General features: G+C 30.2%; 2 protein-coding genes and 1 long non-coding RNA gene across 6 annotated transcripts; 1 reads left to right on the top strand and 2 right to left on the bottom strand.

Annotated features, from left to right (window-relative positions):
• Positions 1–7,449: 7,449 nt before the first annotated feature.
• On the bottom strand, positions 7,450–10,589 carry LOC112288729 (uncharacterized). 4 transcript variants are annotated; one of them, XM_024533238.3, is made up of 6 exons: positions 9,885–10,589; positions 9,588–9,718; positions 9,234–9,361; positions 8,340–8,918; positions 8,076–8,214; positions 7,450–7,890 (listed from the first exon to the last, which is right to left on the bottom strand). In XM_024533238.3, the coding sequence occupies exons 1-5, from the start codon at positions 9,902–9,904 to the stop codon at positions 8,083–8,085; spliced, it is 990 nt and encodes a 329-aa protein (XP_024389006.1). In that variant the 5' UTR covers positions 9,905–10,589; the 3' UTR covers positions 7,450–7,890; positions 8,076–8,082. The 4 variants fall into 4 exon arrangements, with proteins under 4 accessions (XP_024389006.1, XP_024389005.1, XP_090110490.1 ...); XM_024533237.3 differs by having other exon boundaries at positions 8,076–8,229; positions 9,588–9,712; XM_090254364.1 differs by having other exon boundaries at positions 9,588–9,712.
• Positions 10,590–21,077: 10,488 nt separating this feature from the next.
• Positions 21,078–22,097, top strand: LOC149988160 (uncharacterized). The gene is made up of 2 exons (XR_016505575.1): positions 21,078–21,420; positions 21,825–22,097. It is a non-coding gene; the product is annotated as an uncharacterized LOC149988160 (long non-coding RNA).
• A 1,312-nt stretch (positions 22,098–23,409) lies between these two features.
• LOC112288804 (delta(7)-sterol-C5(6)-desaturase) lies at positions 23,410–26,460 on the bottom strand. The gene is made up of 3 exons (XM_024533385.3): positions 25,900–26,460; positions 24,586–24,891; positions 23,410–24,238 (listed from the first exon to the last, which is right to left on the bottom strand). Exons 1-3 carry the CDS (start codon positions 26,288–26,290, stop codon positions 23,934–23,936), a joined length of 1,002 nt encoding a protein of 333 aa, XP_024389153.1. The 5' UTR covers positions 26,291–26,460; the 3' UTR covers positions 23,410–23,933.
• Positions 26,461–72,089: the final 45,629 nt, after the last annotated feature.

Here is a 72,089-nt window from a genome sequence, read left to right as displayed (position 1 = left end):
CATATAATTTATCTTTGTTACCAACAAAATATGTAGTCATAAACCTGTATTTTTATTTATTATTTATTTTTTTATATGGTGAATATTTTTTAAAAAATTGATATCAAATTAATTTACAATTTAATTTTACAATTGAAAAAATATATTTCCAATTCTTCTCAATGCTTGCTTTCAAGTGACTTTATATTAGAAGTGAGTTGTGCCAATGCAGATAAATTGTCAACCTTGTGAAGGCACAAGTCTTTGTCTTCTTAGTATTCCTTATTTTCTTGTAAGGTAATTTCAATTGTCAATTGTAGCAAAAGATATAACTTGGGGCTTGGCAAGAAGTTGTAAAAAGAACATTGCATTGTTTATGCTGTTGATAGCATTTTAAACAAGGACTAAATACAAGCCACTACAACATTTATGGACAAACTTAGCTCCAAAAAAGAGGAGCAGAGACTAAGCTTGTTTGGCACAGATTAGCAAAAGGATCAGAAGTGCAATTATTATGTGAATATATTAGAAGATTATCAAAAATTTTAAAATATTATTTTTTATAGAAGTTTTTGTATGTCAATCAACTTTATTTTTTCATATTTTAAAGATAATTTATTATCATATTAGAAAAAAAAAATTGAATAAAAAATCAGAAATATTAAATATATTAAAACATAACTGAAATAGATGCATACAATACAAAAGAACTTAAAATTTAAATAAATATTTATTTATAAATGAATTTTATTATTGAAATTATTGAATTAAGGACATAAAGAACTTGATTACAAATTTTTTTCAAAAATAGAAAAATAAATAAATATATACATATATGTATTAGTAAAATTAAGAATTAAAAAAATAAAATAATTATGCCAATAATATAGGCATTATAACTTTTTATTAAGTATTAATTTTTTAATAAATAAAAATTATGGTTTTTAAAAAATAATTTATTCAATCTTATTAAGATAATAATATGTCAAGAATAAGAACTTTGAGAATTTAAATATTAAAATTTAAAAAAATATTAAAAATAAATAAATAAAAGAAATAAAAAAACACATGTATTCAATAAAAAACTATAATAGCTATTGCTAAATATGAGAAGCACTTGAAACTAGATTGGAAGCAAGATTGACATTCATAAGAAAAAAGAGGTCTCAATGTTCTATATGTATATTATTTAATTAAAAATTAATGTGACAATGTCTTATAGGCTATATAATATGTATTTTAACTTGTAGGACAAATTTTTAAGATGTGCAACATGTACTATATGTTGCCAACTTTTTGACCAAGTTTCTAACTTACTAATCACCCACAAACACTTTCAAAGTCAAATCTACTTCTATAAAACTCCTAAGAAACTTCTAATAAGATATTATTAATTTAATATATTTTTATTTACTTCTACCTAACTATATTTTTTCTAATACTTATTTAAATAAATATAGATATCTATGGCATATCCCTTGTCTTTTATTTTAGATACAAGTTCTATAAGGAGTGGTATAATTATATGTTGATAGAATTGAAAATACAACAAATTGTGGTTGCATCAAACTTTAATATTTTTTCTCTTAAAAAATAGTTAATATATCTTTTCAACTAATAATAATATTCTATATAAGATTAAGAAGACTGCTTTTTATTTAATCATTGCTAAAACCTTTGTAACTTCTTTAAAATAATACATTTAGATTAGTATTTGAAATAGTTTCTATATCTAATAATATCACCAAATATTAAGATTCTTATTTTTATTTTAATTATGTGATTGTGAAGGTTGCATCAATCTGATTGGTTCTTTTAGTAACTTTGCAAGCAATAACTCTTGAGTTAATTTTAAAGATTTTTGGTTATATATTCTTGTAAACTATTCTTTTTATAATAGAAATACCAAAAAAAAGAAAAAAAAAGAAAAAAAAAGAAGAAAGAATGTATTCTAAATTGATCTTCTCTTATTTTATTTGATAAGATCTTTAGGCTTCTTATGTTGGTTTTGATGGATGTTGTTGATAAAAAGCATTGATCTTTTTTATTGCATAATACAAGATTCTTTAACAATTATCTTGTACATGCATTAATATCATATTTGCACCAATATATAAGATATTTTAATCTATTGTTGCATTGCCTTGAATTTAAATCCTCTCCTTTTTAAAATTCTAGATATTTTAAACTTCTATTAGTAGATATAGCAATTGTCTTTTTTTTTGAAATTTCTACTATCTTGCATGGCTTTAGAAGAGATTCATAGAAAATAAGATGGATATTTATTAAAAATTTTAAGAATAATTTATATGTATATATTTAGATTAAAATTTTTTATAAATAAAAATAGTCTAATTCTACAAAAATCCAACTTATTACATATTTAATTAATTTTTATATTAAAATAAAGTAATCACATCTTATTACCAACTTAGAATTGAGGTTGCTCCTTTTAATAAACATTTTTATTGAGATTTTTTTGTTGTTGAGCTTCCTTTAATTATACCTTCATAATTATATGTAGTATTGATACATAATTTGCTAAATCTTTTATTATAGGATTATCTACTTTTAAAAAATCAAATGCAATAAATTATAGATAATAATCGTATTTAGTATAGAATGGTAATTTTCTAATAGAAGAATATATTATACTATTATTAGAAAAATTTACTAATAGTAAAAGATTTTTTTAATTATCTTGATAGCATTTGATGGTATATTGAAAATACTACTTCAACACTTAATTTACTTGTTTTATTAGACTATTAATTTCAAGATAAAAAAATAATATTTTTAATTTAACCTTTAATATCTTAAAAGTATTTATTTAGAATTTAATTATAAATTAAGTCTCTATTTCTAACATAATATCTTTTGGTAGTCCAAAATAATAACAAATGTTATAAAATAGACCTAATTTTTTCTTGACATGTGATAATTCTTGTATTTAGTACAAAATATGTCATTTTAATTTTAAAAAACTAATTTTATAAATATATAATTATAAGAGCTTAAAATTAGAAGATTTATATTTAAATCTATAGAAATATATGGCTATGTATTAAGAGCACGAATCATATAAAAACTCTAAAGAAGTAATACACTTTAATAGCACTAAAAAAAAAAGAATAGACAAATCAAAGATAAATATAAGATAGTAATTAAAATAACTATTGCCAAATAAAAAGAATAGAGATTCCTAAACTAAAAAAATATTACAAAAAAAATATTGACAAGAGTGAAAAAGGCCTCATTCTTGCCTCCACATATACTATCTAATTAAAGACCTATGTGGCAACATTCTATAGATTATCTAATATGTGCCCTACTTATGAAACATGTATCTAACTTGCAAAATAAGTTTCTAATATGTACGTTATATAGCCAAATTGTACAAAAAGTTACCAACATGTACAATATGTGGCCAACTTGTAAAGCAAGTGGTCAACTTGTGCAATACATGGCCAACTTATTGGCCAAGTTTTCAACTTAATAAACTCCTACAAACACTTGGAAAGCCTAATCCACATGTATACTAAAGGTACCAAAGTTTGTTTGGTCACTCACCTCTAATCACAAATAAAATTTTAAATTTTAAATACAAAACAAAAATTAAAAAGTGTAGACATAAATGTATAAGTTCTTTTAGCTTGATTATCCAATACATTTTTACAATGTTTAGAATTGATTTTTATGATGGGATCTTTAGTTTCTTTTAATTGATACTTATTTAACTTTTCATCAAGTAGGAATCTTATATTAAAATTATTTTTTTTGTATTAAAAATATTTTTAAAACACCATTGATTCTTCTAATATTGAATAAAGTAATTTTTACATATAAAATTCCACTCGTTTATAGTCCTATTTAAGATTTCTTCTATATTTTTTTTCTTAGTTTTTAGAAATACATATTATACAATGATAATGCTTTGCAAAAATTCTAAGAATGGATTGTATTATGTAACTTGGTGATAGATTATTTATTAGAAGTGGTATTTCAACTTTCTATCTAATGCAATAGAATTGAAGCAAATAAATAGTTTGTCTTACTTTGATCTATAAAAATAAAAATAAAAAATAAAAAATAAAATCTAGATTGGAATTCAATCTATAAATCTTTATTTTGATGAAAATCGTTTTTTAGTGTATCACAACCAAAATCCAATAGACAATAAGAATCAAGTAACATAATTTTTGAAAATTATTAAATTGTTCAAAAATCCAAGACAATAAGAAAAGAAGCATTAGATATTAATTTCTTCTATGGTTTGTATAACAAATTGGCCTTTGATCCTCCTTCACATTTTTAGGTTACTAGTGAAGAACTTATGACATTCTCTACCAAACTTACTAAGAAGCTACTTCAAAGCAATGCTCTTTCTACCAACTTTGTGATATACAAGTGGAATTTACTTTTAAATGAAGACTTCTTGTTTAAATACAATGATATTTGGTCCAATCTTCATTCTTATAAGGAGGTATTTATTTGGCTTATATGACACAAAGATGCGGCAATCAATACTTGGAGAAAAAAAATCAACCTTTGTTTTAATATTTATTATAAGTTGTGTCATCTCTAAAAGCCAAAATTTATTCTCTATAGGTTCTAAGTATGTCATGAAGCTTGTAATATTTGAAACTAAACCACCTATCTTTTATAGAAAATTGATATCAAATTCTTGAAAATTAGATTGGTGGAAATATTTCATTTGAAAACAAGCCATTTTTACTAAGAATTTTCTATCTAGATTTAAATATTTTTATAAGATTTGGTCTTTGTTTATAGACCATCTATATTTAGAAACAAAAAATTGTATTTAAAAATAATATATAGAATAAATTCAAAACTAGATGCTTGATTTAAAAAGGACTTATTAAATAAAAAAAAATAGTTGGAAATTTGTCATGAAGAAACTTGCAAAATACTTAGAACGTGAGTCTATTCTTTTCAAGAGATAGAATAAATCATAAATGCCAAAACAAATAATAGATTTCAATTTTGAAAAGAAAATTAAATGAGACTTTTGAATATCCAACGTGGTAAATTTTTTTTTTTTTTTTTAATATAACTCATTTTTCAAAGAACTTAATTGTGTTTTATAAACCAAATGAAAAAATCTTAGAGGTAAAATACAATAACCACTATAATTAAAAAATTAAATACATATTTTATAGTTTTGCTGTTACTACTCCAATTTTTGATATTGCCACCACAACTTACCATTTACCACATGCTACCATGGTTTTTGCTAATACTACCACAAGTCACCTTAAATCCAAAAATCTTCTGGTTGAAAATTTTATTCTTGAACCCCAGTCCCAGGTTTAGGGTTATCACCAAGGTTTAAGGTGTATCCAGAAGTTGATTGAACTCACCCACCGGAGAAGAAATCCCTTGTTCACGATTTTTCCACCCCCAAATAGAGAGTCCCCTGCCATGGCGTCGTTGCATTCTGTCGTTCTCAATTAGTTCTGACACCCTTCCACGGAGACGTTAACTCTGTGAGCTGGGTTCAATTTAAAATAGCAATTGTCACGGCATGGGGTATTTCATCGCGCAGAATTGGTTACAGGCTACATTTCTTTCATGATCTCGTATGAGATGAAGAGAGCGGAGAAGTTCTTGTGCTTTCATTCTTACCTACTAACTCCAGCACTTGCCGACTGATACTCAATCAAGTCTGCATACACTAACTTGTAAATTTTGCGATTGTGAGTCGTCGAAAGAACATTTGAGAATGTCGGGAGATCACACTCGTAACCTGGTTTCTGCCTTGCTTCAATAGAGTCAGGGAGATGGCGTCCACAATGTTGAAGTCCGCAGTGACAATTGTTGCAGCCGTGTTGAGCGTGGCTGTGTTGGCGATTGCGCAGTCGTCCAGTTCTGCCTCAGCACAAGTCCCAAGTGATGGAGTCCACATCGTGCCGACAACGCTTGTGCTCGTGGTTGGGATGATCCTGTCTTTCTTTGCATGCATTTGTAGTGCTGTTCAGGTTTGTGGTGGCAGTAGCAAAGTTGGGGTGGCAGCAGTAACATCCCTTGGTGGCAATAGTAAAAGTAAAAATTTAAAATATTCATAAGTAATTTTTAGGGGTAAAAAACACAATAATATTTTTAATCGTGTCAACATTTTTGTAGTCAAAATAGAGTGATGATTTTTATTTTTTATTTTTATATATATGGTTTAATTATTCTTAATATATATATATATATATATATATATATATATATATTTCAATAATTAAAGATGTATACACCAATAATAAAATTAAAAAAACTTCTTAGAACCACTATAGTTTTATTTTAAGCTCTTTTTACAAAAGTTGAAATATGTATATATTGAATGTAAATAAAATCCTATACAATAGTTATGTTTATACATACTCATGTTTATTTTTTATATTTACATAATTTAAAAAAACTTCCCAAGTGAATCTTAATTGGAAATTTCAAATTTTAAAGTAAAATTGGTAACAATAGAGAATATATTAAGATATAACATTTATTATATTTTTGATACACAGTTAAAAAAATTGAGTTTATGGGTATTGAAAGGTTTCTGTTGTTGAATTTACTTTTACTGCCCATTCTTATTTTTTAGATTTATTTCACTACAAGTTTTAGATAATGTCAAGTTGATAAATACAAGAAACATCCCAATGCACAAATTTATAGAAAATAATATGTAAGTGAGAATTGATTCTTGTAACCACTCTGTGTGAGTTGTACCAATAATTAGAACATTGTGAAACCATTTTCCTCTCAATTATCAGAATGATATTTAAATTATTCATTTACATTTATTTTATTCCCAATTATGATAACAAGATATTTCAATTTTTTTAATCCTTCTGCAAAAAATCGAATCATTTTTTTCAAATGTGCATGGCTAATATACGTTGCCAATATCTATAACGAAGGAAGAAAAGAAATCAGACAATAGCCTTCAAATTCAGAGATCTTATTTTTAAATCACAACTCATATATTTTAAGGATTTCATAATAAAGTTATATTATTTGATTTCAAGATATAAAATATATTGTGAGTCAATATTGAAGTGAGAAAATGCATATAGTAAAAATAAACGAATACAAAATATATATTCATGGAGCCAAACTCATCGTTTCATCCCTCGTTTTTATACTTACCATACACATAATGCTTTAATTAATCACTATATTTCACTACTTCATGTTAAAATTTACCTTTTGAACATATTGTTGTTATCATTGTACTCTTCTACGATGTTGCAATGTTCTGAAATTTTTGAAGTCTATCAATTATTGAAAAGTTATCTCAATAGATGTGTAGAACAAGAAGCGAACAAAAAAATTGCACAAGGGATAGGCTTCGAACTTGAAGGAAAATTGGATGGAGGAAAAAATTTTAAATTTAAAAAAAAAAAAAAAAAAAAAAAAAAAAAACTTCACTTCCAATTGCATAGTTCATTATCAACTTGGGAATTAAGCTGCAAAAGAAGAGAACCTCATAAATTTACCTTGGAAACATTAACACGTTCCTTCGACCTTCAGAACACGTGATTCATTTGCACAAGACAATTCATCGACATTGTCTACTGAACTGCTTCAAGGTCGGAAACATATTTGTTGTAGTTTACAGGTGAAGATCTGGTCACCTAACTATCAGATTGATCACAGCCTTGACCGATTTGTGTCAAGATCCGCTCTAAACAGCTCCACTTAGAATGAATGACCGATCTGGTTGTGAGGTCGAGGGACAAGAACCGTGTTAGGTATACCTCAGCACAAACAATCCGCGGACAGTTTGGGTGGCATGGGCACTTCACGGAAATCATCAAGTGCAAACGGTCAACGATTTGACCAAGTGCACGAGGGGCCAACATGACTTTGCAAAATATAATTTGCATGCTTCAACCCTTGGTCCTGATAACACAGCAAAGGTCACTGAGTTAGCGGCAGCAGCAAATAGCTCAAAAATGAACCCTGTAAAAAAGTGAACCATTCTGCAATAGGTGCCAATCGTTCGTGTAGGTGGCATGGCATCTACGAAGCCTACAGTGTAAATGAATTGCTTTCTTTAGACCGATCTGATTAAAAGCAACACGTACCTCAATCTTACACCGACTGAACGACCTGTAATGCTAAGGCATTTGAAGAGAGTGAAAGTTGGGGGGCGAAATTATCGTTACAGGAAGCAGCCTTTGTTCCATCTATCCCCGAATCTCTTAGCACATCCAGAGCTCGATCCTGAGTTGCACAGGCCTAATCATGTTCAGAATGCATCATGCTCAGATCGTGGGCTTAGTAGCCCTCATCATACATATAATAAGTTAGTTGCATAGCTAGGCGTTAGTGGAGATAAGAGATCTCACCACCCTTTTCTCGCGCTGTTCATTTCCAGATAGAGACTGCTGATGCGTTGGTGAAGGTGGCAATCCTGGTGTTTGTAGCTGCAACTCTGTGGCCACAACCGATGGTTCTGTAGACTTAGTTTGAGCTCCCTTCACAGGATAAATCGGAGTAGGATGGATCGGAGCAGGGTATCTTGCAGCCGGCCTTTCAACATGGGTAGTATGTCCTGGATGTGAGTAGTGATTGTACGACATGAAGGGTGATTTTCTAGAACCAAACACGCCATAAGTTTGGTACGCAGGATGCAAGAACGTGCTGAATGGTGCAGCAGGGAGGAAAGATGAATCAGGTGCGTGATGAGTTTGATCAGAACTGGGGTCTTGATGAATATCCTTTGAAGGTGGAGAGGATTTCGTCATCGAAGACACTGGTAATGGGCAGGGATATTGGGAGCTTGTCAAAACGCCGGGATGGTCCATTTTCCATCCTGCCAATGCGCTTAGGTTTTCCGAGTTTTGTTTCCGCAGGTCTTCCAATCGCTCTGTCTCAGTCTCAAGAAGCGTTTTCTCCTCTTGCAACTCACATCGTTCCACGGTCAACTGCACACGTGCATATTGTTCACTCATTGAAAGGAAACAAGTTGCATTCCTCCAGTCGCACCTAAGGTGATGACTAGCGGCAATATACTAGTAACGAATGTGTATAAAATCTATACTTGGCAAAAAAGCCGGTATTTTCTAATAGTTGCAAAGAACATGCTATCTGATACAAACTACCCGGCCATTTTATGTTCAAATATCTCCTTTTTTATATCCACACTAAAGCACAACTAATCGTGAAATGAGTACCCTACTTCACATTAAAACTTCTCGATATCAATAGAACAATTTTTAATTTATTTTAAAGGAACTCACATCGCGCGATTCGTCTCTGAGAGCAATCTGCTCACTTTTCAAGCGAGCAATCTCGGCGCGGAGTTCTTTCAAAGCCAGAATGCCTTCAGAAAGGATGGTGCCCTTGTCATTCTTTGGTCGAATTGGATCTGATATCACAAATCACCAACCCATTCAGAATATTTCGTGAGCTGCTCCCACACAATCAGCATCGCAATTTCGTGTAGTAGACCTCATTAGCGGTTGATACAGAATAAAGAGCGTTGGCTTGTGAAATAAGTGTCTAACTTCTCCACGCAAGATTTATTGTATTTCTACATATCTGCACTTGCTGAAAAACAAACAATGAAAAAGCATAGCGAAGGTAAATCTCACCAAGAACACCAGCCAGTTTGGCAAACTGTTCATTCAAATGATCTCTCCGCAGTCTTTCCCGATCAGCTTTCTGGAGTTTTCTAGCAGGCATCAAGTGACAGTTTTCCTCTCCAGCAACTCGACCTCTGCTACTAAATGTTCAGGTCATGCAATACTCTCATTTGCAAACACTCGAATTGGAACGCAATGAAGTTCAGTTAAAGAAGTGAAATACTTAAAAGTGCCTTGCGACCATGCAATTTCCAAACTAATGAAGAGATTGCTCGCAACAGAATTTATGAAAGGCGAGATGGACACCTGTATTCAGGGTTTGCCATCGGACGAGGAAGATATTCTCTGCCTTCAACCGAGATATAGTGTTCGTTATGCCGGTCCGCTGAACGCGGAAAATTGAAGTGTGTTCCAAAATCACGCCCGGTTCTACCTAGAAAAGCATACTAAGACTGCATGGTACCTGCGCCAAGACGCCAGAATCGGTGCAAGGCCGTTGGGGGAGAAAATACTGATGCATGCCCTGCTGCTCAAAAACACTATCGCACATCCAATTACTCGTTCCTAAGATTCCGAGCATAGCCATCAAAATACCATTCCACTACTTGCCAGAAAGCTAAAACTCTCTTGTTCAAGCCACTCCCTAGAGAAAATCAGTTCCCGTTTCTCAGCTAACTCACACTTACAACTCTCGAGCGCATCATCTATATTCCAATTCCCGGAAACAAACTAAATTTCAAAAAAAACTACAAAAAAAATAAGATACATATCATTACAACCTCTGTCGACATCCTAAGCTCTCATCGAAATCACTCAAGAACCATACTAGACGCAACCCCTACATCCTCACCTCCAAAAATCTATCCAACTCTTCACTTCCAAGCACTCGGCTCTCGTCCAGCACCACTAAGACAAATACCTTTCCAAGCAACACCCGCTAACACCTCCTCACCGCAGACTACTCAGAACCTGACCCGCAAAATTGACCTACCGGCAGAACTGTCGATCAAGGCCAAAGCAAGCGTCAAAGCGAAAGCCTCGAGCCACTTAAGTTCCGCACCCCCGTCGAGAAAGCTGCCCTCAGCTACCACCGGGCACCAGTGACCACCACGAGCAAGCGCGACTGCGGCACGGGAAGTAGCGACGGGGGAATGCCCCATGGAACCAGCAGCTCCTGCATGGGCGCGGGCATGGGGCCCCGTCGCGTCACGGCCGTGGTGGCGGAGCCGCGGGAGCACGCGGTGGCGCGTGCTAAGCAAGCCGTGGGACCCCGAGGAAGCGTGGCCTCGTCAGCCGCGAACGCGCCTGGCCACGGAGACGCCGCTGCTCTAGCTTGACTTCCCCGGCGCTGCGGATGGCTGCGTACCTGCCTCTTGGATCACGGGCTCCTCGGCTTGTCCCCAGTGCTGCCTCGTGCTGGGCTCGTGCCCGTCGCCTCTTGCCTTAGATGAGTGTAGATTGCCTGACTCTTTCACGGTTTGTTTGTTTGGTCGGTTTGGTCTTTTCCGGGTTCTTGAAATGCTGCAACCTAGAATCTGGTTTTTTCAGTAATCATGGAGGAAAGCCCTTTCGATTAGCGGCAGCAAAGCCGGAGTATGAGGGTGGAGGATGTTGGTAAATGAAACGGTAGCCAGTAGATAGAGGACATGTGGTAACTAAACGGAGAATTTAACCATTTGATGGAAATAGAAGACAATCCTCCTTTTTAGTGGAGATTGAGTAGTTAGTTAGTTAGTGTTGGGGCCATGTTTCGTAGAGACAGGGCTTCAACTCTAGTGGCTTTAGTTTTTTCATGTTTGATAGTGAGGAACTAATTGGACCATGTTTAATGTAGCAGATAATGAAATTGCATCCAACATGCCAAATAGTTACTCGACAATTATTGCAAAACTATTCAAGTTTTGATATAGTCAATGTTCAACTATGATTTTAAATGCAATAGAAGACTACTAGTCAATGTTTATGTACTTATTTGATGCAAATAAGTACATAAATAAGGTAGTTATAAATAAGTGCAATATATATATATATATATATTTTTATTTTTATTTTATTTTTATGAAATTTGGTATAAAAAAATTGGTCATAGTATTTAACTTACTATTTAGAAATATGACACAAAAGAAATTTATGATTTAAATAGTTTCTTAATATATTATTTTAATCAAAAATATTATAAGTAAATTTATATATTAATTAGAATGGAAAAATATAATGAAAATTGTTACAATCTAAGTAATTTATTACTATGATGATTTAAAAGACTTGAATAGTGTAAAGTGATTCATATAAGAATATAAAAATCTATAAATTTGATGCTCCACTTATAAGTAGATTTTGTAGCTTAATATCATTAGAATGTCTTTGTAGAAAAAATTAGCAACTTAAATCTGTAGTTATAAATCAAATATTTATTTTAGTATTGTATTAATGTAATAACTTGTGTAATTAATAATTATTTTTAACAATCTAAATAATTAGTTGAAATTGGATAAAATATAATAGTGTCATAATTTCATGCAAAAATGTCAACTATAATAATTTATTTAAGCATCTAATAACACATACAATTTAGATGAATTATGTAAGAATGATATAATATATATTATCTAAATATATTTAGACTTTGATAAGCTATTGTTAATAACTATTTATTATTATTTATAGTTATTATAAAATTTATAAGTTTTTTTTAACTTTGATTGATTGCTTGTATTCTTTATCTAAACATAAAACACTCTAATATTTGATTATTTAAGAATCAAGTAGCTACTTGATTTGAAAATCTTGTGGTTCAAAAAACTTTCATATGGCCTTCTTGTTAGCCTATTTATATGTATAGAAGCAAGATTAATGTTATTTTCATACTTATCAATAAAAAAATTTTAAAAAAAAAATGTATTTCAAGCTTAATCCAAGTCCTTTAAATTGTTTGTGTTTAATTGTAGCCATTCTAGTATCTCTTGTTTTAGAAATAGTTTATATTTTGCTTAATTTAACACTTGTATTATGACAAATCTTCTTGCCATGCAATCAAACTACCTCTATGGAGGTTTTTGAAGAAAAAGAGGCATTATTTTAGTCCCCTCTTATTGGAAGGTAGCAAAAGACAACACTCCAAATAATATTATGTACGTCCTATTTGAAATATGCCTAAGATATTCTTTTGTTAATCTTTGAGGATTTTAGAAGCTTTAGTGCTACGCTTGGTAGAACCACATTTAAGTGTATATGTTATTCCAAATCTTAATAAAAACAACTATATTGTATATTGATTTATTTATGTGTATGATTTTTAATGTTTTTTTTTCTAATGATTTGTAGTAAAGCATGGTTAAGGTGATGTGATAATAAAAAATATTTTAAATAAAAATTTTAAAATAAAAAAAATTGATAGAAAAGAGTTTATTGAGTTGCAATAGTGGAAGGCAAAAGATTTGATTTCATAATAAGAATTTTACATGTTAACATAAGAAAAGTTTGCAAATAAAAGTAACACAGAGTAAGAATAAACAAATTTAAGTTTTCTTAGTATGTTTTTTTTAAGTCTTGCACATAAGGTGATGTACAATGTAATAAACAAGAATTTAATACTAAAGAAATAGAAAAAATATAAAAGTTTGTACATAAAAATGTTACTGACAAATTAGCTATACTTAATATATATATATATATGTATATACTTTTTTCATATGAAGGAGAAAAAAATAAGTTAGAAATATATATTGAACTAATTTGAAAAATATTATGCTAAATTAAACTTTGATTCTATATAATCATGTTATATGTGTTTCCAAAAGAATTGGTTTTATACCTTATTCTAAATAATAGTAGAAATATATCAAAGTAAAATAATATGTCTTGTAAGACACTAGAAATTGGCATAGTTTATATGAGAATGTTATTTAAATTGTAGAAATATTGGCTAGAATTTGGTATATTCTTGTTTTATGGAGAAATTTAATTTCTTTAGATATAAGAAATATTATAGATAGTAAATATAAAAAACATAACTTCTAAAAATATACTATTAAAATTATAATATATATAAATTAAAATCTCATATTTTAAAGCTTTACAATATAAAAAAAGTCTTGATTTTGGCATAAGATTTTTATTCATATTGTGAAGATCCTAAACTTACTATTTAATTTTGATCAAATAAGTTAAACAACAACAAAACAAAGAATAAATTTACAAAAAATAAAACTAAAAAAATGAGTTAAAACACATACACACACACTTACACACACAAACACACACACACACACACACACACATATATATATATATATATATATATATATATATATATATTCTTGTTATAATAGAATTTATGTAATTTAGAATTTTTTGAAAAATAATCTGCTAAAGATATTATATTATCATGTAAACTATCATTGTTTTATAGTATAAAATTCTTTAAGATCTTAAAGATATATAGTTTCTATCCATATATTTTTAGATTCCAATTTATTCTTTTTATAAATTTTTTATAATTATTTTTTCTTACAATTATATAAATGACTATCTTAAAATTCAATTTAATTTGATTTATTTATAACTATCTACTAATTATCTTAAAATTTAATAAAAAAATAAATTTTAATAAGTATCTTAAAATTCAATCTAAAGATAATTATTATATGAATGATTATGAATTAAAGTTTAATAACTAACTAAATTTATATTTTTTTAGATTATTATTTTTTATTTCAAACAAATCATATTCATACAACATATTTAGATAAAAAACTTATTTAAATGTCATATCTTTAAAAAATTTCATATTGATTTTAAGAATTAAAAAAATAATTAATTATTATAATTATTTTTTATTATGGTAGATAACTCAAAAATGCAAGAATACATATCAAGACAAAAAAAAATTATGTATCTTACATAACTTAAGAAGAATTTTTGGGATATGCAATCTCACATGACACTTTAAATATTGAAGGTAAGAACTTGATACAACTTAAAGTATTAAAGGCTCCTTAGAATATTGAAAGCTCTTGGAATTATGTACATTATTTAATGGACTTGAAAGTATTTATCTATTTTTATATACTTTTAAAATATATTAATTTATTTTTTATTTGAAAAATTACATTTTGAAATTTTCTTTCTAAAATCATACAAATGGATCCCATGTTATATGCAATATAATCACAAATACATTAAATATTTTTATTTTATAGTATTTTATTTTATTTAAAAAAACTTTAATAGCTAGGACTAATAATGAGTTTTCAAAAAATATTCTAATTAATTGAATATAAATTAGATGGTTTTATGGTTCAATTCATACTTTTAGTGATTAGTGAATAAATCTCTAAAATTATGTATTGACATGTTATATAAAAAAAATTAATTTATACCATGAATTTAAAATCTTTGATTTAATTTTAATTCTATTTTAAATATATAAATAAAATACATACATTATTATGTAAAAGAAATCTATAATCCATATTAATTTCTATTATACTCTAATTTAAATATGTAATATTAATATCATCTTTGAACTAAAACAATTCATTCTGTGTAGATAATTCTACAATCTACTATCTATTCCTATTACTTTATACAGCAAAACTTGCTTCTACAAATATGTAATAACTATATTCTTGAACTTGGAGAAAAAAATATATATTTCTATAATATTTATTTAAGGAAATGCTTATTTTTAAAATTTTACGAGATTGTTAAGTATATATGTACGTTCTCATATAATGCTTCTTTTCATGCACTATTTTTTGTTTTCTACCTTCAAATTATTTATTCTAGTAATTATTGAGCTTCTTGCATAGGAACTAGTTCTATATGTTATTAAAAAGCTACTTTAGGTAGAATTGAAAAGAGAGAGAATATTATTAATTAAAAAATAATAATTATTATTATTAAAGAAATAAATATAAATATTACATAAGAATTAATAGTTATTTTTAACTTTAATGTATTAAAAATATGTTATCTTGATACTTATAATTTAAAAAATATTATCATTAGTAAAATCAATGGCTATATTTATAAAATATTACCTTTAATAATATACCTAATTTAGTCGAATGTTTTTGAATATGATAGTTAAATATATTGAAAATAAGTAGCAAAATTTATTTCTCTTTTGGATAAAATTGAGATATTTTAATGAATAAAAATATTAAACGGATTTTTTATAGAATAATGCAAGTAAAGTCATTTTTTATTTCTAGAATTAAAATATATTATATATTTATAGTTATTTCATTTTGAAATTAAATGGATATTTTTAATCTAAATATTGTCTAATAAAATGGCATTTAACCACAGATAAAAAGTTTTTTCTAAATAAATAACATAGTATAGTCATATGACATACCTAAGTATTTCATTGGCATATACAATAATATAAAGTTGATAATTTGAGAGGATTATTTTACTAAGTTGACACTCTATTGAAATCAACCAAAAAAGTTTACCTTTTCAACTAAATAAATTAAAGAAATAAAATAAAATTACATTTTTTTAATAATATACATCTTTATTTTAAATGGTAAGATTTAAATAAGAATTCTTAGTAGACAATGATTAAAAAAAAAATTATTTTAAAATAAATCTCCTATTATTTTTAAAAAATACACATAGATTTGTACTTAGTAATAAACCTATTAAATTATAAACTATTATAATCTTAAAAAAAACTTATATCTTATGTATAAAATAAGTTTTATTATTACGTATTTTTTATTATATTATTGACATATTTATCAGATATTTAAATATTAAAAATATACTAGTATAAATTTGCATGAGGATAGTTTCTATATAATTTATTTTTTAAAGATTTACCAACGAAATATGTCTTTTTTATTCTTTATTTATGCATCTAAAATTTTAATTTTTTATCAATAAGTTTTAAAATGATTTATTATAAATAATTATAAAATATTAATTTATATGATTAAAATAAATACTTTTTAAATTATTTTATTATATTCCTTTTTTGTTTAAGATTCCAACATAGAATAATATAAGAACTTTCTATCTTATACAATTATTCTGTTTGTTTTTAAATGAAGTATAAAAAGAAATACTAAAAATTATCTAAATAGATGTTAAAAAAATCAATATACTAGTTTTTTTTATAAAATATAGTTTTGTTTGTATTTATTGAATATTTAATTATATTTATTTATTCTTTAAAATAAAAAAAATAATAAAATTGTGATTAAACTATGTATGTTCTTTTATAATTCTTTTTATACAAATTTTGAAAATTTTATCATTTTTATACTTTTTTTAATAAAATTGATTGAGATTTGATGTATATAGAAATTAAATTGAGACAATATAGTAACAGTAATATATTTTGTTTGAAAAAAGATGAACTATTGTTAAAGTTTTATTATTTAGTGAACAAGAGAGAAGACTATAAAAGTGTTGGGTTGAATTAAAATTCTTTATAATAAAATATCTTAAGTACAGATTCAAGGATCACTTTCTTATAACCACGTCCTTGTACCAAAAGACATACTATTATACTATTTATTAAATATAAAATTAATTATTTGCTACAATAAATATATATATATATATAGTATTCAAAATAATTAATTTTTTATTTAATTAATATTTTTTAGAAATAAGTTTCTATTATATATATTCTATACTATTTATATTATATATAATTCAAATTTTGATATGGAATCAATGATATATAATAAGATTCCTATTCCAATGAAAGAATTGAAGCTATTGAATAATAAAACTTAAAATAAATTCTAACTTAGGAAATGTGAAGTTTTTTCAATATTACAAGTTAGTTGAAAGATTAGAGAATTTTTAGATATTAATAAAAAAAAATAAACCAAGATCATTTAAAAATTTATGATGTTTTTCCTAAGATAGATTCTTGATTAAAATATTTATTAAAATTATATATATATATATAGTACTTATTCAAATTATTTTAGAAATAAAATGATATTATATTTTTCTATGTTTATTTTAATAATGTGATTTTGGATTAAGACCTAAATGTATGTTACTTTGGTTGTCAACATAAATTGTAATAGGTTCCTATTGAGAAAATTCTCGATTATTTAATTATCTTTGTGACCATACTACTTTAAGACCTACCTTAGATAAATCTGTATATTTAGATTTAGCACTATAAAAGGATGTTGAAGTTTTTTTCTTATTAGTTTAAGAGATTATTGCTCTTATAAGAAGCAACCGATAGCATCATGTGTAATACCTTATATTTTGATAACTGGTCCAATTTGCATTGAAGTAACCATATAAAAGATGGCATGTGGATGATTTTTTATAAGTAATATTGTGGATTCTCTTTATGTATTGCATAACTTGTTAAAATTCTTGCCTATAATAGATCTAGGATTGGATAAATATTATCATAAATTATTAATATTAAATATCATATCAGCTTAAGTACAAACCTTTAAATAAAATAAACTACCAAATAACTCAAAATACAAATTGCCCATCATTTATACAATTTTATTTTGATAATTTTTTATCAACTTTGAGAGAGGTAGAGATTGTATTATTAATATCCATATAATAACTTTGAAATAAAAGTTTTAAATATTATCAACATAATATTTAGCTTAAAAAAAAATTCTTTAGATATAATAGATTTACATCCTTTAGGAAGTGGAATTATTTGCTAAGCCTTTATTTTGAAATAAAAATTAAATTTTAGAATCAATAGCAAATTTTCATTCTTTGGCATAAATATCAGCTAAAGCTTGTTTTAAAGTAGTATGTTTGTTGTTTATATTACTGATCAAATTTTATTTCTTAATTTTAGGATCTGATTTAAGAGGTTTTTTTTTCCTTTTATACATACACTAAGTCTTTTGTAAGGATTTTTTACTTGTTAAAATATTTGCTTGGATGCTAAAAAGTTTGTGAAAGTTTTAAATAATCGTCTTTTTAAAAATGTAAGATAATTTAGAAAGTTAAGCATATAAATTAATTAGATTTATTATTATATTATTTTCTTCATTGAGATGCCAAGTCATATTAAAATTAATGAATTGGATTATTGGTAGAATATTTATTATAAATAAAATTTGAAGGTAAAGAATCACTTGTAACTAATTTTCTATTATTATTAGTAAGAATATCTAGATTAAGATATGATTGTAATTGGAGATAAAATATTTTAAGTACATAATCAAGGATCACACTTTTATACCAAGAGGCATATTATTATAATATTTACTAAATATATAAGTAAAATTTTGCTAATATATATATATATATATATATATATATATATTTTGCTAATATATATTTATAAAGTATGGACTTTGATTATGCAAAAAAATATCTATTATATGTAATTTACAAAAACATCTTAGATATCTACATGTATTATTTAATACTAAATTATAACATAATTTTTGAAAAATAAATAAATAATAAAAAATTTAAAATTTAAAATAGAACCTATTTTAATATTTAGTATTTAATTTTTATAAATTAATTAATTTATAAAATAGTGGTATAAAATAAAAAATGTAACGTTTTTAAGTTATCTAATCTTTATTTACAACTCTAATTTGAAAATATTATGCAAATCAAACTAATTTACAATTTTGATTGTTTTTAACATTGACTATTTGGTCTAGTATTATAAAACATAGTTTATATACAAGCAACAAATACAAGAGACTCTTCTATTAAAGTACAAACCTTGATGTTATGCCCTTGTGTCTGTCTTTATATGAATTTATATTTATATGTGTGCATGTGTGTATGTATGTGTTCAATACTGTAGTAAGATAATGATAGGATATCAGATATGAGTTAAGAAAGAACATTTTCTTTGCAATTTCTTGTTGTGCAAGTATTTTTTGTTGGCTATTTGTTTTTGATTGATGAATTAAAGAGAGTAATTATAAAAATTAGTTGACACCATTGAAAGACATTTTTGATAGTTGATATTTTAATACTTGCGCATTTGGACTTAATGATAGCTACAAGAGTACTTTAGGCACTTAGAGAGCATTCATTGATTTGTTTATAGCTGATAGATAATATTGTTATATATAGGATTGAAAAATGAACAAACCTTTGGATGGATGACAATACATACCATTAATAAAATTAAATCTATAATTTGATATATGTTGTCTTCATAAAAAGATTAAACTTTTGCTTCTCGAAGAACTTCTATTGTTAATTAGATAGCTATTTCACAAATAAGATAAACAAAGTAGTTTTGAAAGAGTATTCTATAATATAATGAAATACAAACATTTACTTCTTTTAGTATAAAAATCAACAATATTCTCTTGCAATAATATGGTCTATGTAGCTTTTACATACTTAGAAAGCTTTGGCTTCAAATAAATATTCTTTTATTAAAATAAGATATAGAAGCAAGTTATATGTAGCTTTGTATTTTTAAATCCAATATTGCACATAAAAGAAAGATGATTGGTAATGCCTACTTGTCATCCCAAATAATGTAGGAGCTTTAAGACTATTTGAGTGAGCACCACATATTTTTCCTACTTATTGATTAATTCATGAAAGATTGTCTAAAGCAAAAAAAAAAAAAAAGAAAAAAAAAAGAAGAAGAAGAGAGAGAGAGAGAGAGAGAGTAGTGATGATGTATCCATTCAAGTTGTAGCAAAGGTAGTTTCTTATAAAGGTGGCATTTGCAATGACCATTAACAAATTCCAACAACAATCATTGAAAGAATGTAGGAATAGATCTTAGAACCCCCATATTAATACATAGATAGTTATATATTGTTCTTTCACTATACACTTCTTTGAAAATGATCAAGAATCTTCATCTTAAAGATAATAAAGACAAAAACACCACCATAAATTTAGTTTATCTCAAAATTCTTTTAATTTGGCTATTTTAGTTGTTGTAGTAAATAAGAATTATGTTTGTCAATAACACTTAAGAATCATAAATAGTTGCATTGTTATGAGAATAAATAAATATATCTTTTTTTATTGGTCAATATTTCTTTAGGAGTGGTCAATTTTCAGCTTATCAACTACAAATTAAGATTTTAGAACTTTTGAGTGTCCAACATCATAGGCTTCTAGTAGTATATTTTGAATAAATTCTCACTAAAAATAGTATATATATATATATATATATATATATATGTATAAACAAATAAAATAAAAAAATCCTATTTCAATGCCAATAATACTTTGTAAATCAACTCTTCATTTAATTTTTCATGATTTAATTAGTTTATAAAATAAAATAGTATTGTAAAATGCAAAGTCTTTATTTACAATTCCAATTTGTAAATATCATTCAAATCAAACTAATTTACAATTGTGATCCTTCTCAACATTAGCTTTTTGGTATGGTGTTATAAAACATGGTTTATTAATAAGCAACAAACACAAGAGGATCTCCCATCGAAGCACAAACCTCGAAGTTATGTCTCCGTCTCCGTGTGAGTTTGTGTTATGTGTTCAGCATCATAGCAAGACAGTGATCGGCCATCAGATATGAGTTGAGGAAGATCGTCTTCTTCGCGATTCCTTGCTGTGCGAGCTTTCTTTGTTGGCTGTTTGCTCTGGATTGATGAATTGAAGAGAGCGATCATGAAAACTGGTTGATGTCGTTGGAAGGCATTCTCGGTGGTCAGTGTTTCAATACTCTTGCGTTGGGACTCAGTGGCTGCTGCGAAAGCACTCTGGGCATTAAGAGAGCATTCATTGATTCCTTTTCGGCTGGTAGAGAACTTTGCGATGTATAGGATCGAAGAGAACACTAAGTCTGAGCTGTATTTGTAGGGATGTTCGACGTTTTCACGAACGGAGGAGCGGAGGAACTTGTTTTGAAGTAGGCACTCTCGTCATATCCTTAGTTCTTTTAGCTGGTAGCATTGACTGTTACTAATCGTGTCATGATTTTATTACGAGGTATCAGAGATTGCCGATACAGGCTTGTTCATCACTTCTTCCTTGTGCATCATTTTTGTGGTTTGTCAAGTGCACTTATCACGGAAACCGTGTTTCTTTAAGAAAATTTGCATGAGGAAATCGATTTTCGATAACTGTTTACTACGTGTTAAAGAGTGTGGCATGATTCTTGATTTATTTCTTGGTTTCACTCAATAATTGTGCTCTTCAAACTCCGCATGGTATCACAAACCCGTGACAAAATTCGATTAAGCTGTCTGACTCAGCAGATGTAGCAGCATCTCTCCAAATCCGACATTTTAATAACTGTGCAAGTTCAAACAGATGATTATGGCCATGTTCTGCATGGACGTTATCGCGACACGAGGGCTGTAGCATTACACCGAGAGCATCTGCCGAGCCGCACTAAAGCCAAGCGCATCACCGCTGTAATAATCAAGGATCTCACCAGTCGACATGAAGTTCTTGGAGAAGTCAACACTTAGTCCCCCTTCGAAGCAATCGCTGAACCTTTCCACAATATCACCTCTAATTTCTTCCATAAGTCAGTCCTTGGACACATTGTGATCACGAATTTTAATGAACTATTCTTGAAACATGAAGCTCGACAACCTTGTCTGCGTGCATAATGTGAATCATGGTGTTTAGCAACTGCTTCTTCAGGAAGTTTGCCCTGTTTATCACCAATTAGACGTAAATGAGAAGAGATGTGGCTTTAATCATTTTTCTCCTTCCATATTGACAAAGAATGTTTTAATTTTATTTTAATGAAAACAGAATTTCATTAAAATTCTGTTATATCACTCTTTCTCTTATTTCCTTCTTTTTTTATTTTTATTTTTATTTTTTTTTTGTCAAACATGCGTAGAGTGTGTTTTACTTACGACTTGTATGTGATGAACATCCCCAATGTCTCCACTGACCCGGAATCTTCACGGCCAAGATTTGTTTGATATAGGAAACAATGGTTTTGGAACAAAATTCACATCTGGGCATGTGTTTTTTCTCTAAATACAGTAAATACTAATTATTCGAAAAGAATTGTATTTTTTTGTACTACTATAAATCTAACAATGAATTTGATGGTTTTCGTTTTGCAAATTTTTACAGACTTGTAAATTTTGAATCATAGCTTTGCTTGTATTTAAATCAAAAAATTCGAAATCAAATAAAATTGAAAGTATTTTATATGCAAGTATGATAATGCTAATCAAAATCAGATTATACAACATAATTTTGTGTTAAGATATTTTAAATGATGTAAATATCCTATTGTATTTGTGTTCTTAAAATAATAATGTAACTGTCTTTAAAATCAATGGACTCATTGGTGGTAGATATGAACATATTACATGACACTACAAATTTGATGATTTCCATGCAATCGACATGTAATTTATAAATGGTTAGTGTATTAAGCAAGTTTTAGCACCAAATCGACCATTAAAATCATAATGCTATCCTTCAAATTTTAGATTCTTGACTATTCTCAAGTCCACCAAATCGAGTGCAATTGTGTGGTATGTATGCATATATGTACAAGTAAGTGATCAGTAGTAATCAGAAAAGAACTATCTCCATTAGTTGCGACGTACGTACTGAAATTAGGTTTCAAGTATAAAAATAAGCATGACACGAGCAGGAGAATATTTTCTCAATGTGAATTCGTAGTTTGTGTTCAGATTTAAGAAGTAATTTTTTCATTAAAATGTTAAATTGGATTCGAAATATGATTAGTGCTCACTGCAAACAGTAGTTTAACGTTGCTGAAACTTCATGCATTGCCATGAGAATTGTGTTTCTTCAAAAAGAATTCGACAATGTGTATGAAGGGTTAACTAGTCAAGATAACATTAATGAAATTGATAACACTTGAAAAAAAGATTCGACTTAAGCAGTAACACATGAATTAACATGAGTAGGAAAAGATACTTGGTGATTATTTAAATAAGTTACGTTTCTGTTGTAGCAGAATACTCCTTTCCAAATGTACAGTCACGAATTATTGAGAAACTTACGCTCTTCTTTGATTTTAAAAATCTGACAGCTTATCATCGACAAGTATAAATTATACTTATCTAGCTAATCATCGACACTACTACAGTATATGGTTGAACACAGGAATTGCTTATTTCTTATTTCTTACTTCTGCATGCGATCTCTATTGAACATTATGAATACATGTCAGAGCAAAGGAGCTCACCAAGATGGCCTTGATTGATGAAGACCCCTCAGACTTGAGGAGGGTTGAGGACGTGAAAGGAGAACGAGGTTTACTAAGTGCTTTTCCATTCACAGCACCCCAAATGACTAAAAGAAATTGAAATAACCGAGTACCAAATAATTGTTGATGTGCCGATAGTCATCTAGGAGCACCGCGTGTGAAAACATCAAAACTGGGTCACTAATTGTCAGGTCAGTTCCAGCGGGTCCTTAAGAAGACTTCACGTGCGCAGTTGCTTTCCGTTCATAAGGGTCTCGCAGAGTGCCAAATAGCCAATCCATGAACACTGTGTAGTGGCCATAGTTGTGTCGGTAAGTTGTGTGATGAATGGTGTGAAAACCGGCTCCCATAATGCCCCAGACGTTCCCATCAATACAGTCATGGATGTTGGTTGTCCAAACTCCCTCGCAAAATAGTAAAACCTCGTGAGTGAAAAAATGCATTGGCAGCAAGAATAATGCAATAACGTGGGGACATGCTTGCAAGATTCCGTCAATCGGATGGAACGCCAAACCTGCAACATACCATACAATGATGAGGAACACCATGGTACACCATCATATCAACAAAAAGTATGTGGACCTTCAAAGTGCTACCTACCGCGACTCTAAGGACCAAACTGAATAACTGTAATGGTAAATCTAGACGTAGGACCAAAATTCACTTTCGACTCATCCTCGGAATCTATAACACAATACGGTTGGAGAGGGGGGTCACACGTTGCTTGTCAAGTACTTTGGATACAAGGTGCAAGTTAACCAAATCACAAAAAAATTATAAACATTAATCCAATGTATTTCATCTTAGAATTAAAAATAAAAATAAAAATAAAAAGATAGTGTCCATGGCTATGTACCGCACCTGCAAACGGTGATAGCGTGTTTTGCTTATTGTAGATGTGGTGGGTAGCATGCAGATGTTTGTACAAAGGCTTAATATCGTGAAGCTCTCTGTGCATCCAATAGATACCAAACTCCACCACTGCCAAGTAGGCGATGACTAGGCCTACATACGTGAGCCACCCAACATCCTCGATACGCGCAAAACACTTGGTCCACCCCCGCTCAATCATATATTCGGACAGAGTGGGAAGTCCTGTGTATACTGGCATAGCCTTCATAGTTACCCAGATTTGGAGCATTATGGGCTCCTTCGCGGGTATGTCACCTGAGAAAAAATTCGACAGCAAACTCTGAGCAATCTACACCGAAAACAGGAAACTCCGTGGAGAAACAAAGTAGCGAAGACAAATATACGCCGACATAGGTTCAATGAAATGACTGCTCTATCGTAGAAAACAAATTAATATGTACTAAACTTTAAACCCCGTAATGTTAGCGAAGGACATTCCAAACAAAGACCTAACATTGTTACATTGAAACTGCATGTGAAGGAAACTCGGGAGTCCTTCATGCAAACATCCGCTCGAATTTTCAATCCAGATTCTACAAAGTATCCCTCGGGGAGATTAGGAGGCGACTTTCTGGGTAATAGAAACGTTGTCAGGAATCAACCAGGAGCAAAAAAACTGTATAAGAAAGTTTCAAATCTTGTATGGATCGCAGAACTCAAGGATTCGAAGAACTCAATGAATCACAAACTTGAATGAATTCGAATAATTTACAGAATGTTCATTTACGAGCAAACAGTGTTTATCTCATGGGTAAAATAACCTATACATGATGTGAATTCCATTACCACTCACGAGGAAAACTTAACAAAGTTATTTAGTGCTACCAACCCTCGGGGTGCCAACTTCTGTGACAAAATGGCTACGGTCGAACGAATACTCTGACTTCGTGACTACATCATCTCTGCCCGGAGGCTCTTGTTGAGTGCCAGACCTAAACAATCTCTGCCGCAACAAACTTAACGCACGCGCTATGGTAAAGCCTCAATTCCAGAAGCCGATTTCAATGAAATCCATGCACGATTCCGAGCCCAACCTACCTGACCCGTCCCACGCACACTACAGCACTGCTAAAACCTGAAAATCTACAGCCTAAGCCGATAATCTCTCCATTCTAAACTAGACCACGCTAGAAGTTCCAGAATAAACACGCCACACTAACATGCACGACAGCTCATCCCTCCTCTGTTCTTCCTTTCTTTATCCCCACTCTCAAATCCCAGGCGAAGTGCACCAGCGCTGGACAACATTGCTCTCTGACTAACCTGCAGGGAAGAAATGCTCTCCCTTCCACGAGTAGACGTATAGGCACCACAGGCCACCGGAGACGAAATACAAAAGCATGCCCGCGACGTAGTTCCGCAGCCATGTCTGCAATGTGTGGGGAATGGAGTCGCGGACAGAGGAGGGCAGCCAGGGCCCGAGCACCAGATCGTTGTACCACCGGGTCTCCTCCACGAAAAGCGCTAAGTACTCGGGGCTTCCATTCGCTGGCACCACTCCGCTCTTTCCCGTCTTCGCCCCACCGACGACAGACGAAAACGACGCATTGACCACCTCCACATCCGCAGACATGCACAACGACAACGACATTGCCCAGACCATCAAAACGATGGCCAGAGCGCACACCATGTTGACGGCTCCACGACTTGCCATGGTACGCGACGGGCGGATCTCTGGGAAGCCCCGCTCGACATGTACACAGAAAACAACCTCTACAGAGAGCCGGCGTTATAAGGCGCTCGCTCGCTCGCATCAGCAGCATTGGGCTGCCCCCCTCGCCATCGCCATCGCCATGGCCGCCGGCTCCGCGTCTATCACCCTACCCCTCCGTCATCGTCGACGCGACGAGAGCAAGCCCTTCGATATTTCCCCCGCGGTCTTGGGGCTCGGCGCCTCTCCTTCCTCTCGTCTTTTGTTGCGTAGCGTTTGTGCGGTCCACCGTGCCAAGTCAGTTACGGCATGGAGCGGGAACTGTGACGTTCCCATCTACGTTCCATTCAATGAAAGTGGTCCATTGCTTGTGCCCAATAGGAAAGGTAGAAATGAAAGGTGTTACGCCTCTTTTGAATGCTTGATCTAAATCTCTTTATTTATTTATTTTTTTTTTCTTTTTGAAAAATTCAAAGATAGTGGTACAAGTGTAGTATTCAAACATATATATATATATATATATATATTTGTATACACAACACTTAAAGAATTGATGACTACAAGTAAATGTAACATATGGCTCTATTTGTTGAGAATGTTTAGAAAGACACAAGAGTAATAGTAAGTAATACACACGTACAAGAGTAGTAGTAAGTCATACACAGAAGAGTGTTTCTAAAGAGAGAGAGCTCCACACATAAAATCTATTGATTTGATTGTGTCTTGTATACAAGAAGAGAAAGGGGAGAGGATAAACAATACTTCTCCACTAGACTCTAAATACTATAGCTACAATATTTACTATAGTCTACAATAAATATTATGGAGAGCACCGGCTACATTTAATGATCTCAACACTTCTCCTCGCTCATCATAATATTTACATAATATAAAATTTGTATAGAATTATGATCTATACTTTTATGTAATCTTGCAAGATCAAGAATTGTTGCCTCATTAAAACCTTATGTAGAAAAACCTTATTGTATTTAAAGACAAAACCATAGATGAAGGAAAAAGAGTACAACATCATTTTCTTTAATTATTTAAAGAGCTCATTAACTTTCTTATATAAGAAGAGCAAGTCGCCGCATACCAATGCCATAAGTAAGTTGACGATGGTTGTTTAATGGGAGAGCTTTGGTGAAGAGATCAGCAAGATTATTTGTAGATTCAATTTTTTTAATTATAAGTGTTTGATCAATAATCAAGTTATGAGTATAATTAAAATACTTTGGATCAATATACTTTATTTTGTTGCCTTTAATGAAACCAACTTGCATCTGTGCAATACAAGTACTATTATCTTCATGCAAGATAGTTAGAGAATCATCATATGAAAATCCACACGTTGTTTGAATGAATTTAGCAATTAATCACAACCAAATACATTCTCAAGATGCTTCATGTAAGGCAATAATTTCTACATGGTTGGATGAAGTTGCAGGTATTATTTGTTTCACTGATTTCCATAATACTATAGCTCTATGTCTTAAAAATACATATCCTATTTGAGATTTAGCTATTGCAGTATTAGATTTATATCCTGCATATTAATATCCAACTAATTTTGAATCTACAAATTATGTATAGTATAATCGCAAGTCTTCAATATCTATTAAATAATGTAATAAAAATTTGATGCCATTCCAATGTCGTAGTGTTGGATGTGCACTATGCCTTATAAGAACACTAACTGCAAATATAATATTTGATCTTGTAGATGTAGCTAAATATAAAACTGTTCCAACCATTGTGAGATATGGATATTGATCTCCCAATATTTTCTCCTCCTCCTTGTATGGACGGTATGGATCATGACCATCACAACCATGTCCAACCATTGGTGTGGACAATGGATAAGTATCAATCATATTAAATCTTCACAAGATTCATCTAATATACGTTAATTGGTAGAAAAAAATGCTACCATCTGTTAGATGCATAATTTGAAGACCAATACAGAAAGTTATTTTTTCTAACATTTTCATCTCAAATTCATGTATAAGTAAGTTAGTAGCTTTAACACATGCAGATGTAGTGCCCACTAGGTTAAGATCATCAACATATACAACAATGATTATAAATCTAGTTTTATCTTATTTGATAAATAAACAAGGGATTAGTGGATCACTTATAAACTTATTTATAATTAAATAATCTCAAAGATATTGATACCACATGCATCCAAATTTTTTTAAATCATACAAGGCCTTATATAATTTAATACCACGATATTGTCTTCAAGGAGAACATTTGGAATTCCTGTTTCTAAGCCAGGTGGAACTTTCATATAAATATTTGCATCAAGAGAACCATATAGATATGCAGTTACTACATCTATCAGATGCATTTCAAGGGTGGCATGAACTATCATTCCAATAATATATTGAAATGTAATTGAATCCATGACTGCAAAATATGTGGATTTGTAATCAGCGCCAAATCGTTGAGTAAATCCTTGAGCAACAAGACGAGCTTTATAGTGGGTTATTTCACCTTCAACATCTCGCTTGCATATTAATACCATCTTATATCTCACAAGGCGAGATGTAAGAGTGTGTACAATTAGACCAAAGACTTTCCTCTTACACAAAGAGGCATACTCCTCATCAATAGCAGTTTTTTTATTTTGACCAATCAGTGCGACGCATTGCCTCCTCGATGGTTTGAGGTTCAGGATCGTCTTCTTTATAAGAAAGGGCTTCTATAATCATATATGCAAATGATTCATCTATCGTAATAGATGGTTTGTTCCAAATATCATCTATAACACAATACAGAATAAATAATTCTTTACTCAACTTGTTCTTATTCTTTCCAATTCTAAGATTTTTTTTCATAGGAATTGAAGGTATATTATGTATGGATATATCATCATGAATTGGTAGTCCTACAGGATGAGTGACAATTTCTTGAGAAATAATACCAAGATTAGTTAATTTTATAGCTTTCTTCTTACGTGGTTGCTTATCTGGTCCACAAGTTCTTTTAGTTGTTGTTATTATAACTTGAGGTATTGTAGTCAATAGCACTGCAATCTGAGTAGGTACATTTTAAGCCTCATTAATAGGAACTCTTGTAATTCTAGATGCATTATTGAAGCCATCACATGTTTTATCTGCGATCCATTTTAGATATAAAATCTTAGCAATTTCAGTTTCTATCAAAGATGTCATAGGATCAAGATTCATTGTAAATATTTTTGGTGCTTCAAATATGAGTACTTTATTTCTTTGTTGATTGAATACTCCTCCTTGAAGAGATGGGAATACATTTTCTTCAAAACGGTAATTTTACAAACATGCACGTAATAATGTGCCAGTTGATGGATCAACAATACGAATAATGCTTGGTGAATCAAAACCAACATATATGCCTTCTTGTCCATGAGCTCCAATGGTATGTCGTTGAGGTTCTGGCACTAGAATCCAAGCATGGCAACCAAATACTCATAAGTGAGATATATTTGGAACACGACCTAAAATGAGCTCATGTAGTAAAACAATTTCAAGAGAAGAAGGGCGGAGGCATATTAATGTTGCAACATATAAAACTACATGATCTTACATAGATGAAGGTAAATTTGTGTGAAGGAAGAATGGCTAGGTGATGAGATGTATACGCTTTATAAATGATTCTGCAAGTCCATTTTGAGCATGTTTATATGGAACACAATATGTCAATTCAATTCTTCTTACAGTATAATAGTCTTCAAAAGACTTTGATGCAAATTCTTTGGTATTATCTATACGCAATGTTTTTATAGGATAATCAAGAAAATTGTCAAGGACAAAGACTCGATGAGGAAAAATATACACCAAAAGGCTATCTCGATATAATAAGTCAAAATATAAACAAGTAGGTATATTAAAAGAAAACTGGAATGGCTATTGCCACAAGACAAGAAACTAAAGACTCTTGAACCTGGACTAGAAGCAAGAAAGGAGTTGACAAGAGTGAAGAAGCCTTCACTCTTGTCTCTATATATACTATCTAACTAGGGGCTACGTGGCGACGTTCTATAGGACCTCCAATATGTGTTGACTTTGTAGGACACATGCTTTGACTTACAAGGCAAGTTTTTCTACGTGTGGGCCACATAGTTAGCTTGATCTTCAAGCTAACAACATGTGTGGCACATGGCCAACTTGTTGACCACGTTTCTAATCCAAAAAGTCAATTAAAGACACCTATGAAGTCAAAGCAGCGTCTAGGAAGTTTCTAGGAAGCTTCTATATTAAATATTATATAATTAACTTACTTTTATCTACTTTTACTTACTTCTACCTATTTCTATATGTAATTATTAGCTTACATGATTATGGCCGTGACATTACCCCCCCTTCTAGAGACGAGTTCCACGAAGAGCGGTCATCATATGTTGAGGAAATCTATGATGCGACGAATTGTATTCGCCACATACTTTGATCTCTGTTCTCTTCGAAGATGATTGATAGGGCCTCTCAACCATCGGTAGTGTCCCATACCAGGGTGGGAAGACCACCCAGTTATTTGATCATTATTGAGGCCTTCATAACTTCCTTCGAATAGAATATTCGGAACACCATCAGGAGTTGTTCCTACCTCTAGCAAAATCACCAAACATCGGGAGTTCCTTTCCAAATCATGATACCAAACGCGTTGTATCTCACCATCTGTTCGAGGAAGAACATGTCGTTCTTGAAGATCTTCATCTCGATTGCGTCGTCTTGAAGGTTGTGACAATCGTAATGTCTCGTCCGGCAGGTCAGCAAACGAAGGTTCTTGAGTTGAATCCGCTGGTTGTTGGCTCTCCATCTAATTAGCATCACAAATGTAAAGAAGTTACAAACAAGGATAGGAAATTGAATGTTATCTTGCCTCAATCTTGTCTCTTTTATAAGAGAGATTTTCATCTTGGTTTTGATGGATGTCGTTGATGAAAAACTTTGACTTTAGCTGATGCATTTGCTAGATTCCTGGATGGCTCCCATGTGCGTTCACTAATATCATATCCGCGCCAATGAACAAGATATTTCAGCTTATTTCGGCGCCGCCTTGAGTCTAATATCTCTTCCACCTCAAATTCTTCATTATTATCTACTTCTATAGGAGGCGGTGGCATTTGTCTTCTTCCTTGTATATCCACTGTCTTATATGGTTCAAGAAGAGACACATGGAATACAGGATGGATCTTCATTGACTCCGGTAGATGTAACCGATATGCAACTGGGTTGATCTGTTTAGAAACAGAAAAGGGGCCAAGCCTACGATAGTCCAACTTGTCACAAGGTCGAGTAGTCTTGATATTGCGACGAAGTAGCCATACCTTATCACCCACGTTGATTTGTGGTTGCTCCTTACGATATAGATCTGCGTTTATCTTTTGTCGTTCTTGAGCTTCCTTCAATTGTGTCTTCATTATTGCATGTAACTCTGACAACCGATTTGCCATATCTTCTGCTCCAAGATTATCAACTTTTGAAAAATCAAAAGTATCAAGTCGTGGATGATAGCCATAATTGGCAAAGAAAGATGTTTGTTGCGTGGAAGAATGTACCGTATTATTATAAGCAAACTCTGCCAATGGCAGAAGGGTTGTCCAATCATCTTGTTGGTAGTTGATAGTACACCTTAAATATTGCTCCAAGACTTGGTTTACGCGCTCTGTTTGTCCATCAGTTTGAGGATGGAAAGCCGAAGATAGCTTTATGTCCATTTTTAAAATCTTGAAAAGGGTCCTCCAAAATCTTGACACAAATTGAGTTCCCCTATCCGATATGATATCTTTAGGTAATCCATGATAGCGATAGATATTATCAATGAAAAGCTTAGCTGTTTCTTCACCTGTGATAGATTTTGTACATGGCACAAAATGTGCCATCTTGGTGAAACGATCTACTATCACAAATATAGAATCATAAGATCTTGAGCTTGGAAGATCTGTGATGAAATCCATAGAAACAGAAGACCATGGTTGTTCTGGTATAGGTAATGGCTGAAGAAGTCCGTAAGGTCGATGACGAGGAATTTTTGATCTTGAACAAATATCACATGATTGTACAAAGTCTTTGACTGACTTCCACATTTGTGGCCACCAAAAATCTCTTGATATGAGTTCCAAAGTCTTATTATATCCAAAGTGCCCTGCTGCTGGAAAGTCATGACGTGCTTGAAGAACACGTAAACGTGCTTCTCCTTCTGGAACATATAGGCGTCCTTCAAAATATAATAGATTATTCTTGAACTCAAACTTAGAAGGATCATGAGACTTGGAAGAATTATTCTCGATATCATAAACAAGAGGATATGAGGACATACTGGACTGGATTTGCTTGAGAAAAGTTGAATCAACAGTCAATGTTGATTTCATTGCTCGGAGATGAAATTGCTCCGGTTTCAAGAGGACCGTTCTTTGTTGCTCAAAAGCTGCATCTCCTTCTTTTGGTGCAAAATAAGAACGTCTAGATAGGGCATCGGATAAACCTTGTTGTTTTCCTGGCCGATAAGTGATAATGAACTCGAATCTTGACAAAGACATACTCCAACGAGCTTGACGACGATTCAACACGCGTGCTGACATGAAATACTCAAGGTTCTTGTGATCTGTATACACAGTGACTGGACTAGAAGCGCCTTCTAGATAATGACGCCATTCTTGAAAGGAATCCACGATCGCAAGAAGTTCTTTATCGTGGATCTCATAATTGATCTCGGCTGCTGAGAATTTTCTTGAATGAAAAGCTATCGGATGGAGTTTGTCATCTGTTCCCATTTGTGATAAAACTGCACCCAAGGCAAAATCTGATGCATCTGTTTCCATAAAAAATGCCTTGGAAAAGTCAACACGATATAAGACTGGTGCAGAGACAAACGATGTCTTCAAGGCTTCAAATGCTGCTTCCGCTTCTTGATTCCATTGAAATTTATCTTTACTAGTCAAGCGTGTAAGTGGAGCTGCAACTCGTGAGAAATCTTTGATGAAGATCCGATAGTAATTGGCAAATCCCAAGAAACATTGGACATCTCTTACCGTCCTTGGAATCTTCCAATCCACGATTGTTTGGACTTTCTTAGAATCCATCATGAGACCATCATTTGAAATGATGTATCCTAAAAAGTCAACTTGAGTAGTGTGAAATACACACTTTTCCATCTTGGCGTACAATCCTGCATCTCTAAGTTTTTGTAATACTTGACGAACATGTATTTCATGTTCTTCGACGTTCTTGGAATAGATCAGGATATCGTCTAGATAGCAGACGACAAAATTGTCTAAGAATTCACGAAATATATCATTCATGAGATGTTGAAAAGCAGTTGGTGCATTCGTGAGTCCAAAGGGCATGACATTATATTCGAAATGTCCATACCTGGTTCGAAACGCAGTCTTCCATTCATCTCCTTCTTTGATCCGTACTAGATTATATGCTCCTCTTAGATCTATTTTTGTATAGATCTTAGCTTGATTCAACTGGTCAAGGAGTCCTGATATCAAAGGTAATGGATACCTGTTCTTGATTGTGATCTTGTTGAGTCCTCGATAATCAACACACATTCGTAAAGATCCATCTTTTTTCTTTACGAATAGAATTGGAGCTCCTGCTGGAGATTTTGAATGGCGTATGAAATTCTTCGCTAAATTCTCGTCAATATATGTCTTGAGTTCAGCCATCTCATCTTGCGATAAACTGTAAATTGGTCCAAATGGTGGCTGAGTTCCTTCCTTGAGGTCGATTGAACAATCATATGGACGATGCTCAGGAAGAATATCTGCATTCTTTTTCTCAAAAACGTCTTGATACTTCTGATATTGACTTGGAATGCCACTTGAAGTCTTTACGTTTTCAGAAATAGGTGCAGCATAAATAGCAAAAGTTGATCCTTCTTTTGCTGCGTGTATAAATGCTTTTGCACCTATCAGTACGGGTTTTACTGTACTAGACTTATAATTTTTTACTTGGTTGGTAGAACTATTAATAACGCTTTTGGAAAAGTCAAGTTTACGCGAATTTTAATCTATTCGAGGGTTATATTTTTCTAGCCAGGATAAACCTAAAATAACTGGATTGGACGGGGATTTAATTATGTTAAAAGCTATGTAGCTATCATGACCGTCTATTGTTACTTTTATAGGATGAGTTTCATGAGTGACATCTCCAGAAGACAAGGGACGACCATCTATGACTTCTACATGTACTGATTTAGGTTTCTGTACAAAGGGTATTTTACGACTTTTAACAAATTGTTCATCTAAAAAACATGCTGAGGCTCCCGAATCTAATAAAGCAGAGGCTTTGTAATTCTTAGGTCCTAAATATAAGTCTATTATAAAACAAAGAGAGGGTTCTGAGGAGAGGATAGGACCTTCATTAGGAATCGTATAAGGTTCCAGCTGCACGGTCCCTATTGTAGCTGGACGAATCCGTTTTCCGACATGTTGTCTTCTTTGACCGTCGTACCCCTCATTTTATAGTTGCGTCGTTTCTTTGGACAATGTTGAGCAGTGTGCTTAGGTTCTCCGCAATATAAACATAATCCTTCTTGACGACGACGAATCTTTTCTTGCTCAGTTAGAGGTTTAAAACGTACCGCGTCAATTTGCATGTCTTCTACTTTCGAATGTACGTTTGACAAAGATGTTGATGTTGCCATTGAGTAATAACGTTGAGGTTCCCGTGAATGATTCTCAGATCGAAATTCAAAAAGTCGATTATCACATTTTACCGCAAAATCGATTGCTTGACTCAAAGTTTGAGGATCAGGTAAGTTGAGCATCAATTTCTTTACTTCGTATTGCAATCCATAAAGAAATTGACTGATGAGTGCAGCATCATCCTACTTGATGTCAATTGCAAGTTGTCGAAATTGTGAAGCATATACTGTTACTGAGCGATTTTCTTGTCGCAGAATTCGGATCTTATTTGTTGCAACACGAGTTGCATCGTGTTCACCATACATAGATCGAAACTCCGCCAAAAAAGCTTCCAAATTGTCCAATATTGGATTTCGTTGTTCAAGAAAAGACGAAAACCACGATAATGCAGAACCAGAAAGTAGAGTGCCAATAAACCTGACTTGTGATCTTGGAGTTGGATAGCTTTGCGGTTGAAGTTCAATTGCCAATTGTACTTGATTGATGAACCCTCGAAACTTTGATCTCGTACCATCAAATTTCTCAGGTAAGGCAATTCTTGGTTCTCTAGTGCTTATAGGGTGTTGTACAATTGGAGAAGGAACGTGATTTGTTGTAGATGTTGAAGCAGCTCCGATCATCTCTATATCTCCACTTTCTGCTATTCTTGTTCTTTCATGTGTTGGTAAATTGAGTTGATGCATCGCAAGCATTAACTCCCTCATTTGCTCTTGCATTTGTGCCATTGCACTCTTCATTTCAACAAGTTCTACCATAATGACACTAAGAAGAAAAATTTGTTTGATATTGCTCAAGACAAAAGAAAAGAAAGACTTGATAACAAAGAAGATACTAAGAACGATATCAGTTTAGAAGTGGGTAATCCGCAAACTTCTAATACGCTTATGTCTTGTCAAGAGAAAGGGGTAATCCACTCTTACTCAAGAAAAAACAAAGCTCTGATATTGTAAGTGTACTCTTGTCAATCTGTCAAGGACAAAGACTCGATGAGGAAAAATATACACCAAAAGGCTATCTCGATATAATAAGTCAAAATATAAACAAGTAGGTATATTAAAAGGAAACTGGAATGGCTATTGCCACAAGACAAGAAACTAAAGACTCTTGAACCTGGACTAGAAGCAAGAAAGGAGTTGACAAGAGTGAAGAAGCCTTCACTCTTGTCTCTATATATACTATCTAATTAGGGGCTACGTGGCGACGTTCTATAGGACCTCCAATATGTGTTGACTTTGTAGGACACATGCTTTGACTTACAAGGCAAGTTTTTCTACGTGTGGGCCACATAGTTAGCTTGATCTTCAAGCTAACAACATGTGTGGCACATGGCCAACTTGTTGACCACGTTTCTAATCCAAAAAGTCAATTAAAGACACCTATGAAGTCAAAGCAGCGTCTAGGAAGTTTCTAGGAAGCTTTTATATTAAATATTATATAATTAACTTACTTTTATCTACTTTTACTTACTTCTACCTATTTCTATATGTAATTATTAGCTTACATAATTATGGCCGTGACAAAAATGTGCCCAAAAATGAATAATCATTGATATAAGATTGGCAAATACCATGTTTTGAATTGATAATAATGAAACATGTGATTGTTTACTTGATGCATCAACAAGGACTATAAAATAAACAGAATGGTCTCGATATTGGATTAATAGGACCACAAATATCACCATGTAATCTTTCAAGCATTGGTGGTAATTCTTATAGAAGTTTTCAAATTGAAGGCCGAGTAATCATTTTACCTTGCATGCATGCATGACATAATTCCATAGAGTCTATATCTACAAGCATTAAATTATGTCCAGTTATACATGGAATGATCTTTCTAAATAATGTGGATCTTAGATGTCCCAATTGTCTATGCCAGAGAAAAACACAACTCTCTGTGATAGATGATACAAAATTAAATATTATGGGAGGCCAAATCACAATTTGGTATAAATCATTTTTTATAGCAAAAGCTTTTTCAACAACTTTATGGTTCTTCGCAAGAATCAAAATCTCTTTTCTATTTAAAATGGTTGTCCAGAAGTATTAACCATTAATATACACATCTAGGTAGCTGATCAGACTCCGAGGTGTTGAAGGTACAAACATCGCATATTTACATTTTATGATGGAATCCACAGGTAATTTTACCATCACTATGCCCTTTTAGAAACAAAATGTATTTGCTCCAGCCATGGTCATCATATTTTTACTTTGCCAAGTTGAAGATTTTTCAATAAAAAATCAACTATCTCGCAAGATAGTATGTGTTGTTGTAGAAATAATGAACGCATCATTTGATTCATCATTAGAGGTTTTGTCATTCATATAAGCCTCTAAGTCATCAACACCAATTGAATCCATTGACGTATCCATGGTATGAACTTTACTAGCCTTAGCTCGTAGTTTCTTATTTTCTTGGAATATTTTAATATAATATTTTGTAATATGGCATGCATGTATTAAATATCCAATCATTCCACACTTATCACAAGAATGCAGCTTTGATTTTTGTTTTCTACTATAATTAATAGTAGAATATTTATTCTTTCTATATGGATAGAAATGGTCATGACTATGACTACTCTGATATTTATGAGCATGTTTTCTATGTTTATATAATTTTTTCTTAGATTTTAAAATATTAAGTGCATGAGATTTTGGAATTGTAGTTCCAATAGGACGAGCTTCCACATTGCACAAGACTAGCTCATTTTGCTTCTTCGCAAGAAGTAGATAGGACATGAAATCAAAATGACTGTGAAATTTTATGTTCTTGTATTGTTGTGCAAGCACAGCAGATATATGAAGAAATGTAGGGAGAGCTTTCTCAATCATTTCTTCTTCAGAGATGCTTTGTCTACGTAATCATAATTGTGAGATAATATAAAATATTTCACTATTGAAAGTATTTAAATTTAGAAAATCCAAGATACATAAATGTGTCTAATTATAACGTGTATGTGGAAGGAAAATAGTCTTTTGATGATTAAACCTGGATTTAAGATTCTTCCAAAGTTTTGTAGGATCTTCTATTTCCAAGTATTGATATTGTAATGCAAGTACAAGATGACGATGAAGGAGAAGAAGTGCTTTCCAACAAATAGCAAGAGAAATAAAAATACTTATTATAGGAGATTCTTCAAACATAATAGCATCCAAGAGTTATTTTGCAAATAAATTTGTTTTTTTTATTTTTTTCCATAATAGATAATTATTTCCATCTACAATCAATGGTAGAAATAAAAGAGCTTGAAAATGTTTAGATGCATTGGTAATAGTTGGAACCATAGTAGAAGCACTTGAAGATGTTGAAGCACTCATTATAAATAAATCTATAAAGAAAATATAAGATCAAAGAGAAAAGTTGAGTAAAACATACCTTAAAATATAAAATCAAATAAAATGATGAACTTGAACTTGAAAATAAAAATATTATTTATTTATTTATTTATATATATATATATATATATATATATATATATATATATATATATATATATATATATATATTTAATAAGGTTGTAGATTAAGGCAACAGAATAGCAATAGGACGGCGGCGATAGGCAGCGACGGGCAGTGGCAGTAGGGCGATAAGATGGCAGTGGCGACGGCAGTGGCAATAGGATAGGCGGTAGGATGGCAGCGATGGATGGTGGCAGGATGGCAATTGCAACAGATTTGGCGGCAGTTGCGGGGTGCAGTAGGAAGCAAATTAAGGTGGAACTAGGCTAGATCAAGTATTCTAAGCAAGCAGGGCAAAGAGTAGAACAAGTGCTCTAAGCAAGCAGCTAATGTATGAGGGACTAGCAAGAAGAGTAGCAAGATCATGAGGAAGACACTAAACAAGAGTAGCAACAGGTTGAAGAGTCAAGACTAGAACAAAAAAAATTGTGATAGTGTGTAGAAGAGAGTCGTGTTGATAATGTGTTGAGAATGTTTAGAAAGACTTAAGAATAATAATGAGTAATACACATACACACAAGAGTAGTGGTAAGTCATATACACAAGAAGGTTTCTAAGGAGAGAGAGCTTCACACATAAAATCTATTGATCTAGTTGTGTCTCAAGGATAAATAGTACTTCTCCATTAGACTATAAATACTATAGCTACAATATTTACTATAGTCTACAATTAATATTATGAAGAGCACCAACTACATTTAATGATCTCAACACTATTCTTTTATTTATTCCTTTGTTGTTTTTGATGAAAATTTTTGTAAAATTTTAAACAAATATTGGAGAAATATTATGTATGTGTAAAATTTAATAAAAATAAAAAAATAATTATAAGTTAAAAAATAAAAATACCCATCTACAACAAATATTTAATTGATGTGTTCCATAAATTTACAAGTTAAACAACCTTATATTTTTCATTGATTTACTTGTGATTAAATTCTAAAAAGTATTGATAAATTCTTTTATTGACTTCATGAATTTTTATATAATTTTTTTTGAACCATATTATAATTTTTCATTAATAAAAGTTACTTTTTGATATGAAAATTAATAATGTACCATTAATTTTATCATTATTATTATTATTATTTAAAATATACTTTATCTTAGATAATTTTATAGTTCTTTCTATATTTTAACAATAATATGTAGACAGATTATTTCTACAGCAAATTTTTTTTCAAGTTTTATCCTTGTAGCATATTAATTGAGAATTCAAAATTAAGAAAAGAGCATACAAAGAATTTGCAAGACGTGCAATAAAAGAAGAATTTGCACTATTAAATAAAAGACTGAGTAAGTGAAGATGCTTGGTCTTGGCCATGAGATTAATTATCATGGAAATAGAAATGATAGAGATATCTCTAAAGTAAATATATTGTTCAATTGTAGATTGACAAAATGTTATTGGAAGAATTTTTAAATTGAAACAAAAAGTATTCATAGCAGATATTTATAAATAATTCATCTTAGAGATTGTTTTTACTAAAGTGCATACTATTTAATTTTGAAATTCATTTTTACTAAAGTACATATTATTTAAATCTTCTATGTTTATTTTTGTTTATATATATATATATATATATATATATATATATATATCTAAATCAAGAAAATAAAATACACATATAATAAAATATTGATAGGTTGATTTGAGTTGAAGTTCATATTAAGAAATAAAAGTAGTTGGTATTTGAAATAATAATTTCTTACATTATTTATGGTCTAAGTGGACTTTCATATTTATATGCTTCATGTATTGAAAATGTCAAGAGATGTATTTAAACGAATACCAAGATGTGATATACGTAGATAAAGATAGTTATTTTCTCTATTGCAATAATGATAATGATATTAATAATAAAATAATATTTATTATTAGTAAAAAAGAGGTTAATAATTATTATAATTTTATTAATTTATTTCTTTTATAATCTAAGATTAAATTCAAAATATAAATTATGAGGTATACTGTTCAATTTATAAATTATAATATATTTGCATATATAAATATAAAAAGTAAAATCTATAATAATAGAAGTCATATGTAAACATAATAAAATTAAATATTATGTTATTAAAAAATATATTTGCACTTATTAAAGAATAATTTAATTATTTAGGATAAGAATACTTTAGAATATTTTTAATATTATTTAATTTATATTATATCTTTTTAAAATTTATCAAATAATATTTACTTTTAATAGTAATATAATTTAAATATTGGTCCACAAATAATAAAAAAATAAAAAATAAATCAACATTATCAACATTCTTTAAAGATGAATATCATTAAAGCATATATATGTACATTATCATTTATTATTTTTGATATAAAAAATATTTTTTGAAGCAAAGACATATGCATGGACATCATTTACTATCAAGGGCATGAATATCAAAGAACCAAAAATCCAATACATTCTTGTATAATTCAAAAAGAATTAATATTCACTCAAAACTAATATAGTATTGATACTGTAATGGCTATTGCCTAAGATAAGAAGATTAGAAAGTCTAAAAATAAGATTAAAGACTAAAAAGATATAAATAAGTGTGAAGGATCGTAGACACCCTTATACACAACATGTGAGCCTTGGTGAGGTTCAAACCCTTGATCTATACCCAAGTTACTCTTTAGGTAAAATATTTTTACTTAATTTTTTATTTATTTACTTATTATTCTTAAATCTTTATAACATATTCATAGTAGCTAGAATTTATATGTTTCTTACACCTTTGGAAAGATAAAAAAATTACATTTTAAAAAATATATTTTTTATTTTTATTTTTTATTTTTTAATAAATAAAAATTCAATAAATAAACTAGACTAAGTTTGGATAGTGTAATTACTTGATTTTATTTATTTCAATTGTATTGTATTGTTGTTGTTGTTGTTGTTGTTGTTGTTGTTATTTTTTATTTTTATTTTTTATTTCAATTTCATTTTTTATTTTTACTATTTACTTATCCACTTTATACTACCAATTACAAGCAACTCATAATTGAGACTAAATTAGACTAGATCCATTTGATACTCATTTCTTTAACAGATTAGTTAAAGGTTGATATATGGCTTCAAATAAATGAAGAATTTGTCGATAATAATTGATATGGCCTATGAAATCATGAACACCCAACACTGTTTCTCACTTTGATAATGCCAATATATGCATAATTTTATCTAGGGCAATAGCAACACCAGCCACTGAGACAATGTGTCTCAATAAATTACCAGTCAATATTCCAAATTGACATTTTTTCAAATTCAACGAGATCTCATAATGGGCATAGCGATCCAAACACTTACGAAGACATTCTAAATGATCAATCTTTGTACTAAATGTACAAAAATAATTTAAAAATATCTCTACTAAATTTTGTAAATGATCTTAAAAAGCTTGCATCATCACCCTCTAAAATGTGGCTATGGCATTACATAACCCAAATAGCATAACTTTATAAGCAAAGGTCTCCTAGTTCATAATAAAAGTAGTTTTTAGGTGATCCTTTCCAACAATTTTAACTTGATTATAATCCGAAAATCCATCCAAAAAGAATTGACATTCATGCTTGGCTACCACATCTAAGATACTATCCATAAAAGATAAAAAAAAAAATTTTTCTTAGTAGCCACATTTAATTTATAAAAATCTTGACATATTCAAATTTTTTCATTCTTTTTGGATACCATTACATTTGGTGCAATCCATTCATTATACAAAACTAGATAAATAAAACTTACTTCAAGAAGTTATTTTAATTCTTCTTTAACCATTAAAAAATGTTTTGAATTAAGTCGATATTGCCGTTGAGGAATCGATTGAGTACTCACTTCTAAAATAATACGATGCTCATAAACTTCAACATGAATGTCTTTTAAATCCACATATGACCACACAATAGCATATTTATGACTTAAGAAGAAAGCCTTTCAATTTTCTAGCTTGATATCCATAATTCCATTGTATGCCTTGATAATCTGCGGTACATCATTGATTCCCAGATTAATAGATTGGAATACAAGTTCTTCAACAACTTCTAATTTTATTTTCTTCTCCTGCTCTGAATCCTTCATATAATCTTGTAAATTGGAACTATTCAATTATGGTTTCAATGCACTAACTTCATTAACTACCGAATTATTCATCCAATTGTAAATAGCATGATCGAAGTTTGCAGTATCCTTGTGATATACTAAATATTCTCTAGGTCCTTCACATTGGTATATTATGCCTTACTTTTGCATATGAACTAGGTCACCACCAACTTGTATTGCATTGGTAACTTCATCATATTCCACATTAAATAGACCTTCATCGTGAGATGTTTCCTTTGAACCTAGAAATTGAGATTCTCCATGATATTGAACTAGATACATTTGTAATACAATCTTGTCTCTATCCTTCTAATAGTCAATGTTCCATGGCTCCAATCATTCCTAGCTTTGATTTCATATAGCTATGGCCTACCTAATAAGATTAGATAAGATAATATGGAGTTCTTTAGTTCAAAATAATATAATCAATTTTGTATATGATTCTAATAATAATAGTATCAATACTACAAAAAATATCCATAAGCTTTATCTGGCTATAGTCAACAATTCTCAATACTAATGTTGTAGGTAACAACTGAGCTAAATCCAAATTCTTCATTATATCTATAGTCATTAAATTCACACTAGAGCCTCCATCTACTTGAACTCTAAAAATAAGAATACCATTAATAGATTCATCAATAGTTGGTGCATCCAGATCGGGATTCAAACTAACTTCAAATTTTTTTTTTTATTATAAGCCATATGTCATATTAATAACAAATTCAATATAAAATAATATTTTGGTGTGATTACTAACAATTGCTTCATTAAAATTGAAGGTTTAATTGCATCCAAATCTTTCAAAATATCATATGGTTCTATATTGGTAGTGATTCTCACGGCCTTTTTTTTCATGGTTTTCAACTTAATCCTTTGAGATAATATATCTTTTTTTACAAGATTTAGAATTAGAATACTTGAATGAAATTTTTTGAAATGTCTATCCATAAAAGATCTTTTAACAAATAAGATATGTCTGAGAACTTTGTAGATAGTGGTATTAGTTTAAGTTGAACCAATACCTCGGTACTGAGAACATCATTGGGTTGTATAGACGAACCAAGTCTCATCATTGGTAATATTCTCAATATAGATATTGGATTTGGAATTCCCATAACTGGGTTGAATTGGTCTTTTACAACTGATGCATTTAATTGTTGAATTGGATCTTTTCTTTTTTGATGGCCCTTAGTAAGTACTACATGAATGTATTCCATCCGATTTATCAGAGAATCTTGTGGGCCTTGATTATTATCCTCCATCTTACTATACATTTGAATCTGCTAGTCTCAGTTATTAAAATTAAATGGAGCATTGCATTGCTGATATGTATGTCTCGACTGCTTATAATTTCCACATACTAGAGCATATTCATCATTGGCTCTTGGATTAGGATATTCACTAGTATAATGTCCTATTTGCCTACATTGATAACATCAAAGTAATCTTCTTCTAACTCCATTAGGAATATTGGGTGTTTTTACTAGTATATATCAATTGGACTTATTCCAGATTGGATGGATATATGATCCCAACTCTCTAATTAGTATTGTAGAATCTGAAATTGGTTTCTAAATGGATCAATATTGGGAATATCCTTGCTGATTTAGCACAATACCTTAAGAATTGGATCCATATTTTTAGTTATACATAGAATTTTAAAAATTAGAAAAATTTCTATTTTATTTATTTGAATGATTCTCGCTCTAACCAAACCTATTTTTGATTTGGACTTGATTAACATTCTACAAAGTCGGTTGAATCATGGTTTGATTACCAAATTGTTGTTACTTTTGTAAATTCCAACAATTGGTGGTGGCATGCTTACCTCCACAAAATATACATTGTATAGTTATTTGAGGTGGTGAAGAATATTCTATTATCAAATGGCCTTATCTTTTATAATTACTGCACCAAATATTTGGATGCATATTGGTTGGTTTATACCTCTTTTCCTTATCTTTTGCCAAATTAATAGCCAATTTGTCCATCTTCTTTATTAATGTTAACAACAAAGTTTCATTTGGATCTTTTGATATTAGTTTATTAGGTAATTCTTTTGTAGGTACTAGTTTTTGATATGGAGAGTATGGAAAATACAAAATTGATGTTGTTGGTATTGAATTGGTGGTAAAAATGTTGGATTTTGAAATATGCTAAATTTTTTTTTATTGGTAATTAATCCATATTGGTCTAAAGAATCAATTTTGTTTGATTTGGTTATAAATATTATTGAAAAAATATCCAATAGAGTACCTAATTCTTTAGTTATTGGATTCAATAAAGAAACTAAACGACTGTAAGAATTATCCATAAGTGATTGTGGCAACTTCTGCAATGGTATATAATATTGAAATATTGATGGCCTTACTAGTGGAGGATATGCTTGGATATGCTGATAAGCTTGTAACCATGGCTTGATCCAACTTTGTCAATGCTTCCTTTTATAATGTCGTTCTTACTCGTCCTGCAACAAATTTTTTGCTTTCACTCTTTCCTGTCTTTCTCTTAATGGCCTTGATTTTTTCAAAGCGATGTTTTCATTTTTAATAACCATACTCCTGCATCATCTATACTTACTACTTGAAGTATTCTCCATATACAATTAAAATTATTCATTTGGTTCCACTTCTGAATTATCTCGAAGAAATATTCCGTTTCATACAATCTTAAATTACACTCTATGGCAGTTAATTCCTAACGCTCGATACTACTATCAGTTCCTCAGTAATGGTGCCAAAAATGTCATTGTCGTTTTACTTCTTCTGCAACTAACTACCTGGAATTAACCCATATAGGTGGGTTTGAACATGGAAAAAGACTAATTTGTACAAGATTCATACATTAGGGTCACTCAATTAATTGGAGACTGACTAGCTGAAATCCATTCATTTATAATCAAAAACATCCACAAAATATTATATTGAAATCCACATTTTATTGATTTTCTTTTGATACAATCAAATATTGAAATTGATAATCCTATCCCTTCTAATTTCTTCTTTCATTTACTCTTCTTTTCTCCTTTATTATGATAACAATATGTAAATTGCTACATATTCTAAATAGTCAACATACATTGATTCAATAGCCCAAAAATTAAAAATTCTCACTATCTTAGATTTTAAAACTAATTTTTTCTTTTGATATTCTAAAATTCATTTACCAATCTTCAATTCTTCCATAAATAAAAACAACGTGGATAGCACCAAGCTTACTTTGGCTCATGACTCTCATATTTTGGTCCATTATACTTCCACTCTAACCATTTTATATCCAAAACACACATTCCAATCAACATTTCTTACTTAACTACTTTTCTTAACTAAATCATTCATCTTACTTCTTGAATTGATTGCCTGATAGATGATTAATTTATTTTACCTATTTCTAATCAATGTCCTATAGAAACCAATTTCTACCTATTCTATAGTCTTCTTCTTTTCTTGTTGATGAAGAATTTTCTTAAAGTTCTTATTAAGTTTTTTTTATACTACTTCCTATAAATAAAAGTAATATAAAGAGTAGAAGGAATCATTAAATCTTCCTACTACTAGAGAAAAGCTCTCCATTGAAAATTCACATAGATGAAAAGAAATGATACGAGAAATAGAAGAAGTGATTAAATTCATCTACTACTAGAAAAAGACCTTTAATTAGAAAAATTATAAGAAGAGATAGTGAAGATTCTTATAGACGAGTTTCACCCTTAATGATGAATACTTAGAACTTCCAAGCTTCTTCTTCACTCCAAAAATCGCCAAAATTTGAGTATTGATATAATTTCAATAAAAATTATATTATTCCAAGCTTATTATTCAAGTGCTTCTATTCCAAAGTAATTTAATTTAAAATAGTCAACAGGCACTAAAAAGTGCCTTTTTAAATATAAAATATAAAAAATTGCTAAGTCAATGAATTCCTTTTTAATAAAAAATTTACTAAAAATTCATGTTTAGTCCAATTTAAATATATAATAGCTTTTAAAAAAGTTAAAATAAAGATAAAAAACCTCACAAAGTTTCAAAGTGAAATAAAAAAAAATAAAAACTGATTGATGAAAATCCGAAAATAAATCTTTTTCTAATTAATCATGAATTTATTTTTTTATATATTTATATATTTATTTATTTATTTTAAAATACATATTTTGGCTACAAATTAAAAAATATTTATTTACACCAACAAAGAAAAGTAGAAGATTTACTAATGATTAAAAATGGATTTGAAAGGCTCTTTTAAAAAGTCTATATAAAAGATCAATTACAATTAACTAACTTTACATTCATACACACAATTAGAAGCACCACCTTTCAAAAAATGCACCAAAATATAAAGGTAAATTTCACCCCTCAATTCAAATTATAAAATGGCATCAATTAAAATTTTCTTATAATTGGTGGTATAAAAAAAAAAAAAATAAAAAAAATAGCAATAACAAAAGAAGATCAAATATAACATTGAAGATTAGCAAGTTCTTACATAGTTACCACCATATCGGATTAAATCATAGTAAGTTGCTAATAATCAAAAGATAGCAAAGGATTAAAAGAAGTTATTATAGTAATGGCAACTAGATTAAGAAGAATTTAAGATTTAATTGGATGTAGTAAATAAGGATGAATATAATTACAAATGAAGTTCATCTATAATAAATGTAAACTTTAGCTATAAGTAGAGAATATTGGAAATGAGAGTTATCTTAATCCACCCTTCTCTTTGTGTACAACCTTGCTAATGTTGAGTGCTGTGGCTTCTAACTTCTTTTTTTTCATTAGAATATAGGCCCATTTATGTTTTCTTGTGAATTTTGAATTTATATAAATTCTTTGTTGTTATATGGAGTAAATCATATTATTTTTGTTGGTGTTAGGATTTAGAATCTCCTAACTTTCAGATTCAGATCTAGATCTAGATTTTGGTTTGTCTTTATTTATTATTAAGTACATTTTGGATTTGGGATATATTTTACACCTTTAGGTGATGTTATAGATAACTTATATTATGTTTTTTTTACTAAGTTAGATCTTTAGTAGACTAACTTTGTAGTTTCATGTGTTGAAGAAGCTTAAGATACTTAAAGGACCTCTTATGATATTTAGAAGTGATTTGTGAGTGTAAAAGTGATATAAGAATAACAAATCTGATTTGGGACGTTTGTATAGTTTATTGGACTTGTGAAAAGTTCTAAAACTCAAGTTGAGAGTGTTTTGAGAGTGAAAATACTAATTTATTCACAAAGAGGGTATTTTGAGATTATAAAAATAATATCTTTTTGTTAATTTTGAGAGCTTTAGGACTATTTTTCTTGATATTTTTTACTACATATCTCCCTTAAATCTAGCTTCAAGTAAAAGTGAAGGCTTGAGAGCAATTAAAAATTTTAGAGGTAAAAATTTCTACCATTGAAAGGTAAAAATAGAGCTTTTGTTGGCTTCTTTGGATCTTTGGAATATTGTAGATGAAAATGAAGAGCTTCCAAGCATGCATGTTGATATGAAGGAGAGGGACTACAAATGTCATAAAAAGAAGGCTTTTGGATTAATTGCATATAATATTGATGAAGCCAATTTCTTTCACATTATCTCTTGTAAATATTGAGCAAAAATGTAGAAGACTCTTTGTAATATCTATGAAAGAAAGAACTTATTTAACATCATTTATACATCGAGGAAGTGTTTTACTTGCAAGATAGAAGAAAGTGAAGACCTCATGGTATACATCAATAAAATGAAGGTACTTACAAACTAGCTTACAATTGTTGATAAGCCTTTAGAAAATAAAAATGTTATTATGACTTTATTCATGAAATTACCAAAATCCTATATCTACCTCAATGTAGCTTTAGAATCTATCAAACTGAAAAAATTACAATGGACTACATGATAGCAAGACTTAGCTATGAAGTAACCAAGAGGGAAAAAAAAAATATATCTCAAAGTAAAGCTTTAGCTTTTTATTCATGACAAAGTAAGAAAAACTATTCAAATCAATGAGATAATATTAAACCTTGCTTCATTTGTATCATAGTAGGATATTTTGTTCAAAATTGCTATAAAGGTAAAAAGATGAAATAAGAGAATATAAATAATGTGCAAGATGAGCTTTGAGGACAAGATTATGCATTCACGGCAACAAATGGCACCTCTATGGCTATCATATTAGGATGGATTGTGGACTCAAGTTGTTCCAAGCGTATGACAGCTTATAAGTATTCATTTGATACTTATAAGTCTATTCTAGTATCAAATGTGATTTTAGTAGATAGTAGCATATGCAAAGCTATTAGAATTAGTTCTATTATAGTAGAGGTGGTTATAAATGGACAAACCAATAGGATCAAATTCAAAAATGTCTTTTATGTATCCAAGATGAAACAAAATCTACTTTCAATAAGTAAACTTATAATAGAAGGTTTTATAATTCAATTCAACATGAATGGATGTTTTGTAAGAACATTGTGTGAAAATATGGTTGCTAAAAATTCTAGAAAGAAAAATTTGTACTATTTCAAGTATAAGAAGGTCAACAAAGTGGAGATAGTTGTATTTGTTGAATTTACATCAAACCAAGATAAGTTAAATATATGATATTATTGCCTTGGTTATTTACACATGAAGAATATGGCAAAGCTTAACTCTATAGTAAATGGCTTAGATCTTGGCAAAAGAATCCAAAATATAATACAACTTACATCTAAAGAATGCATATAAGGCAACCAACAATGGACCTCATTTTCAAGTGGTGTAGCAATACATGCTACAAAGTTGTTAGAAATTATCAATTTTGATGTATATAGATCTATGAAGACCATAAGTATTAGAGGAGTAAGGTATTTCTTTACTTTTATTGATGATTTTTCAAGAAAGATTTGGATCTATATTCTTAAAGCCAAAAGTGAGTGCTTTTCGAAATTTAAGGAGTTTAAAGCACTTATTGAAAAATAAAGTGAGTGCAAGATTAAGGTGCTATATAAGAACAATAGAAGTGAGTACATGTTTAAGCAATTTGATATTTATTTGAGGAATATATGAATTGCTAGATAAAAAATAATTCCATATATTCTACAACAAAATAGTTTTATTGAAAGGATAAGTTAAACTATTGTAGAGACGGCAAGGAGTATGCTTCATGCTCAAAATCTTCATTATAAATTTTAGATAAAAGTTGTAGTGAATACAATATATACAAGGAATAAGTGTTCAATAAGTGCTCTTGCATCAATGACACTACAAGAAGCTTGGAGTGGGAGACAACCATACATTTTACATATAAAGATCTTTGAATGCATTACATGTATAAAGACACCAAATTATATGAGGTCCAAACTTGATACAAAAGATATAAAGTGTGTTTTCTTAGGATATTGTGAAGGTACAAAGGCATAAAGGCTAATATATTTGGATACCAAAAAGATCATCAAAAGTCATAATGTTAAATTTTTAGAGCATAAGAATGCTTGTGAGTACTTAGAAATATATCCAAGTGAGAGTAATGGTGTGTTTGTGGACACATCTTTAATTCTAACAAAGAAAGAAAAAAATGAAGAAAATGAAGATGGTGAAGGTATGAATGAAGATGAAGAAATAAAAAAGATGAAAAATAAAAGCCTTACAAATTATTAGAACTAGCAATGAAGATGTTGAAGATTATGATGATGATGATGATGATGATGGTGATGAAAAGTACCAACCTTTGAATGAGAAAAAGACAAGATTTAAGAAAAAAGAAGCTTGAAAGAGAGTATGGAATGCAAAAAGATGAATCTTCTTTAAATGAAAAGAGATATTCTTTGAGAGAAAAAAAAGCACATCCCAAATGGTAGAAGAACCACATCTTTCTTCAAGTAAATGAAGAATATGCAAATATTACTCTCTTTGTTGATCCATTGTCTTTGTATGATGTTATAATGTCCCAAGATGCAATCAAGTAGGAGAAGGCTATAGAAAAAGAGTATCAATCTCCTATGGACAATGATACATGGAAGTTGACACAACTTCTAGCAAATCAATCTAGTATTGATTGTAAGTAGGTATTTAGGACTAAAAAAGATGCAATAGATGTTGTGATGAGGCATAAGATAAGATTATTTACCAAAAGATATTCACAAGTTATTGGTGTTGATTTTAATGAGACTTATGTACCTATTGCTAAGTTTACCACTATTAAGATCAAGCTTCTCTTTCTGCAACATATAGGCATTCTTTGAAATATAATAGATTATTCTTGAATTCAAACTTAGAAGTATCATGGGACTTAGAGGAAGTATCCTTGATATGCTGAACAAGAAGATCAGAGGACATGCTTGATTGAATTTGCTTCACAAATGTTAAATCAACAGTCAATAATGATTTTATAGCTCGAAGATGAAAATAATCGAGCTTCAAGAGAATTGATCTTTGTTGATCAAAAGATGCATCTCCTTCTTTTGGTACAAGATAAGAAAATCTAGAAAGAGCGTTTAATAGACCTTGTTATTTTTCAAATTGATAAGTGATCTTGAAATTGAATCTAGATAATGACGTGCTCCAATGGGCTTGATGACAATTCAAGATACGTACTGACGTAAAGTACTCAAGGTTCTTATGGTCTGTGTACATGGTAATTAGGCTTAAGGTACCTTTTAGATAATGATGCCATTCTTGAAATGAATCCATGATTGTAAGGAGCTCTTTGTCATGGATCTCATAATTAATTTTGATTGCTGAAAATTTTCTCAAATAGAAAACTATTAGGTGGAGTTTATCATTTGTTCTCATTTGTAACAACTTGGCACCTAAAGCAAAATCTGACGCCTCTATTTCCATACAAAAATTCCTTGGAGAAGTCAACGCAATATAAGATTGGTACAAAAATAAATTCTTTCTTTAAAGCATCAAATGATGCTTCTGCTTCTTTATTCCACTCAAGTTTGTCTTTACAAGTCAAACGTGTAAGTAGAGCTGTAACTTAAGAAAAAGTTTTGATGAAGATTCGATAGTTATTAGCAAAGTCCATAAAGCATTGCACATCTTGTCTTGTTCTTAGAATCTTTCAATTTATGATAGTTTGAACCTTCTTGGGATCGATCACAAGGCCTTTGTTGAAAATGATATATTCTAAAAAGTTAACTTGAATAGTGTAGAATACACACTTTTCCAACTTAGCATATAATCATGCATCTCTATGTTTTTGTAACATGCAACAAACATAAAGCTTATATTCTTCTATGTTCTTAGAGTAGATTAAAATGTCGTCTAAATAGTAAACAATAAAATCATCTAGAAATTCACAAAAAGTATCATTCATATGATATTGAAAAGCAGCCGATGCATTTGTGAGTCCAAAAGGCATGACATTATATTTAAAATGTCCATACTTAGTTCGAAAAGCAGTCTTCTATTCATCTTCTTTTTTGATACGAAATAAATTATATGCTCCTCGTAGATCTATTTTGATATAGATCTTTGCTTGATTGAGTTGGTCAAGAAGTCTTAGAATCAAAGACTTAGGATGTCTATTTTTGATGGTGATCTTATTGAGTCCTAGATAATCCACAGACATTGGCAATGATCCATCTTTCTTCTTCACAAATAAGATAGGAGCCGTGATTGGAGATTTAGAATGGCGTAAGAAATTCTTTGCCAAATTTTCATCAATGTACTCTTTTAATGCAGCCAACTCATTCTGCAATAAGCTATAGATTGATCCGAATGGTGGTTGGACTCTTTCTTGTAGATCAATTGAAGAATCATAAGCTTGATGCTCGAAAAGAATATGTACATTTTTTTTTTCAAAAACGTCTTGGAATTCTTGATATTAGTTAGGAATATCACTCGATATTATTTCACCATTAGAAATGGGTGTAGCATATATAGCAAAAGATGATCCTTGTTTTGTAGCATGCATGAAAACTTTTGCATCTACTAATAAATGTTTGGACATATTGGACTTACGTACTTCTACTTTACTTATGAAATCTTAGATTATACTATTAAAAAAGTTAAGATTATGAAAAATCCAATCTATTTGAGGGTTATATTTTTCTAGCCATGATAATCCTAAAATAATTGAATTAGAGGGAGATTTTATTATATTAAATACTACTATGTTCTTATGATATTTAATTACTACATCTAAAGGAATAGTTTCATGGATAACATTTCTAGAAGACAATAAATAAATATCTATGACTTCTACTTGTACGGATTTAACTTTCTTCACTAAAGATATTTTTTGATTTTTGGCAAAATCTTTGTCTATAAAACATGTTGAGGCTCCTAAATCTAACAAAGCAAAGACTTTGTGATTATTAGGTCTAAAATATATTTCTATTATAAAATGAGGTGAAGGATTTAAGAAGAAGATAGGAGCTTTACTAGGTGTTGCATATGATTCTATCTGCATGGTTCTTATTGTAGTTGGAGAAAATCATTTTTTGACACAGTATCTTCTTTGATAATTGTGCTCCTTATTTTGTAATTGCATTGCTTCTTTGGACAATGTTGAGCAGTGTGCTTAGCTTCTCCATAATATAAACACAATCTTTCTTGGCAACATCGAGTCTTTTTCTGCTTCGTGAGAGGTTTAAAACGTATCATATAAATTTGCATTGATTCCAACTTTGACAAATATGTTTCAAAAAACTTGAGAGCTACTGCCATTACTTGACTTGTTCCTCTCCAAACAAATCTTTGTTCTTGATACCTTTCAAATAAATGATTATTACATGTAATGGCTTGAATAATAAATTATTCTAAAGATTCTATTTTTGGTATTATTAATAACAAATCTTTGATGCTATCCTTCAATCCATATTAAAATTGGTTGATAAGTACTTTGTCATTCTAGTCCACGTCACAAGCGAGGTTTTGGAATTTGGTAGCATATATAGTAACTAATCATGATTCTTGTCGTAAAGATAAAAGCTTGGTCTGTACTATTCATTCTCAATCACTTTCTCCAAATGTGGCTGTAAATACTTCTAGGAATGAATTCAAATCATAAAGAAATTATAAATCTTTTTCCATTAAAGGTGCAAATGAAGAGAGATCACTTCCTGATAGTAGTGCGTCTATGAATCCAACTTAGATAAATCCATCAAGATATTAGAAAGGGTGCAACTTTACATAGAGCTTGACTTGTTGCAAAAATCTTCAAAATTTTGTTCTTGTTCCATCAAACTTCTCAAGCATACTAATCCTTGTTCATGTCATACTTGTAGAAGCAAAACTCCCTTGATTTGGTTGTGATGTTGATCTACTTGTTTCTTTCAACTGTTCAACTTCTTAAGACTTAGAAGAAGTATCCTTGATATGCTGAACAAGAGGATCGAAGGACATGCTTGATTGAATTTGCTTCACAAATGTTGAATCAACAATCAATGTTGATTTTATAACTCAAAGATGAAAATGCTCGGACTTTAAGAGAATTGATCTTTGTTGATCTTTGTTGATCAAAAGATGCATCTTATAGAATAGATATTAGTTCGTTTCTGTAAGATATTGGTAAAATAGCCTAATAGTCTATAGAATAATTAGTTCAGGAAGATGGATGATTGATTTAATTATTAAAAGCGGTTAGTTACAGGATTACAATTAGAATCTGGAAATTAGAAGCAATTATATAGGAGTTGTAGAAGTTGGTTGGAGGGCTAGACTGTGATAGTCATGAGCCACGGTTAAGCTTGATGCTACTTCTTTGTTTCTTTGTTTTTTTTTGTTATTGAAAAGTAATGGATAGTTTCTGAATTCTAAAAAGTGAGTCTATAGAATAAATCAGAGATTGATTTATGAATTATTGATTATGTAATTAGAGCACTGAGTGATTGAATTATATGAGGAGTTATTAGAAGATTATGATTGTTGTTTATTGAGAGGTGTTTGTCTTTTGACAGAGGAAGTTTGTAATTACAAAAATTATGTGAATTCAGATTAGTTGGAATGAAGTTTGTTATTCTTGGTGTCGGATGGAAATTATGTGTTTTGAATGGTCTTCTGAGAGTGCAAAGTTGTACACTATTGTTATTAGGTGATGAAGGAATATTATTTTTAGGAGAAAGCATTGTAGTTTTTCTTAGTGTTTCAGTGGTTTGGAGTATGGTTATATGTGTGATCCTAACGATTAAAACTCATGGACTTAGTCTTTCTTTGTGTTCAAATTTTCCAATACAGGTTTATTCTGAAATGAATTATATAATAAGTAAAATGAAAATCAAACATCTCTTTCTTTTGGTGCAAGATAAGAACGTCTAGAAAGAGCATTTAATAGACCTTGTTATTTTTTGGATTGATAAGTGATCTTGAAATTGAATCTGGATAACGACATGCTCCAATGGGCTTGACGACAATTCAAGACACGTATTGACATGAAGTACTCATGGTTCTTATTGTTTGTATACACAGTAATTAGACTTAAGATGCCTTTTAGATAATGATGGCATTCTTTAAATGAATCCACAATTGCAAGGAGCTCTTTGTCATGGATCTCATAATTAATCTTGGTTGTTGAAATTTTTTTCAAATGGAAAACTATTAAGTGGAGTTTGTCATATGTTCCCATTTGTGACAACATGGCACCTATAACAAAATCTAACGTGTCTATTTCCATAAAAAATATCTTAGAGAAGTCAACACAATATAAGATTGGTACAAAAATAAATTCTTTCTTTAAAGCATCAAATGATGCTTTTGCTTCTTTATTCTACTTAACTTTGTCTTTACAAGTCAAATGTATAAGTAGAGCTGCAACTTGAGAAAAAATCTTGATGAAGATTTGATAGTAATTAGCAATGATATTGATCTCAAATTCTATTGATAATATAGCTTCTACTCCATACACTAAAAAAAATGGAGTGGCCTTAGTTGTGACCTTATAGCTTGTATAATAAGGCCATAAGGCTACTGACAATTTTATGTTCCAATCCTTCTTTGAGACTTGTATTGTTTTTCTTAGGATATTTATTAAGATTTGGTTCACTCTTTTTGTATGACCATTAATTTGTAGATGGTAAAAAGTAATCATACAATAATTTATATTAAGCCTACTAATCATCTTTTCTATCACACTATTCAAGAAGTGTATTCTTCAATCATTAATGAAGATTTTGAAATAATTATGAGTCATTAAATCAATTCATTAATTATTTTAGGACAAAAAGATGTATTTAAAGTACTTAAAATCATAATATATCGTAAATAGTATAAAAATCCTTAGATAAATAAAAAATAAAAATATTAATTGTAGAAATGGAGTCTTAATAAGTCTTGGAGGTAATTATCTTAATTAAATTAGTATTTTTACTTATTATTGAGTATTAAGGATTATTTATTAAGACCAATATTTACATTGGCTATATATTTATACGTGTTATTTATAAAAACTATAAATTTTAGTTAATAATTAAAAAAAATATGAAAAAGAACCTCATGTCTTTTTAGTTAGTTATATAAAAAATAGGTTTTATAGTGGATTTAAATTTATTTTATTAAAATAAAAAATATCAAGATAAGAAATTATAGCCTTAAATTGATATTATCATTATAGAACCATTATAAAAAAATTAGGATTTATTTAAAACAATTCTAAGACTTAGATAAAAATAAGTTTTATCACTTTGGGAGGCATTATGAAGAAATGGAGCAAGTTTTGAAGGCCATAGAAGATTATTAGATTAATTAGATATTTTTGAATACTATGATGAAGTCAAAAATGAAAAAATATTGAATATACTAATAGAAAATAGGAGGACCACGAGCTAATATAATCCTTGTATGAAAAAGAGTGCACAAATCTCATATGGTTGTAGCACTTTGAAGGTAGTTAGGAAAATTAGACTAAGGCCTCATGGCCTTTGTTAGAAACCTATATATATATATATATATATATATATATTACATGTGAGCCTTGGTTAGGCTCAAATCCTTCATCTATAAGCAAGTTATTTTTAAGATAAAATATTTTTATTTATTTATTTATTTATTTATTTATTTATTAATTTTAAATCTTCATAAAAAATTCATAATAATTTGGATTTATATTTTTCTATACCATTGAAAAGATAAAAAAAATATATTTTTATAAATAGATTTCTATTTTTACTTTTTATTTTTTACTAAATAAAAATTAAATGAACAATTTATGACTAAGTTTTAGATTATGTAATTGTTTTATTTTATTTGTCATAACCTAATAAAGAAAGAGAAGTTAGAAACTATAATACTTAGCATCAATAATGTTGCATATAAAAAACGTAGAATAATATAATCCTCACTTTCAATACTCTTTATTTATAGCTAAAGTTTACATCTATTATAAATAAACTTCATCTACAATTATTTTTACCCTCCTTTGCTATATCCAACTAAATTCTAGATTCTTTTTAATTTAGCTGCCACTATTATAGTAACTTATTCTAATCCTTTTTTATCTTTTAACTATTAGAAACTTATTATAATTTAATCCTATGTGGTGGAAACTATATAAGATCTTCTTGATCTTTAATACTTTGTCAAAGACAAGAATAAGATAAACACAAATAAATAAGTGAGACTTCTTTCAAAGAAAGATAAAAAAATAGAAATAACTTGATATATATATTAAGAAAGAAATTGGAATGGCTATTGCCAAAAGCCAAGAAAACTAAAGATCCTTGAAACTAGACTAGAAGCAATAAAAGAATTGACAAGAATGAAGCCTTCTTCACTCTTGTCTCTATATATACTATCTAACTAGGAGCTATGTGATGACGTTCTATAGGACTTCTAATATGTGTTGACTTGTTAAGACACATGCTTTGACTTACAAGGCAAGTTTTTCTATGTATAGGCCACATAGTTAGCTTGGTCTTCGAGCTAATAACATGTGTGGTACTTGGCCAACTTGATGACCACGTTTCTAATCCAAAAAGTCAATTAAAGACACCTATAAAGTCAAAGCAACGTCTTTAAAGCTTCTAGGAAGCTTCCATAGCAAATATTATAGAATTAACTTCTTTTTACCTACTTTTACTTATTTCTACCTATTTATATATGTAATTACTAACTTATATGCATATGCTTGTGACATTACCGTCCCTTCTAAGGACAAGTTTCATGAAGAGCAGTCATCATATGTTGAGGAAATCTATGATATGACGAATTGTATTTACCACATACTCTGATCTTTGTTCTCTTCGAAGATAATTGATAGGGCCGCTCAACCATCCATAGTGTATCATATTAGGGCAGGAAAATCACTTAGTTATTTGATTGTTGTTACGGCCTTCATAACTTCTTTCAAATAAAATATTTAGAACACCGTCAGGAGTTGTTCCTACTTCTAGTAAAATCACCAAACATCGGGAGTCCCTTCTAAGGTCATGATACCAAACGCATTGTATCTTGCCATCTATTTGAGGAAGAACATGTCGTTCTTGAAGATCTTCATCTAAATTGCATCATCTTGAAGGTTGTAACAATCGTAATGTCTCGTTCGATAAGTCAATAAATGAAGGCTCTTGAGTCGAATCTACTGGTTGTTGGTTCTCCATCTCCTCAATGTCACAATTATAAAGAAGCTACAAATAAGGATCTAAAGTAAAATGTTATCTTGCTTAGATCTTGTTTCTTTTATAAGAAGATTTTTATTTTCATTTTAATCGATGACCTCAATGAAAAGCCTCCACCGCCTTTGCTGTATTTGTAAGATTCTTTACTGGCTCCCATATGAGTTCACTAATATCATATCTATGCCAATGGATAAGATATTCGAATTTATTTTGGTGTCACCTTGAATCTAAGATTTCTTCTATTTCAAACTCTTTATTATTGTCCACTTCTAAAAGAGGAGGTGGAGCTTGTCTTCTTCTTAGTATGTCCACTGTCTTGTATGGTTTAAAAAGAGACATGTGGAATATTAGATAGATTTTCATTCACTCTGATAGGTGTAAATGATATGCAACTGGATTGATTTGTACAAAAATAAAAAATGGTCCAAGCCTTCGATAATCCAACTTGTCACAAGAACGAGTAGTCTTGATACTATGACGAAGTAACCATACCTTATCACCCATATGGAATGGTAGTTGTATCTTTCAATAGACATCCGCATTAACCTTTTGTTATTCTTGAGCTTCTTTTAACTGCACCTTCATCGTTGCATATAGCTCTGACAAATGAATTGCTAAATCTTTCGTAGTAGGATTATCAACTTTTGAAAAGTCAAAAGTATCAAGTCATGGATGTTAATTATAATTAGCAAAGAAAGATATTTATTTTGTAGAAAAATGTATCATATTATTGTAAGCAAACTCTGTCAATGGCAAAAGAGTTGTCCAATCATCTTGTTGGTAGTTAATTGTACATCTTAAATACTGCTCCAAAACTTGATTAACATGCTCCATTTGTCCATTAGTTTGAGGATGGAATGTCGAAGATAGTTTTATATCCAATTTTAGAATCTTGAAAAGACTCCGCCAAAATCTTGATACAAATTGAATTCCCCTATCTGATATAATATCCTTGAGTAATCCATGATAGCAATAGATATTGTCAAGAAAGAGCTTAGTTATTTCTTCACCTGTGATAGATTTTGTACATGGTACAAAATGTGCCATCTTGATAAAACAATCTACTATCACAAATATAGAGTCATAAGAACATGAGATTGGAAGATCCGTGATAAAATCCATAGAAATAAAAGATCATAGTTGTTATGGAATAAGTAATGGTTGAAAAAGTCTGTAAGGTCGATGATGAGGAGTTTTTGATCTCGAATAAACATCTTAAGATTGTACAAAATCTTTGATTGTTTTTTATATTTGAGGCCACTAAAAATCCCTCGATATTAGTTCCAAAGTTTTATTGTACCCAAAATGTCCTGCTGTTGGAAAGTCATGACGAGCTTGAAGAACATGTAATCGAGCTTCACCTTCTAGAATATATAGGCATCCCTCAAAATATAGTAGATTCTTCTTGAATTCAAACTTAGAAGTATCATGAGACTTTGAAGGATTTTTCTTAATATCATGAATAAGAGGATCAAAAGACATACTTGATTGAACTTGCTTAATGAAAGTTGAATGAACAATTAGTGTTGATTTCATTGCTCAAAGATGAAGATGCTCTCACTTAAAGAGAATTGTATGTTGTTGATCAAAAGCAGCATCTTCTTCCTTTGGTGCAAGGTAAAATCATCTAGAGAGTGTATCTAATAAACCTTATAGTTTTTCTGGTTGATAAGTGATCTTGAATTTGAATCTTGATAAAGACATACTCCAACGGACTTGGCAATGATTCAAAACATGTATTGACATAAAATATTTAAGATTCTTGTGATCCATATATATTATGACTGGGCTAAAAAGTACCTTCTAGATAATAGTGCCATTCTTGAAACGAATCCACAATGGTAAGAAGTTCTTTGTCGTGGAACTGGTAGTTGATTTTGGCTGTTAAAACTTTTCTAGAATGAAAAGCTATTAGATGAAGTTTATCATCTGTTCTCATTTGTAACAATATGGCACCCAAAGCAAAGTCTGATGTGTCTGTTTCCATAAAAAATGGCTTAGAAAAGTCAACGCTATATAAGATTGGTGCAAAAACAAAGGCTGTGTTCAAAGCTTCAAATGCTACTTTTGTTTCTTGATTCCATTGAAGTTTGTCTTTATAAGTCAAACATGTAAGTGGAGCTACAATTTGAGAGAAGTCTTTGATGAAGATCTGATAGTAGTTGGCAAATCCCAAAAAGCATTAGACATCTCTTATCTTTTTTGAGATCTTCCAATCTATAATAGTTTGAACTTTCTTAGGATCCATCATAAGTCCATCATTTGAAATGATGTATCCTAAGAAGTTGACTTGAGTAGTGTAAAATATACACTTTTCTATCTTGGCATAAAGTCCTGTACTTCTTAGTTTTTGTAATACATAACTAATATAAATTTTATATTCTTCTATGTTCTTAGAATAGATTAAGATGTCGTCTAGGTAACAAACAACAAAATGATCTAAAAACTCCTAAAAGACATCATTCATTAGATGTTGGAATGTTTTTAGTACATTTGTAAGTCCAAAAGGCATGACATTGTATTCAAAATGTCCATACCTTGTTCGAAATGTACTCTTCCATTCATCTCTTTCTTTGATGCGTAGTAGATTGTATGCTCTTTGTAGATCTATTTTTATATAGATCTTAGCTTGATTCAATTGATTAAAGAGTTCAGATATCAAAGGTAGCAAGTATCTATTTTTGATAGTGATTATGTTGAGTCTTCGATAATCAATACACATCTGCAATGATCCGTCTTTTTTCTTCACAAATAAAATTGGAGTTCCTGTTGGAAATTTGGAATGGCATATGAAATTCTTGGCCAAATTTTCTTCAATATACTCCTTGAATTTAGCCAACTCATTTTGAGATAAATTTTAGATTGATTTAAATGGCGGTTGTACTCCTTCTTGAAGCTCAATTGAGCAGTCATTGGAACAATGTTTCGAAAGAGTATCCATATTCTTCTTCTCAAATACATCTTAAAAATCTTGAAATTGACTTGGAATGCCACTTGAAGTCTTTTTATGAGTAGAAATAGATGTGGCATAAATGAGACAAGATGATCTTTCTTTTGGAGCATGCAAGAAAGCTCTTACACCTACAAATATAGGTTTAATTATACTAGACTTATGACCTTCTACTTGATTAACTACGCTCTTAGTTATACTTTCAAAAAAGTCAAGACTATGAGAAGTCTAATCCATTTTAGGGTTATATTTTTGTAGCCATGATAAACCTAAAATGATTGGATAAGAAAGAAATCTAATGATATTAAATATTACAAAGCTACTATGACCATTAATTGCTATTTCTATCGGAAGGGTTTCATGAGTAATATTTCTTGAAGACAACGGATGACCATCTATGACATCTATATGAACACGTTTAGTTTTTTTCACTAAAAATATGCTATGTCTTTTAGCAAATTCTACATCTAAGAAAAATGCCCATTTATGACTTCTACATGAACAAGTTAAGTTTTCTTCACTAAAAATATGTTATGTCTTTTAGCAAATTTTTCAATTAAAAAACATGCTGAGGCTCTTGAATCTAGCAAGGCAGAGGCTTTGTGATGTTTAGATCCTAGAATAATATTTATCGTAAAATATAGAGAGGATTCTGAGGAGAGGATAGGACCTTCACTAGGTATTGTACAAGGTTTCAGGCGCACGATCCTTATTGTAGCTGGACAAATTTATTTTTTGACATGCTATCTTTTTTGATCACCGTACTCCTCATTTTATGGTTACATCGCTTCTTTGGACAATGTTGAGCAGTGTGCCTAGGTTCTCCATAATATAAGCACAATCCTTCCTAATGACGATGACTCTTTTTTTTACTTAATAAGAGATTTGTAACATATCACATCAATTTATATATCCTCTACTTTCGAATGTATGAGTTGAAGAGATGTTGGTGTTGTCATTGAATTATAGTAACGTTGAAGTCCACTTGTATGGTTTTTAGATTAAAATTCAAAAAGATGATTGTCGTACTTTACAGCAAAGTCAATTGCTTGACTCAATGTTTGAGGATCACATAAGTTGAGCATTAATTTTTTTTACCTCATATTGCAATCTGTAGAAAAATTGGCTAATAAGTGCAACATCATCCCACTTAATATCAATTGCAAGTTGTCAAAATTGTGAAGCATACAATGTTAGTAATCAATTGCCTTGTCGCAAAATATGGATCTTATTGATTGCAACATAAATTGTATCGCATTCTCCATATATGGATTGAAAATCCACCAAAAAAACCTCTAAATTATCCAATATTAGATCTTGTCATTCAAAAAAAGATGAAAACCATAATAATGCTGAACTTGAAAGAAGCGTATCAATGAATCTAACTTACAATCTTGGACTTGGATAGCTTTGGGATTGAAGTTCAATCACAAATTGTACTTGATTGATAAATCCTCTAAACTTTGATGTGGTGCCATCAAACTTCTCGGATAAGGCAATTCTAGGTTCTCTAACACTAGAAGGGTGTTCCACCATAGGAGAAGGGACATGATTTGGTGTAGATGTTGAAGCAGCTCCAATCATTCTATATCTTCACTTCCTGCCAATCTTGTTGCTCTTTGTAGTTGTAAATTAAGTTGATACATTGCAAGCATTAACTCCCTCAATTGCTCTTGCATTTGTGCCATTGCACTCTTCATTTTAGCAAGTTTTGCCATAATAACACTTAAAAAATAGAAGATGTCTGATATCGCTCAAGACAAATAGAAGAGAGGACTTAAGAACAAAGAAAATATTAAGGAAAATATCAGTTTAAAAGATGGTAATCTGCAACTTCTAATATACTTATGTCTTATCATGAGAAAGAGATAATCTACTCTTAATCAAGATAAGACAAAGCTTTGATATTGTAAGTACACTCTTATCAATCTGTCAAGGATAAGAATATGATAAAAATAAATAAATAAGTGAGACTCTTTTTTAAAGAAAGATGAAAAAATAAAAATAACTTGATATGTATATTAAGAAAGAAACTGGAATGGCTATTGCCAAAAGCCAAGAAAACTAGAGATCCTTGAAACTATATTGGAAGCCAAAAAAAAATTGACAAGAGTGAAGAAGGCTTCATTCTTGTCTCGATATATACTATCTTACTAGGCGCTACGTGGCGACATTTTATAGGACCTCGAATATGTGTTGATTTTGTAAGACATATGCCTTGACTTACAAGACAAGTTTTTCTATGTGTGGGCAACATAGTTAGCTTGGTCTTTAAGCTAACAACATGTCTGGCACATGGCCAACTTGTTGACCATGTTTCTAATCCAAAAAGTCAATTAAAGACACCTATAAAGTCAAAGCAGCGTTTATTTGTTTTTGTTTGAGTATCTTTACTTGCTTCCCTCTAACTGATATTTTTAATCTTCTTCCATTTAGTTCTTTTAATGAATAAGTTACATTATCATATAAAATTGTTACCATATATGGTCTAAACTATTATTTTAAAAACTTCTTTAAAAAAGTAAGTTGGTTGTCCAAGCTACTATTATAGACTAATACTCAACCACCTTTTTTAATTGTTTTAGGTCTCAATCGATGTTGCTTATCAAATCATGCCTTATTTTGTAACCTTGTTCTTTCTAATCTTTCTAATGCTATTTGCATATCTTCTCGTCTTTGCTTAAGTTGTTAAATTCTAATCGCTAAAAGTTCCTCTCTTGTCAATTCATTTTTTCATGGCAACATATTCATGATATTAAGAAAAATCCTTCAAAGTCTCATGATACTTCTAAGTTTGAATTCAAGAAGAATCTACTATATTTTGAGGGATGCCTATATATTCTAGAAGGTGAAGCTCGATTACATGTTCTTCAAGCTCGTCATGACTTTCCAACAGCAGGACATTTTGGGTACAATAAAACTTTGGAACTAATATCGAGGGATTTTTAGTGGCCTCAAATATAAAAAACAATCAAAGATTTTGTACAATCTTAAGATGTTTATTCGAGATCAAAAACTCCTCATCATCGACCTTACAGACTTTTTCAACCATTACTTATTCCATAACAACTATGATCTTTTATTTCTATGGATTTTATCACGGATCTTCCAATCTCATGTTCTTATGACTCTATATTTGTGATAGTAGATTGTTTTATCAAGATGGCACATTTTGTACCATGTACAAAATCTATCACAGGTGAAGAAATAGCTAAGCTCTTTCTTGACAATATCTATTGCTATCATGGATTACTCAAGGATATTATATCAGATAGGGGAATTCAATTTGTATCAAGATTTTGGCGGAGTCTTTTCAAGATTCTAAAATTGGATATAAAACTATCTTCGACATTCCATCCTCAAACTAATGGACAAATGGAGCATGTTAATCAAGTTTTGGAGCAGTATTTAAGATGTACAATTAACTACCAACAAGATGATTGGACAACTCTTTTGCCATTGACAGAGTTTGCTTACAATAATATGATACATTTTTCTACAAAATAAATATCTTTCTTTGCTAATTATAATTAACATCCATGACTTGATACTTTTGACTTTTCAAAAGTTGATAATCCTACTACGAAAGATTTAGCAATTCATTTGTCAGAGCTATATGCAACGATGAAGGTGCAGTTAAAAGAAGCTCAAGAATAACAAAAGGTTAATGCGGATGTCTATTGAAAGATACAACTACCATTCCATATGGGTGATAAGGTATGGTTACTTCGTCATAGTATCAAGACTACTCGTTCTTGTGACAAGTTGGATTATCGAAGGCTTGGACCATTTTTTATTTTTGTACAAATCAATCCAGTTGCATATCATTTACACCTATCAGAGTGAATGAAAATCTATCTAATATTCCACATGTCTCTTTTTAAACCATACAAGACAGTGGACATACTAAGAAGAAGACAAGCTCCACCTCCTCTTTTAGAAGTGGACAATAATAAAGAGTTTGAAATAGAAGAAATCTTAGATTCAAGGTGACACCAAAATAAATTCGAATATCTTATCCATTGGCATAGATATGATATTAGTGAACTCATATGGGAGCCAGTAAAGAATCTTACAAATACAGCAAAGGCGGTGGAGGCTTTTCATTGAGGTCATCGATTAAAATGAAAATAAAAATCTTCTTATAAAAGAAACAAGATCTAAGCAAGATAACATTTTACTTTAGATCCTTATTTGTAGCTTCTTTATAATTGTGACATTGAGGAGATGGAGAACCAACAACCAGTAGATTCGACTCAAGAGCCTTCATTTATTGACTTATCGAACGAGACATTACGATTGTTACAACCTTCAAGACGATGCAATTTAGATGAAGATCTTCAAGAACGACATGTTCTTCCTCAAATAGATGGCAAGATACAATGCGTTTGGTATCATGACCTTAGAAGGGACTCCCGATGTTTGGTGATTTTACTAGAAGTAGGAACAACTCCTGACGGTGTTCTAAATATTTTATTTGAAAGAAGTTATGAAGGCCGTAACAACAATCAAATAACTAAGTGATTTTCCTGCCCTAATATGATACACTATGGATGGTTGAGCGGCCCTATCAATTATCTTCGAAGAGAACAAAGATCAGAGTATGTGGTAAATACAATTCGTCATATCATAGATTTCCTCAACATATGATGACTGCTCTTCATGAAACTTGTCCTTAGAAGGGACGGTAATGTCACAAGCATATGCATATAAGTTAGTAATTACATATATAAATAGGTAGAAATAAGTAAAAGTAGGTAAAAAGAAGTTAATTCTATAATATTTGCTATGGAAGCTTCCTAGAAGCTTTAAAGACGTTGCTTTGACTTTATAGGTGTCTTTAATTGACTTTTTGGATTAGAAACGTGGTCATCAAGTTGGCCAAGTACCACACATGTTATTAGCTCGAAGACCAAGCTAACTATGTGGCCTATACATAGAAAAACTTGCCTTGTAAGTCAAAGCATGTGTCTTAACAAGTCAACACATATTAGAAGTCCTATAGAACGTCATCACATAGCTCCTAGTTAGATAGTATATATAGAGACAAGAGTGAAGAAGGCTTCATTCTTGTCAATTCTTTTATTGCTTCTAGTCTAGTTTCAAGGATCTTTAGTTTTCTTGGCTTTTGGCAATAGCCATTCCAATTTCTTTCTTAATATATATATCAAGTTATTTCTATTTTTTTATCTTTCTTTGAAAGAAGTCTCACTTATTTATTTGTGTTTATCTTATTCTTGTCTTTGACAAAGTATTAAAGATCAAGAAGATCTTATATAGTTTCCACCACATAGGATTAAATTATAATAAGTTTCTAATAGTTAAAAGATAAAAAAGGATTAGAATAAGTTACTATAATAGTGGCAGCTAAATTAAAAAGAATCTAGAATTTAGTTGGATATAGCAAAGGAGGGTAAAAATAATTGTAGATGAAGTTTATTTATAATAGATGTAAACTTTAGCTATAAATAAAGAGTATTGAAAGTGAGGATTATATTATTCTACGTTTTTTATATGCAACATTATTGATGCTAAGTATTATAGTTTCTAACTTCTCTTTCTTTATTAGGTTATGACAAATAAAATAAAACAATTACATAATCTAAAACTTAGTCATAAATTGTTCATTTAATTTTTATTTAGTAAAAAATAAAAAGTAAAAATAGAAATCTATTTATAAAAATATATTTTTTTTATCTTTTCAATGGTATAGAAAAATATAAATCCAAATTATTATGAATTTTTTATGAAGATTTAAAATTAATAAATAAATAAATAAATAAATAAATAAATAAAAATATTTTATCTTAAAAATAACTTGCTTATAGATGAAGGATTTGAGCCTAACCAAGGCTCACATGTAATATATATATATATATATATATATATATATAGGTTTCTAACAAAGGCCATGAGGCCTTAGTCTAATTTTCCTAACTACCTTCAAAGTGCTACAACCATATGAGATTTGTGCACTCTTTTTCATACAAGGATTATATTAGCTCGTGGTCCTCCTATTTTCTATTAGTATATTCAATATTTTTTCATTTTTGACTTCATCATAGTATTCAAAAATATCTAATTAATCTAATAATCTTCTATGGCCTTCAAAACTTGCTCCATTTCTTCATAATGCCTCCCAAAGTGATAAAACTTATTTTTATCTAAGTCTTAGAATTGTTTTAAATAAATCCTAATTTTTTTATAATGGTTCTATAATGATAATATCAATTTAAGGCTATAATTTCTTATCTTGATATTTTTTATTTTAATAAAATAAATTTAAATCCACTATAAAACCTATTTTTTATATAACTAACTAAAAAGACATGAGGTTCTTTTTCATATTTTTTTTAATTATTAACTAAAATTTATAGTTTTTATAAATAACACGTATAAATATATAGCCAATGTAAATATTGGTCTTAATAAATAATCCTTAATACTCAATAATAAGTAAAAATACTAATTTAATTAAGATAATTACCTCCAAGACTTATTAAGACTCCATTTCTACAATTAATATTTTTATTTTTTATTTATCTAAGGATTTTTATACTATTTACGATATATTATGATTTTAAGTACTTTAAATACATCTTTTTGTCCTAAAATAATTAATGAATTGATTTAATGACTCATAATTATTTCAAAATCTTCATTAATGATTGAAGAATACACTTCTTGAATAGTGTGATAGAAAAGATGATTAGTAGGCTTAATATAAATTATTGTATGATTACTTTTTACCATCTACAAATTAATGGTCATACAAAAAGAGTGAACCAAATCTTAATAAATATCCTAAGAAAAACAATACAAGTCTCAAAGAAGGATTGGAACATAAAATTATCAGTAGCCTTATGGCCTTATTATACAAGCTATAAGGTCACAACTAAGGCCACTCCATTTTTTTTAGTGTATGGAGTAGAAGCTATATTATCAATAGAATTTGAGATCAATATCATTGCTAATTACTATCAAATCTTCATCAAGATTTTTTCTCAAGTTGCAGCTCTACTTATACATTTGACTTGTAAAGACAAAGTTAAGTAGAATAAAGAAGCAAAAGCATCATTTGATGCTTTAAAGAAAGAATTTATTTTTGTACCAATCTTATATTGTGTTGACTTCTCTAAGATATTTTTTATGGAAATAGACACGTTAGATTTTGTTATAGGTGCCATGTTGTCACAAATGGGAACATATGACAAACTCCACTTAATAGTTTTCCATTTGAAAAAAATTTCAACAACCAAGATTAATTATGAGATCCATGACAAAGAGCTCCTTGCAATTGTGGATTCATTTAAAGAATGCCATCATTATCTAAAAGGCATCTTAAGTCTAATTACTGTGTATACAAACAATAAGAACCATGAGTACTTCATGTCAATACGTGTCTTGAATTGTCGTCAAGCCCATTGGAGCATGTCGTTATCCAGATTCAATTTCAAGATCACTTATCAATCCAAAAAATAACAAGGTCTATTAAATGCTCTTTCTAGACGTTCTTATCTTGCACCAAAAGAAAGAGATGTTTGATTTTCATTTTACTTATTATATAATTCATTTCAGAATAAACCTGTATTGGAAAATTTGAACACAAAGAAAGACTAAGTCCATGAGTTTTAATCGTTAGGATCACACATATAACCATACTCCAAACCACTGAAACACTAAGAAAAACTACAATGCTTTCTCCTAAAAATAATATTCCTTCATCACCTAATAACAATAGTGTACAACTTTGCACTCTCAAAAGACCATTCAAAACACATAATTTCCATCCGACACCAAGAATAACAAACTTCATTCCAACTAATCTGAATTCACATAATTTTTGTAATTACAAACTTCCTCTGTCAAAAGACAAACACCTCTCAATAAACAACAATCATAATCTTCTAATAACTCCTCATATAATTCAATCACTCAGTGCTCTAATTACATAATCAATAATTCATAAATCAATCTCTGATTTATTCTATAGACTCACTTTTTAGAATTCAGAAACTATCCATTACTTTTCAATAACAAAAAAAAACAAAGAAACAAAGAAGTAGCATCAAGCTTAACCGTGGCTCATGACTATCACAGTCTAGCCCTCCAACCAACTTCTACAACTCCTATATAATTGCTTCTAATTTCCAGATTCTAATTGTAATCCTGTAACTAACCGCTTTTAATAATTAAATCAATCATCCATCTTCCTGAACTAATTATTCTATAGACTATTAGGCTATTTTACCAATATCTTACAGAAACGAACTAATATCTATTCTATAAGATGCATCTTTTGATCAACAAAGATCAACAAAGATCAATTCTCTTAAAGTCCGAGCATTTTCATCTTTGAGTTATAAAATCAACATTGATTGTTGATTCAACATTTGTGAAGCAAATTCAATCAAGCATGTCCTTCGATCCTCTTGTTCAGCATATCAAGGATACTTCTTCTAAGTCTTAAGAAGTTGAACAGTTGAAAGAAACAAGTAGATCAACATCACAACCAAATCAAGGGAGTTTTGCTTCTACAAGTATGACATGAACAAGGATTAGTATGCTTGAGAAGTTTGATGGAACAAGAACAAAATTTTGAAGATTTTTGCAACAAGTCAAGCTCTATGTAAAGTTGCACCCTTTCTAATATCTTGATGGATTTATCTAAGTTGGATTCATAGACGCACTACTATCAGGAAGTGATCTCTCTTCATTTGCACCTTTAATGGAAAAAGATTTATAATTTCTTTATGATTTGAATTCATTCCTAGAAGTATTTACAGCCACATTTGGAGAAAGTGATTGAGAATGAATAGTACAGACCAAGCTTTTATCTTTACGACAAGAATCATGATTAGTTACTATATATGCTACCAAATTCCAAAACCTCGCTTGTGACGTGGACTAGAATGACAAAGTACTTATCAACCAATTTTAATATGGATTGAAGGATAGCATCAAAGATTTGTTATTAATAATACCAAAAATAGAATCTTTAGAATAATTTATTATTCAAGCCATTACATGTAATAATCATTTATTTGAAAGGTATCAAGAACAAAGATTTGTTTGGAGAGGAACAAGTCAAGTAATGGCAGTAGCTTCCAAGTTTTTTGAAACATATTTGTCAAAGTTGGAATCAATGCAAATTTATATGATACGTTTTAAACCTCTCACGAAGCAGAAAAAGACTCGATGTTGCCAAGAAAGATTGTGTTTATATTATGGAGAAGCTAAGCACACTGCTCAACATTGTCCAAAGAAGCAATGCAATTACAAAATAAGGAGCACAATTATCAAAGAAGATACTGTGTCAAAAAATGATTTTCTCCAACTACAATAAGAACCATGCAGATAGAATCATATGCAACACCTAGTAAAGCTCCTATCTTCTTCTTAAATCCTTCACCTCATTTTATAATAGAAATATATTTTAGACCTAATAATCACAAAGTCTTTGCTTTGTTAGATTTAGGAGCCTCAACATGTTTTATAGACAAAGATTTTGCCAAAAATCAAAAAATATCTTTAGTGAAGAAAGTTAAATCCGTACAAGTAGAAGTCATAGATATTTATTTATTGTCTTCTAGAAATGTTATCCATGAAACTATTCCTTTAGATGTAGTAATTAAATATCATAAGAACATAGTAGTATTTAATATAATAAAATCTCCCTCTAATTCAATTATTTTAGGATTATCATGGCTAGAAAAATATAACCCTCAAATAGATTGGATTTTTCATAATCTTAACTTTTTTAATAGTATAATCTAAGATTTCATAAGTAAAGTAGAAGTACGTAAGTCCAATATGTCCAAACATTTATTAGTAGATGCAAAAGTTTTCATGCATGCTACAAAACAAGGATCATCTTTTGCTATATATGCTACACCCATTTCTAATGGTGAAATAATATCGAGTGATATTCCTAACTAATATCAAGAATTCCAAGACGTTTTTGAAAAAAAAAATGTACATATTCTTTTCGAGCATCAAGCTTATGATTCTTCAATTGATCTACAAGAAAGAGTCCAACCACCATTCGGATCAATCTATAGCTTATTGCAGAATGAGTTGGCTGCATTAAAAGAGTACATTGATGAAAATTTGGCAAAGAATTTCTTACGCCATTCTAAATCTCCAATCACGGCTCCTATCTTATTTGTGAAGAAGAAAGATGGATCATTGCCAATGTCTGTGGATTATCTAGGACTCAATAAGATCACCATCAAAAATAGACATCCTAAGTCTTTGATTCTAAGACTTCTTGACCAACTCAATCAAGCAAAGATCTATATCAAAATAGATCTACGAGGAGCATATAATTTATTTCGTATCAAAAAAGAAGATGAATAGAAGACTGCTTTTCGAACTAAGTATGGACATTTTAAATATAATGTCATGCCTTTTGGACTCACAAATGCATCGGCTGCTTTTCAATATCATATGAATGATACTTTTTGTGAATTTCTAGATGATTTTATTGTTTACTATTTAGACGACATTTTAATCTACTCTAAGAACATAGAAGAATATAAGCTTTATGTTTGTTGCATGTTACAAAAACATAGAGATGCATGATTATATGCTAAGTTGGAAAAGTGTGTATTCTACACTATTCAAGTTAACTTTTTAGAATATATCATTTTCAACAAAGGCCTTGTGATCGATCCCAAGAAGGTTCAAACTATCATAAATTGAAAGATTCTAAGAACAAGACAAGATGTGCAATGCTTTATGGACTTTGCTAATAACTATCGAATCTTCATCAAAACTTTTTCTTAAGTTACAGCTCTACTTACACGTTTGACTTGTAAAGACAAACTTGAGTGGAATAAAGAAGCAGAAGCATCATTTGATGCTTTAAAGAAAGAATTTATTTTTGTACCAATCTTATATTGCGTTGACTTCTCCAAGGAATTTTTGTATGGAAATAGAGGCGTCAGATTTTGCTTTAGGTGCCAAGTTGTTACAAATGAGAACAAATGATAAACTCCACCTAATAGTTTTCTATTTGAGAAAATTTTCAGCAATCAAAATTAATTATGAGATCCATGACAAAGAGCTCCTTACAATCATGGATTCATTTCAAGAATGGCATCATTATCTAAAAGG

This window comes from Physcomitrium patens, chromosome 11 (genome assembly GCF_059467195.1).
Source record: "Physcomitrium patens ecotype Gransden chromosome 11, ASM5946719v1, whole genome shotgun sequence".
NCBI lineage: Eukaryota > Viridiplantae > Streptophyta > Bryopsida > Funariales > Funariaceae > Physcomitrium > Physcomitrium patens.
The sequence above is the reverse complement of the archived record's forward strand: the minus strand, read 5'-3'. Positions and strand labels throughout refer to the sequence as shown.

What these genes read in the sequence shown, in the direction of transcription:
- LOC112288729 (XM_024533236.3), bottom strand. Translation starts at nt 9,904, where the DNA reads ATGGCAAACCCTGAATACAG. An exon ending in ATGGCAAACCCTGAATACAG is followed by an intron (nt 9,719 to 9,884) that starts GTGTCCATCTCG and finishes CTGAACATTTAG; the next exon opens with TAGCAGAGGTCGAGTTGCTG. An exon ending in TCAGAGACGAATCGCGCGAT is followed by an intron (nt 8,919 to 9,233) that starts GTGAGTTCCTTT and finishes GCACGTGTGCAG; the next exon opens with TTGACCGTGGAACGATGTGA.
- LOC112288804 (XM_024533385.3), bottom strand. Translation starts at nt 26,290, where the DNA reads ATGGCAAGTCGTGGAGCCGTCAACATGGTGTGCGCTCTGGCCATCGTT. An exon ending in AGAGCATTTCTTCCCTGCAG is followed by an intron (nt 24,892 to 25,899) that starts GTTAGTCAGAGA and finishes ATTTTTTCTCAG; the next exon opens with GTGACATACCCGCGAAGGAG. An exon ending in CACGCTATCACCGTTTGCAG is followed by an intron (nt 24,239 to 24,585) that starts GTGCGGTACATA and finishes GGTATGTTGCAG; the next exon opens with GTTTGGCGTTCCATCCGATT.